Source organism: Pholcus phalangioides, unplaced genomic scaffold (genome assembly GCF_987345545.1).
Source record: "Pholcus phalangioides strain wild (caught in Gottingen) unplaced genomic scaffold, Ppha-v1.0 ptg000010l_1, whole genome shotgun sequence".
Classification (NCBI taxonomy): Eukaryota; Metazoa; Arthropoda; class Arachnida; order Araneae; family Pholcidae; genus Pholcus; species Pholcus phalangioides.
The window spans coordinates 10,267,831-10,339,505 of record NW_028301603.1 but is presented as its reverse complement, the minus strand read 5'-3'; the positions used below and the strand labels follow the sequence as shown (position 1 = coordinate 10,339,505).

Below are 71,675 nucleotides of genomic sequence, written 5' to 3'. Positions count from 1 at the left end.
CTGTCACGACGCCACTCCGGGGGCGCCCCCGACAAAGATTGACTACTCACCAGGGTGCCGCGGTGCACAGTTGGATGACCTCTAGGGTGACCATGCGTCCCGTATTTCTCGGGACAATCGCGGTATTTTTTTGTTTTTCTGGCCGTCCCGACTTTTTGGCAAAAGTGTCCCGGTTTTTCCCGTTTTTTACAAGAAGCCTACAAGAATTTTTATTCTATATTGCAGTCAAATAATGGAAATTATTTTTCAACTCATAAATTACGGTTTCGTGCCCTGTGCGACCAGGATGGATATCGTCGTGCCCTGAGCGACCAAATCCTTCTCCATTCTGTACTTGGACAAATCCTTTCTTTCGTGATATCTGGGTGAATAGAGTAATCTTTCGATTAGATTTCCTTTCTTCCTTTGTCTGAAACTTCCCTCATATCACCAATATAGGTGGAACTATAGGAATATACAGTTCATTTATACGACCTTCTTGAATATCTCCTTTATGAGATTTTCCCATTCGCGGCTAAAAAAAGATGCCTTCCTTCTACACAAGTGGTTTTAAAACTTTTTTGTCACGCGTGGCTCCCTTACCCTAGTCATCGTGTATTTGGTCATAGTGACGGACTCGCATCGCGAGGACCCGAAACCGACCATGGCCCCCGCTCTGCCGTCATAGGGGATATAATCTAGTCACCCAAAGGGTTTGGTGGCCATGGTGGAAGAGCGATGCAATATCCGGAGCACTAAGCACCAAAAGACCACCAGCGGGTAAGAAGACAAAAAGTTAGGCTTACATGGGCAGTTGCATACGCCAGCAGGCTACGAAGGGAGCCCACAAACAGCTATAGACACACATATACAAGATATATAAACATATATATACAAACATATCAATACTCATATATATAATATATACAAGACAGGCGACATTGTCCATTGATAGCAACGGGAACTTCATTGTCTATCAGAAGTCGCGCACAAAGACACCGTGAGACAATCCCAAAATATCTCATCTCATGCCAGAGGATCATAGTCTGAGTCTGATGAAGGGCTGTTATCAGCTTGTGAGGGAGCTGAAACATTCGTACTTTGGCACTGTTTCGTGACTGTGATTTTGTCTTCGTTTGAAATGACGTATCTAATAAGGCGCTTAGTTCTTTCGATTCTGGAGTGTTTTCTCAGTAACTGTTGCTTCCAAGTGGTGTAATTCTGTGGCGTAGTAGAGCCAAAATGAAAGTCATTGGTATACTAGCATGCCGTAGCATAGTGAAAGACGGTTCCCTCCCCTCCACATTTACACATGCTAGGAAACCTGCTCTTATGAAAACGATGAAGATAGGAGAGGAAGGGGCCATACTCTGAAAAACATGAACAGGCAAATTCTTTGCTATACGTTATACACACAAGTGCCTCCATCTCGTCGCGACGCCCCTGAAGTATATTGGTGACGTCCCTAGAAGCCGCGATGCACACTTTGAGAAACAATGATTGCACCATTCGCAGCAGAAAATGCTCCCGCTTTTCCGCTTCATTCGAAAGTGAAGATTTCTGCTGGGGGAAGCTCGAACTTAGCCATGGCATCGTGGAGCAGGGTTGCCTAGGCTGGGATCTTTGGCGAGCTCCCCAAGCCAGACTTTTCACTATCCCTTCTATAGTGAATATGTAGCGTGAAAAATCAAAAAATTATGACAATTGTCCCGAGCCCTGTCAGCCCCACCCTTGGGAAGGGAGCATGAGCTTAGATTGAACTTGAAATACCACACATACCCACGTTGATATTCCTTACGGTACCTCTAACGTAAAGGGTATCTGTTGGAAAAGTAGCAACACCCGTCCCATAGCCCCACCAATGTATCCACCCCACCTAACCGAACATGAGAACATTTTTTTCAAAGTGTATGAAAAATTACGTGAGCAGCTGCCGCGCGGGAGCGCACCATGTGACCCTGACTCTGAAATTACTTCTTTCATTATGTATACTGAAAAACACACTACAAAAATCAGAGGGCAGCAAATTTTGAGTAATGATATCATTAATGTTTCTTGAGAGCCAAGCAAATTAGGGGGAAAAAACCATAAAACTGCCTCGGTAGAGACCGAGAGATTGTACGTCAGTGAAGAGTGCGAAGCCAACGGCCATACCATGCTGAAAACACCGGTTCTCGTCCGATCAACGAAGTTAAGCAGCATCGGGCGCGGTTAGTACTTGGGAGGGTGACCACCTGGGAACACCGCGTGCTGTTGGCATCACTTTTCGCGGGCCGGAGGGCTTGGATTCCAGGCCCTCTCCAGCGTGGTCCAACCCTTCCGTGTAAATGGCTTACATCCCACCAGGGACAGAGCCTGGACTACGACTGGCCTTTAAGTGAAGAGTGCGAGTGAGTAACCTACAGAGTTTGCAAGCATGTAAGTGACCGAGAGAGCAAAGGACCTGGTCAATAAGCAGCCAAAAGATTAACCTAGATAGTCTGTGACCAAAAATAATGTGTATACATGTGAGTGACCATAAAAGAGTGTAAGCATGTGAGAGTAACCAAGACAACAAAAGGTCAGGTCAGCGAGTGATCAATGTAGAAGAGAGTTATTAGAAAGATAGAAAAGAAACACACACACAAAGTTATTAGACGCAATGGGAGGGAGGGCTGAAAATATTTGGGGGAGAAGGGATTGAACCCAATATTATTGGTTTGGGATCTTATGGAGATGGTGGCAAATGCAATGAACCCTGTACGAAACGAAACGTCAACAGACTGAAATAATATTCCGTTTTAGACAGATTTCCGTTTTATAAAGGTGCAAATAAAAACACTAATCGTTGAACAGACTATATTTTGATTCCGTTTAAGACAGGTTTCCGTATCATACAGTGTCCACCTTAGACAGGTTTCACTGTAATATGGGGGGGGGGGTGCCTCGACCTATGGGTGGATACAAGTTTTTTCCTGTAGCGATCAACAGAGTGATCCAAAGAGTTTGAAAGCATGTGAGTGACGTTAGAGAGCGTGGGACCAGGTCGATAAACGACCGTAAGAGTGACCTAGACCTAGAGCATATGAAGTCATGTGAGTGAACAAAACAGTGAGCAAGCATATGATCGACCAAAAGAATGACTTAGAGAGCAATGAACCACGTCAGGGAATGACCAAGATAGCGACCTAGAGAGTGCACGAGAATGGGAGAGACCTAGAGAGAGTACGGGAGAGAGCATACAAAAAGTGATCTAGAGAGCGAGGAACCCGGTCAGTGACCGACCAAGAAAGGGTGCAAGCATTGTAAATGATGGAAAAAAGAGTGACTAAATAATCCGAGGCGTATTTTCGGTGGGAAGGGGGCGGTTAATATGAGGAATGAATGGTCGAGAAAATTAGACTACACAAATAATAATTAGACAAATAACATATTTTCACTGACTAACCAACAAACACCTTTGACGTCATTCGCGGGTTCCCTAATTTCCGCTTTGCTCAGAGTCCCCTTTCAAGTCAGTGCTCTGCTAGTGCTACTTCAACTGATACTTGCAGGGGACCCAGAAGCAGCTCCCTTAAACAAATTATCGTAGACATAAAATATGTGAATAAAAGATATTTAATGCATTGGTCCCGGGAAGGGGGGGGGGGGCAAGCGTTCCTGAACTAAACGACCCTGCACAGGGACGAGATATGAATTGAAAAAAGTACTTTGAACACAGATGAATCGGAGCAGGGGCCCCAAAACATTTCTTGAGGGTCCTCTAAAATAAATTGCAAAATATATATATATATCTTGTGTAATTCAATAATTATGGGCCCCATTTGTTTTGTACAGGACCCCATTACTGGGCACCTTGCTATAATGTTACTGATTCGGAGCTAGGGCCCCCTAGATTATAAAAATAGTATATAAAAAAGCGATCCCCCCCCCACCCCCACACATGATTTTTTTTTTGTTTCGACAATTATACGAGATTAATTTATACATGCGTAATTTTCAATTCAAATAAAATCGAAATGCCGCTGCTGCTATCTGTTGATGAAAATTTAAACTCAGGTTCAATGGCTGCGAATAAGTCGATTTAATACCGGATATATGTAGGCTGACCATATTTCCTCAAAAGAAATACGGGAAAATCGGGATTCCAAATACGGGACATTGCCAATTATTGCCAAAAAAGACACCAAAAGTAAACAAAGTTGCCAAATATTGGAGAAATTAAGTAAAAATCAAAATGGCGGGAAATAAAGCATTACAGTGAATTGCAGTGGATTAAAATGAATTCCACGAAAAAAAACGTTCACCAAGACAAATGTGAGAGATTAAATATTCTTATTTACAATTGTAATTATCATAATCTAATTTATGAGCGGGAAAATAATTTCATTCTTTGACTTTAATAATGATTAAAAATTCAGGTAAGCTTCGTGTACAAAAACGGGAAAAACCGGGACACTTTGCTAAAAAGTCGGGACGGCCAAAAAAAATAGAAAAACCAATACTGTCCCGGGAAATACAGGACGTATGGTCACCTTAAATATATGAGACCTGCTGATGTGTGTGTACAGCCATCTAACGATGAGTTGACGAACTTGCAGACGAGTCTCTAGATCAGCGGTTCTCAACCGGTGCTCCGCGGAGCCCTTGGGACTCCGTGTGTACTTCCCAGGGGCTCCGCGGCGACCCAAGGAAAATAAATATGTAAATTTGACAGATAAATAAAAAAAGAGGCCTACGGAGTTCTGCCATAAAAATTATATACAGAAAAGGCTCCTCGAGTCAAATAGAGCTCCGATGTAGAAATTATGTACCGAAAAGGGCTCCGCGAGTCAAAAAAGGTTGAGAACCGCTGGTCTCTAGATCGTAATCGAACACGATCCATTGAGAGTGAATGGCATTTAAATTAATTTTAAAAAATTCATAAATTATTAATAATAATTAGCACGTGGGTCCACCTGCCGTCGAACCGTATTGAACAGGCATAAATTTTGTCATGCTTTTAAAGCGCTTCATCATCTCTTTATCAAATATACGTTGCAATTCGATAACTTTGATCATTTTTCGAATTTTTTATTGCTATTTTTGTTTAATTAATGTAAATTAATAGAAGTAAAGGAATCAAGCACTGGGATTCCATGACCCCACAAGGGTGTGGCTGACAGGCAGGATCGCCTTATGAGCATCATGGGGCCCCCCGAGCCAACGGATTTTTTGGATACCCTACCTGAAAAATTCAACTACGTATGGTTTTCCTGAGGCACCTCTTCTCTTGAGGCTCTTCGGGCACGGCCCGGGGTCGGGGAAGCATGCGTTAAGACGGCACTGCCTAAGGTTCACACCAGGCGTCCTCCTTTTTCAGTTTTAAATCTGGTAACCCTATCTGAAGGCCACATAATCCGTGTTTTCACTTATTTGTTCGATCATACATATTGTCCGAATATTTTTGTGGAAAGAAATAATAATTTTTTTCTACATAAAATCGATTGTTGCAAATGTACTAATTTTATTGCCGAAATTTTCATCTCATAAAAAATTTTATGCCAAAAAATGACGAACAACTCTCTCTCTCTCTTTCTTTTCATCACCGCACGAGTTGCCTGAAATTTCGTGATTAGATGGCAGCACCAACAGTATATAAATCAAGCCTCCATCGAACTTATATTACTGGAGAGAGTATGACATCAGCGGTCTCCGCCTTGGCAGTACTGAGAACATGAACAAATAATTTCAGCATCGATGAGATAATTCCAAACTTAATGAAAGAGATAATTTCAGCATTAATGGAAGAAAATATTCCAGAGTTAATGTAAGAGATAATTTCAGCATTGATAGAAGTGATAATTCCAAAATTGATGAAAGAATTAATGAATAATAAAATTTATGAAAGATAACTCCAGGATGAAGGAAAGAGATAATTTCAAAATTAATCAAAAAGAGATAATTCGAAATTTAATGAAAGAGGAAATTCGAAATTTAATGAAAGAGACAATTCCAGAACTAATGAGATATAATTTTCAGAATTAATGAGATATAATTTCAGAATCAATGAAAGAAATAATTCCCGCATTAATAAAAAATAATTTCAGCATTAATGAAAGAAATAATTTCAGCATTAATAAAAAATAATTTCAGCATTAATGAAAGAAATAATTTCAGCATTAATTAAAGAAACAAATCCAGAATTGAAAAGCAATTATTTAATTAATGAATGAAATTATTTAAGTAATGAAAGAAATAATAATTAATGAAGTAAACAATTCAAGAAATAATGAATGAAAATTCAAGAAGGAATGATTCCAGTATTAATGAAATAAATAACTTAATCTTTTTTCACCTTTAGATGAGTTCTCTATCCCTTTTTTTAATCTTCAAAACCTAATATTTAGAGACCGAACTGTACAATTCTATGGGCAAATTGCCAGGCGGGAACTTTGTTTTCTCCGAGTCACGCCTCGCATTTGATGTCGCTGCAGTCGCGGCGGCTGGATGCTCCCTCAATTAATATAAGCTCGATGCAAGCCTCGGGATCTCTGTCGTCTGCTTCTCTCCAGGTTACTTGTTTTGGACGTCTCCTTGTGTCCTGAGAAAATTACTGAGCTGAAAGTTCGAACTGCCAGTTCTGTTTGTGAGCTTAGCTTGTAGGGAACCGAACAAACCGTCTGTCGTCTGTTCATTAAGAGGTTCTTCGTTTTTGACATCTCCTTATGCTCAAATAAAATAACCGAACTTTCAGTTTGAATTTCCAGTTCAGTTTATGACTTTGTTTATAAGGAACTGAGCGGAATAAAGAAAGTGGTTTTTTTAATTTAAACTTCATTATCACCACATAAGTCACTTTTAAATTTGACATTAGATGGCAGCACATTAATGCTGGAATTATTTCTTTTATTAATGCTGGAATTATTTCTTTCATTGATTCTGGAACAATGGCCCCCGCGTGGGTGGGGCTGACAGGGGTCAACGGGACGATTCCCGTTATTTTTTGCTTTTTAACGCTATAAATTAAATACGTAGGAGGATCGTGAAAAGTTTGGTCTAAGGGCCTGGCAAAGCTCCCAGCCCAGGGGGCCATGTCTGGAATCATATCTCATTCATTCTGGAATTATTTCTTTCATTAATTTTGGAATTATCTCTTTCATTAATTCTGGAATTACTTTACGTTTTTCTTAATTCTGGAATTATCTTTCATTAATTCTGGAATTATCTTTCATTAATTCTGGAGTTACCTCTTTTATTAATTCTGGAATTACCTCTTTCATTGATTTTTGAATTATCTCATCGATGCTGAAATTATTTCTTTCGTTTATTGTTTTAAACTCTTATTTATGCCATTACAAAATAACAGAGATTGCGTCGATATTCAACGAGTCACGTGATATCCCGACGAATGATGTTAGCAACACCGTTCTCAGCACTGCCAAGGTGGAGACCGCTGCAGGTCTACAAACAGTACAAATAGTCAGTCATTACTTCTGAAATATAGATGGCAGCACTGAAAAATCAAACACAACACAGATACGCACTCAGACTGTTAGGTACACACACTTACACTTCAGGCACAACTCACTAGGGAGTAAATTGCCCATGGCGATAGACCGTATGCATCATCAGCAACGTTTCCCACCAAAATCTTTAAAGACGAGAGCTGGTCACTCATTAAAGGAAAGTCTTTCCACAGAGAGCAAGCAGACTTTCAACGCGACACGAAAATTCATTTATCTTCCACTTTCATTTCTAATATAGAAGCCAAATGGCAACACTTCCGAACACATATAATTCAAACGTTATACATAGGGTTACCAACCGTCCTCCTTCAGGAGGACACGACCTTCTTTTTGATTTCATTCGGAGCGTCCTCCTACGTTTCGGAAAATTGTCATTTTGTCCTCCTTTTCAGGTTCTCAGGATCATTTTCTTTTTTATTCAGGGGAATTACTTTTTCTTCAATCTGAAACATATATCTCTTCATTGGTAAGAGTGTTTGCGTTGTGTCGTTTTTCCCATACATTTTTACACGCTTTGACCTACGCCCTCGAAATTCCCAGACGAATCCAAGCTGCCCCGAGCAGGGCAGATGCTATTCTAACCATGGCCCAGATTGCCTCAGGATAACATGAAAAAGACAGAAGGAGAAACAGCTGTGAAAGAAGAAAACCGCAACATCCATTTTGAGAATACCATTGTCTGCTCACACCCACAGCAGATGCCGTGTATGGCGGGGTACTTATTTCATTCAGAAATAAAGAAAATAGGATGAAAACAACACTCAGTGCTGATTCTTAAGGCAAAAAGAAACTTTGGGGGTATAGAAAGAAAGCCACCCTCCTCTTAGGCTAACTAGCCTACTCAAGAAACTCTAGCTAGGCCTAGTAACTTAATGGCGAATTAGGGGTCATTCAAGTATTACGTCAGCATCGATGGGGGAGGGGGGTTTCCGATTCGCTGACTTTTGATGACAAGGGGGGAGGGAGGGAGGGAGGGGGGTTTGGATGATGCTTACGTCATCAACCACCCTTTACATGAAATATTCTTAATGGCATATTATTCGGTGCACCAAAAACGAAAAAAAAAAACCTTTTGATAGTTAATGGGTACCTGAACTAATATTCTCCCTATTGATAAGTCCCCTACAGAGCCACTTCAGTTATCTCTAAATGTTTCACGGATTCTTTCAAGTGGTCTGGAAATGTGTCCGGGAACTGTGCCACATATCACTCAAGTAATCCGTAATTATGCCACGGATCACTTAAATAATCTGGGAATGTTCCGCGGGTAACTTGAGTGATGTAGAACCGCACTGGGGGCCGCTTAAGTGCTCTAAAACTGTGCCACGTGTCACTCAAGGGATCTCTAAATGCGCCACGGATCGTTTAAGTGTTCTGGAACTGTGTCGCGGGTTACTTAAGTGATCTTTGAATGTGCTACGGGCCACTTAAATGCTCTAGAATTGTGCCACGAGTCATTTAAGCGATTTTTAAATGTGCCGCTTGGTTAATTTTTACGAAATTAGGTTTGAGGGGTCAAGCCATCAGATAACCTTCAGGGCCACATTGCCACATTTGGTCTACGGATCGAGGGTTTACCATGTATTGCTTAAAGGGTGGGTCGCAATGAATTTCTAAAAAGAAATTGCGAGTTCTTGAAATAGCATTGAAATTAATAGAAATCGATTATAATAAGATATACATAAAGGTATTTTCTTTCGAAATTTTAATTATTTTTTAAATTTTTGCATTGAAAAAATACTTTCTTTTCGTCTGGGGGAGAGGCGCACGAACCCCCTATGAACCCCCCCCCCCTCCCTCGTACGTTTCTGATCCATAACATTAGCAACTGTAAGAGCGACATATTACTTTTTTTTTTTACCGATTGTGACAGTTCCACTTCACATGCAATGTACATGTTTCTGAAATCTCTGATAAATCAATAATTATGCATATTAACCGGCAGTTATGCATAACCACCAATCGTTTCGGTTTGGTATATTCTTCGACATTTGCCACTTTTACTGGTAACTATGCATAATTCCCGATTGAATTTGGTAAGTTTGAAGTATTATAAGTATATGAGAAATCATGCGGAAATACCACGTATCAGCTTCTCCAGCAAGTGATGGGTGCACTACGCATATTTTGTCAAAAAAACGAAAATAAAGTGTTGAGAATTAAAAAAAGTACAAAAAAAAACTATTATCAGCATTGTAAAATGTTAGCTTTCTTCACATTTATCAGCATTTTTGAACATTAGCTACAACACTGATCGAATCCATCATCCTAGACTGAAATTTGAGCAAATTTTCCGGTAAATTTAAATAATTTATTGACAATTTTTCATATTTACCAATACGAGCTGCGGATTACACAGAATTACTGATAAATCTGAAAGTAAAATTTATCAAACTCATAAAAATGGTTGGTAAAGTTGGTTTCCGGAACATATACAGCAATACTGTTTTAGTTGAGAAAAATTATTGCAGTGGTGCGGTTTTTTTTTTTTTTTCGCAGAAAAAAGTGGCGGCATCTGTTTTGCAAATTGGGGGAAATGACGTCATCGACGATGCGGACGCAGGCTAGAACCCCTATATACAGGGTGTTTCACGAAGGACCCCTAACTCTGAAAATAAATAATTCGGAAACGTAATAGATAAAAGCTTGAAACCACTAGTATGTTTATTAAAAAACCGTAAGAATCTGATACAGCAACTTCAACATTTCGGTTTACAAATTGCGCCGATACATGGCGCCATTACAGATTCCTATAAATAGAGCTCAGACGCCGAGAGCGATCAGTCCAAAGCCGCTTGAAAGATAGTCTTAATGCAGCTTTGGATCAGTCGTCGAAGATTTCGCCGTTGAAACGCGACCGTTATAAGCGTATAGTGAAAGAAATTTCGGAAGTGATGTATTCCATGTAGGAACATGTGTTTATTGTGTTGGAGTACCACCGAGATTAAATCACAGCCCTATTGCCACAAGGAGAAGTTTTCAAACGCGATTTCAATTCGCAAAAGGCCCAGATGGGAAAACAATTCGTGAGCTATTCAAAGAATTTCAACAGACAGGCAACGTGGCAGATGCGTTAGTCGGAAATGTGAGTCCCCACCCACTGCGTCGTTACATCTGAAAATGCAACGGTACTTGCTGCAGTTATTGAGCGTCATCCGAATAAATCTGTCCGCAGACTTGCAGCTAAATCCGGAATCACGCCATCCAGCACGTACAGAATCGTGCAGAAAACATTACACATGTTTCCGTACAAGATTCAATGACGGCATGCCATACCAGTTCGAACTGAACGACAACGAGAGGATTTTGCTAACGAGATGCTCAACATGATTGATGGTTCTGGTTTCGATGTCGCCCGAATATGGTTTACAGACGAGGCGCATTTTCATCTGGATGGTGTTGTTAACAGACACAAATATCGATTTTGGGGTACCGAGAATCCACATTTGTCTCACGTACGACCACTCCATTGCCCAAAACTTACTGTTTGGGCTGCAATCTCCCGCAAAGGCATCAAAGGCCCTTTTTCTTGCGAGAAAACGGTGACGACTGACCGGTATATTGCGCTTTTGAAACAATTTGTCGCCACTCAACAAGCGTTGGACGATCGACCGTGCAGGGCGTGGTTCATGCAAGGTGGACTACTTTCTGTGGGGGCACACTGAAGGACATTGTTTACCGCAACAATCCTTTAACACTCGACGAGCTGGAGGAGGCTATTTGTCAATCTTGTGTGTCGATTTCCGGTGACACACTACAGAGAGTCACTGACAATTTCATTCTTCGTTTGCGACATGTGTGTTGCGTGAAAGGTGCACATTTTGAATCGCTTTTGATGTGAATGCAACGAGATCTGCTTGCATTACCCACTATGTACAGCCTACTTATGGTAATGCCGACTGCGGCGTCATCTATCAGCGCAATTTATAACTGAAGTTTTGAGGTTTTAGTATCAGATTCTTACAGTTTTTTTAATAAACATACCACTGGTTCCATGCTTCTATCTATCACGTTTCCGAGTTATTTATTTTCAAAGTTAGGGGTCCTTCGTGAAACACCCTGTATGAAGGCGTCTTAACGCAGGCGTCCTCCTTTCTCAGTTTACAAAAATTGTAACCCTAGTTATACAAAACAAGGGTATAGGTTCGCAAACTGAGAAAGGACTGCCTGCGCACGTACTCTTAGTGACGTCATTTATCTCAATTTTTCCCAGAGATGGCGCCACTATTTTCGATCAATAAAATCGTTAACAACAATAAAAATAGAACCGCTAAAAAAAGTAGAAACAGAAAAAATTCTAGGAATTTGAAACTCTTTTAGTTTACTGAAGCGTGTGGGGGGGGGGGGGGGCAACACAAAAACACTCATATCAATGAACATATGTTACAAAGTGGAGAAAAGAAATTTCCAAAAAAAAGAAAAATAATTCCGGAAACCTGAAAAGGGGGACAGAAGGGTGAATAATTTTTCGAAACGTAGGAGGGCGATTGAAATGACATCAAAAGAAGGACGGTTGGTAACGCTATATATAAATGCACCAGGACTACGGCACCCCCAGTTAAGAAGCACTGTCCGAGGATGATGTCACTCTCTGCTACCTATACAAAGACTTTTAACAGCTGGCTGATGCGAAGATATATTTTGGAAAGTGAGAAAATTCAACTGTCCCTTGCGGGGAATCCCCTGTAGTCTAGTGGTCTAGGGCGTTCACCCGGAATGTGAAAGGAAGGGGGTTCGATTTCTCGTACGGACAGTTGAATTTTCTCTTTTTCCAAAATATATCTTCGCATCAGCCAGCTGCTGAAAACCTTTGTAAGGTGCACTGTTCTAGAAACTCAGGATAATAAGCAGAGAACAGGCTTTTCGAACTGAAGGAGGGGGGGGGGGAGCAAATCACCAATGTGGTGTGCATAATGAATGTTGGGAAAGGAAAAATAGTCCAACTCCCCACCTATTCCACTTCAATTCACTTTTTTTTAGTCGAAGAAGATGTGGAAGCTTAAACAGGGGGGCGTAAAGAGCAAGGAAAAATTCGTGAAAAAAGCGTAAAGTTGAATAAAAGATAGAGGGAGGAAAGTGGAACATTTTAGACAATATTATGGTCTGTATTTCCTGAGACATTCCTGTATTTTCACGTAATTTTGACCATCCACACAAAAAATTCCCGTTTTTTGCCTTATTTTTAACGAAGTCTACTTGAATTTTTATTGTTCACTGAAAAAAATATATATATTTTCGCAACATGATAATAATTATGAATATAAATAAAGTAGGACCTTTACACTTCCCGTTAGCGGACACATTCGGTTAATCGACACTTTTTTGAAAAACGTCAAAGGGCTCCAACAGAGGTGAATTTATAAGATGATGTGGGATCATGATTTATTAGGAGCTTCAACAGAAGCGCGTATTGCCGATTGTGAGCTGCACAAATTTTGTCGACCTTATTTCATTTCGGTCTAATTTTCTTGACCACAAAATTTGCTTTGCAAACTCTTTAGGTTACTCTTTTGGTCGCTGCCTGACCTGCTCCCTCACTTTCTAGGTCACTCTTTTGGTTATTCACATGCTTGCACACTGTTTCAGTCACTCACATGCTTACACACTGTTTCAGTCACTCACATGCTTGAACACTGTTTCAGTCACTCACATGCTTGCACACTGTTCTAGTCACTCACATGCTTGAAAACTCTTTAGGTCACTCTTTTGGTAGCTCACTGATCTGCTACCTTGCTCTCTAGGTCACTCTTTTGGTAGCTCACTGATCTGCTACCTTGCTCTCTAGGTCACTCGTTTTATCAGATTCATTATTGACCTCATTGACCTACTCTCTTACTTTATTTAAAGACATATTTATTGTTTTACGACCGTTGGCTGTTAAAATTTTGCCACCATCCTAATTTTCTTAACCATTCATTCCTCAAATTCCCTTCCCGCTCTATGCTCGATAAGCCCCCCCCCCCACACGCAAATACTTATCTGGTCAGTGCCGTACCTTTGTCACACGTCACAAGCCTGAAATTTGGCGCCCCTTGCATGTAGAAGATGCAGTTAAAGGTGCTCATTCTGGTACAGCGACCCGTGCACCAGACACGCCTCCCCCCCCCAGTTGCGGCCCTGTGTGCGTCTGGTCTTCAGTGTATTTTACGCCGCTGCGGTGGTTGAGTGGTCATAATGAACGACTCGCGTCACGAGGATCCGGGTTCGAACCCCACCGTCACCACAGTGGTGGTCGGCTGAAGTTGGTTTCCTGTGTTCCCAACTTCGAGTCGCAAATGCGAGCCGATCTCCCCATTAAAAAGTCTCGCCACAGAGAGCAACAGGCCTACAACGACTAATTATTCAATCATTACACTTCACTCATAGTTAGAAAAAACTTGTGGAAGATGGCAGCACTACACATAACAAGCATTACACAGAAACAAACTTCACATCAGGTTTCACTACACGTACACGCACATTCCCGCATGTACCAATTCGTTAGAGGTTCCGCAAAGGAATATGGACGAGGTGCATGTCTGGGTTTAGTAGTAGTAGTAGTGTATTTTACTACTTATCAACGAACATTCCCCATCACTGGAAAACATTTTCTGTCAGGAAAATGTCCGTTATCGAGAGGTTTCACTGCATTCATTTCACATATTTTTTCATATTAAACGTTTGCCCCCATTCTCTATAATTCATTAATATTCACTGCTTGGGTTTGCAGTTGTCCCTCATTTCTCGCGATAGGTGATTTGGGGCCGTTCAAGTATTACGTAAGCAAATTACTAGCCATTTTTGACCCCCCCCCTTGTCAGCAAAACGCTGACTCCCTTCCACCCTCCCTTGTCAGCAAAATTTCGTCATCAGCTCTGCCCCTGCTAATCCTAACTCATATTTTCATAAAGGGTGGTTGATGACGTAAGCATTATCCAAACCACACCCCCCCCCCCTCCATCGATGACGACGTAATCTTGAACGGCCCCGTTAAGTAAAAATTTACATATTTTTGCTCATTTTTGGCAGACTTTTTTTTTTTTTGGGGGGGGGGACCTTAAAAGGGAAAAAAATTATGCAAAATAAATACACATTATTTGTGAGGCCCCCATTTAGCCTCACAAATAATTAGGTTGGACCCCGGGGAAGTGTCCTGTTGGCCCTACCTTTGACATCATTTATAGTGATAATTGTCAATTTCCCGAGGAAATATGGTCAGTCTATTCGAGACCATAACACAAATCTTGGTAGTCTTTTATGACTTGATTGAAATAGTTAACGCTTTCACTATCAGATGACAGCTTGTACATAATACGGGGGGGGGGGATCAAAACAAAATATTACCAACAAACATCAGTTATTATTAAGTTCTAGAATCAAAGAATAAAAGTTTGACAGAAATTGATAATTAATTAATAATTTTTTATTTTTGTAAGTATAAAAAGAAACAAAAAATATTAGAATTATTCAAAACTGAAAGATCAGAAGTGAAGTTGAAAAAAACTTGCTTATCCTTTATTATTAATTTTTGGCGGGAAAATCTAGTGTCGTCTGCTCTTTTGTAAAAATGTATAGTTTTAAAACAGGAAGATATCCATTAATCATTCAGTTCAACGTTCGCTCGTGTCGTGTGCGATTTGTTTATTTGTCTCCTAATTTTTCGCAGATAACTGGAAGGTTAAGGGATAATAATTATATAATTATCATTAATTATCAAGTGGAGATGGATCAAAACAGATCTCGAAAGAAGACCGCCCCTCCGAGGGACATCAACTGCTACAAGAAGATCTCGAAAATCGGCGAAGGGACTTACGGAGTAGTCTACAAGGCCCTGGAGAAAAGCAGCGGCGAGACCGTCGCCCTCAAGAGCATCAAGTTCGATTCGCCGAACGAGGGCTTGCCGAGCACCACCATCCGCGAGATATCTCTCCTCCGGGAGCTCGACCACCCGAACATCGTCCGGCTGAACGACGTCATCTTCGGCAACCACAAGCTCTACCTTGTCTTCGAATACATGGACAAGGACCTGAAGAACCTGCTGGAGAACCGGCCCAAGGGCCTGCCGGTGCCGATCGTCAAGCACTACCTGAGGCAGATCCTCAACGGGTTGGCTTACTGCCACAGCCACATGATCGTGCACAGGGACCTGAAGCCGCAGAACCTGCTCATCGACGACCGGGACAACTTGAAGTTGGCCGACTTCGGACTGGCCCGTAAGTACATGGTGCCCCTGAAATCTTACTCTCCGGAAGTGATCACTCTCTGGTACAGGGCTCCGGAGATAATGCTCGGTACGCCAGTGTACGGCACGGCCGTCGATGTGTGGAGCGTTGGGTGCATCTTCGCCGAAATGTTGACCAAGGCGCCTCTGTTCGCCGGGGACTCCGATATCGCTCAGTTGTACGCGATCTTTTGCGTGTTGGGCACTCCGAACGATGAAGCGTGGCCCGGTGTCTCTAAGTTGAAGTATTACAACAAAAACTTCCCGAAGTGGAGACCCCGAGATATGCACGAGAAGCTGCCGATGCTCGACTCCCACGGCATCGAGCTGTTGATGGGTTTGTTCGCGTACAATCCCAGCTGGCGCGTGCCAGCTTGCCGAGCTATCGGCCATACATTTTTAACTGAAGATATTTGACTGTGTGATCATGATTTGCCGCAAGAGCCCCAGCCCGGGGACCTGCGACGATTCTTATTTTCTTCATTGTTTTTCGCGCTACAAATTTACTTATAGGAAGGCCCGTGAAAGGCTGGTCTGGGGGGGGAACTCACCAAATACCCAGCCAAGGGGCCTTGCTGCAGGATGAAGAGCCATAAGTAGCCAGCCCTAGGCTGCGATATTTGGCGTGCCCCTGGAAAGATTTTTTGAAGGTCCTTACCTTTTGTATAGTGAATTTTTAACATGAAAAAACAAAAAAAAAAGATGAGAATCGCACCAGAGCCCTGTCACCCGCACCCTTGTAGAGGCCGTGTGTGTGACATTCTCATTCCTTGACATTAGAAGATATCTTATTCTGTATGAACTTTACCGGACTGACTCGCTTCGCACAAGCGATTATTTTTATGCGCATTAATGTATTATGTCACTGTCATGAAATTTTTTTAAATGCACTTATACATGATTTTGATATTTATCTATTAAACGTAGAAGTATTTTAACATTATTACTAAATTCTCATTCTTATAAAGACAATCTTCAGTTCTGTATTACTGTCTTATAGAAGATAGATAAGCTAGAATGTTAATAAAATACTTAATTTCTCTCATCATAGTCAGAAGCGGATTTATGAATTTTACCGTCTGTGGGCTGCACAAATTTTGCCGCCCTTCTCCCATTCAACTCTAATTTTCTTTACCAGTCCTTCCACAAATTTACAGTCCTAGGATATTACCCCCGCCCCCGTAGTACAACTCTGTCACTCCAATCTTTTGGTCATTTTCATGTTTACACACTGTATAGGTCACTCTTTTAGTCGCTCACTAGCCTGGTACCTCGCTCTCTAGGTCACTCTTTTCAGTCAGTCCGATGCTTACTCAAAGTCACTCTTTTGGTCATTAACATGCTTTCACACTATTTTGGTTAATTCACATATTTGCACACTAACTCACTCTTTTGGTCACTCACCAACCAATCCCTAGTTCTCTAGGTTATTCCTTTTGGTCGCCTATGCTTACACATTATCTAGGTAACTCTTTTTTTTTCATTCACATTATTGCACACACTTTAGGCTACTCTTTTGGTCAGTCACTGTCCTGGTTCCCCAATCTGTAGATCATTCACATGCTTGCAAAGATCACTTGTTTGGTAACTCACTAACCTTGTCCCCCACTCTCTAGGCAAAGGCGTATATATATGGTTTTGCTGCCTATGGGCAAAACAAACTTTGTCGTCCTTCTCACATTCTAATAATTTTCTTAACCCACTCATTCCTCAAATTTGCTGCATTTGGGTTATAGCCCACCATTTACCCCTTAAATACTCTGCTGATCATAGTATTTTTTGAAACAATGACTGTACCGGAGTAGAAAACACCTAGAACCAATAGTAGCCGTTCATAATACAAAATGTAGCCTCTCATTAACTGACACTTCTTTTTAATTCATGGAAAAATAGCTTCAATGCAGGGCTGTCTTAAGGGCATCCCTCGGGCAAAGTGATTCTTCTGAGGCCTCCTACCTGTTGAGACATGCTCAAATTCAAACATTTTAACCAGATTTAGTTTTAATGGGGTGGCCGCATAAGCCTATGCGTTAAGATGGCACTGCTTCAATATATTTCACTACTTATTAATAGACCCTCCCTGCTAACATGGAAAGACCCCCCCCCCCCAAGTCCTGATTGTGCTCCTTTTAACAACACTGCGAAATTGTCGTCAGTCAAGTGTACTTCAGTCATAATAATGTCTTTATCATGCCATAAAATTGAATGTTTTGAGCAGGTGCCATGCTTTTATCAGATAATGGTAAAAATCCAAAATACTTGCAAAAATAAAATACAATTTCGGTGAAAAATTATTAAACACATAGGCCTAACCTACTCCAAACCTTTGACTCTCGCCATTATTTTGCCCCCTCTCTTCTTAAAAAAAACTATTTAAAAAAAAGAGGTTGGTTAGTCTTGGGCACTAAGGTGAAGGCTTGATCACTATCACTGCCCAAAGCTTTTTTCTAGAAAGACCTGCACCAATTGGGTTCTTATCTCCACAACCCAAGCCAGAACCAACTGGTATTCAAATTCAATCGTCAAAGACTCTTGTCACCTCTTCACATGAACAACCCTAGTAAACAGATGTCCCAGACAATTATCAGTATAATAAATGTAGTGTAATTTCCAAAAAAAAAAAAAAAAAACGCCAACATGTCACTGAAACTGAAATTTTTCATGCTAAAAACAGACACAATGAAGTACATTAAAAAAGAAATATCGGAGAGAACAAAAAAATTCTTGAATTTTTATTGGTGTTCGAACAGATTTGAGTGCTCATATGTACATCACACAAGGAATGTTTTTAAATTAAGCGAGTGATAAATTTTTGTTTCTGCGCTGCCATTGATCTGTGCTCAATACAATTTCTTTTTCGTTGCTGTAAATCGTTCCATATACTGGATGAGGAGAAAAGGAAAAGGATATAAAAGGGTTAAAATAAAATTCCAGAACTAGCAAAGGGCATCATAAAGATATCACAAGAAAGCAATTTCAGATTTACATTGAAAATGCCAAGAAATACTTATGGACGATCCCATACAAATTTTATCATTACTAGGGCAGCGGTTCTCAACCTTTTTAGATGCGCACAGCGCTTTTTGGTACATAATTTCTATGGCAGAGCCCAGTGGGCTTTTATTTATAGTTTATTTATCAAATTTACTCATTCAATTTTTCTCGAATGGTTGTGGAGCCCCAAGGGATCTGCAGAGCACCATTTGAGAACTGCTGTACTAGAGGGATGTATTGCTCAACTAGGGTTTCTCAACCTGAAGCCATATGGCTCCTCTGAGATATTGCAGGAGGGGGGCACAGGTGAAAATCAAGTTGAAGAGGAGCCATAACAGGCTGCGAAGGGGGGGGCACAAAGAGCTGTGGGGGGAAAATCCAGATCCAAAGAAATGAAGCATTTAAGTGAAATATGGTGGGGGTGGGGTATGACTATTTTCAGAAGGAAGCAGAGCAGCCCATAGAACGAGGGCTGTCTTAACACATGGGCCCACAGCCTGGGGGACTTTGAGTGTGTAGAAGGACCCCACGATATGAGATTTCATACTATTTTTACCAAGAATACAAAAATTAATGCACAGGTACTCCCAGCCAGGTAGGAGCACCCAGATGCTAAAATGGTCCCTCCATAGAACCAGGGCCATCTTACTTCATGGACCCATCTAGGCATGATATCAAGTGGGGAGTCCTACACTATGAGATCTGGTACCGTGATTTGAGGGAGTGAATAAATACATACCCTGTAACATCCAGTTAAGTATGGGCACCAGAACATCATGCTGCCCATGATTTTGAGACAGCATAGGAACCCCCTACAAATGCTCTTACAGTATCAAGAGTCTGCCTTACACATGGAACCTCAAACTTTGTTCACCATCAATTTTCTTAAAAAATCAGCCCAGTAAGAAGGAAAGATCTCGCTCCTTGATCTGGGGGGCAGATAATACAAGGGGCCCCAAGAGGAAAAAATATGGTTCAAAAAAGGAGCCAAAGGCAAAAAAAAGTTAAGAAACACTAGCCTTACACACTATTCTTTTGCAAGGTAGTTGAGTCTATGCCCTTCTGTATTTTTGCAGTTCTTCAAACCCACTACCCCAAGCTACCGAATTGGTATGATAGCTTTTAGACTGGAGCACATTTTCCCAGGCACCCCCCCCCCCCTAAAAAATGTAAACAATATATATCCATTCACTAACAAAAGATCTGTTTCCCAAGTCTTAGGAGTCCTAAATGTGCTGCTTGGAATGGGGCCCTATTACACGTCATCGGTTCGGCACTGCCAGTAACAATCAGTGTGGTGTTTGTTACCAGTTGCTGCATAGCATTTGCTTACCAGTGCTGCAAAGTAGAAGTTACACGTTGTTGTTTTTTTTAAAAATAATAACGTGATCCTCACGTATTCCCAAGGGATCAGCATGATCCGTCCAGGGAATTTGTTAGTGTTAGTAAGCATCCATGCCCGAACCGGGATTCGAACCCAGACCTGCACAGTGAGAAGCTAGTTCCCTAACCACTCGACTGCCAGGCGGCAAAAAAAAAAAAAAGGCTCAAGGTGGTATGCCTAACAATGTGTTGACAGGTTTGTGGTTCTGCGCACCAGTTGAAAAGCTACCGAATATTGATAGCGGCCCACCTGTTTTTTTTCCTGGCATTCCCCCTGTCCTGTGCTTTAGTTATTTGAAAGAATAATGTAAATTATTTGATTATGCTACCACAATCAAAAAGTTCTGTACCTTATTTTGTTACAGAACAAGAAGTGCAGATAGAATCTGTTTGTTTGATGTTTTCTTTCTTTATAAGTAACTACCCTTTGCAATTATGAATTTTATAAAATTTCCATACAAAGTTGTAAATGCAGATTGCGAGCCTTTCCCCCCCCCCCCCCCCACATCTTCCAGTGCCATAGGAGTTACCTCACTTTAGAACCTGAAAATCATTGCCCCTTTCGAAAATTCTTTATCTGAGAAAAAAGCCACATGGGACGAGATCATCTGGTTGTGGAAGTATTGGGGAAATCAGGGTTGTTGGGATTTAAATCAATTTATTTTTGATATGGAAAATTATCTGTTTTAACTGAATAAAATAATTTATGCATCTTTAAAAAATTATTAAATTTTGTATTAAATTATTTTAAACAATTATTTATAATATTGTGATGAAAATTAATATATGCCAGCGTTTGAAATCATTGGTGGTCCGTTGGTTCGAGACCAGTGATTACACATTATTTTCTCAGACCACCGAGAAAAAAAAAGTGGTAGTCCGTGGGACCAGTAGTGGAATGCATCGGCAGTCAGTCTGGCACATGAAAATGTCTTATTTTTGGTGGTATATCATTCTTCTAAATGACAATATATTTAGAAAAATACATTATTATTATTATTATTATTATTATTATTCAGAAGAGATTTTTCGTGTAGTTGACCACTCATGATGTTTTCAGACCAGTAAGTTCTCGTATTCACTGCTCCATAGTACAAGTGACTTTTATGTGTCAATTATAACACTGTATGTATCTTGAATCTTATGTTTAAAATTGGCCAATTCTTACCAAAGTTTGTAAAAACCACATATCTTAGATAGACAGTGACATCTCTAGTAAAATCTTTAAAAATATTGGTTTAAAAAGAAATGTTGAGGACAAGATTGTGATTCTGAAGTCAATCGCAGAAACTATTGATTTTGTACAAAGGAGCAACTGCTCACTCGCTGACTGTGTATTAACATGGAAAAAAGCTGGAACTGAAGATTAAACAAGCATCCTCATTGAACAATAAAAAAGTCAACTTGTCATCATCATATAAAAATAGATACGAATAATCATTAACAGATGCATACTTTGCTGCATTTATTCTAAGCTCTTATCAGTCTAATTTATAAAATTGATATTGATGTCACTAAATAAGGGTCTTGAATTATCAGACAAAAATGTGGCTCTGGTTTCCTAGCAATGACATTAACATTTTTGGGGAAGTTGGAACCATTTCCTGCCAAAAATGGGGGTTTTTTTTCACCCTAAGGTTGTTGATACAATGTCAGATTTTGAGTGGTGGAATAATTTTTATAACGTTTCAGGTAAAGATACAATTACTGAGAGTTATATGCAATATGTGAACATGCTAACTACAGCCAAAGCTTCAACTGCCTGTTTTGAAAGGATTTCTTCAACATTTAGTGCAGTTTATTCCATATTATGAAACAGATTAAGAGCACATAAAGCATCGAAACTAGTGTTTCTAATGAAGCAAATGAACAGTTATTGAGGGTAAAACTATTCAATACTGCCGTAAGATAATTCAAGGTTGTTTTTTTTCTCCTTTTTCTTGATAAAATGTCCCGATATATTTCGCAAGTATATGATTCTTTATCTTTAGTTTGCAAATATTTTTAAAATTGCCATTATTTTTATAAATTAAAATTTCTTTAATTGCATATTCTTTAATGAAAATATAGGTTAATGACTAGAGTGTTAGTAAAATATATTTAAATATATATTTTGTTAAGAAAATCTGATTTAAATAAATAAATAAATAAACAACCCTGATTGGAATGTAATGTTTTGACAGATAGTTAAACTGACACAAGAAGGGGACCCGTTTTGAGTCCTTAAATGATTAGGTGAAATGCGAGCAACCAGATCTTTGGAAGGCAAACATGCCAACATTGGCTTAAAGCTCATCAGTAGTGATGAATGTTCAGCTTTGCGATGGGGATAGCACAACAATCATAGTAAAATAAAAAAAATCACTGAAAAATTTAATTTTTTTAGTTTTAATTCAAAGTTTATTAAATACAGCACCTCAGTGGCACTGGAACCTAGAGGGCTTGGCCTGCACATGAGCCCCACCTCCTGAAACAACATTCTGAGGTCACAGAGTCCCTTAATAATTCATGAATATTCAATGCAATCCCAACCTGAATACGCCCTTGTGCGTCATATATATGGACGTCTAGCAACCCTAGACCTCCCATCCACATTTTCTTCATATCAGAACCTCTATGGCACCTACAATGAAACATTCTTTTGACACAAGTTCAACGAGCTCTACCATGCACCATGCAAATGAAGCAGGGCCGGATTTGCCTGCAAAACCATTCAAAAGCCTGTTTTTAGACCACAGCTTGGGTGGTTCCAACAGAAAACGAGTTTTTTCATGTTTGGACATTGAGTAGAGTGGCAGGTTTAGACGTGGCTTTACAGGGTCCCAGTAAAATCAGCTTGATCATTTCCCTGACTCTCCCTGACCAAATGCATGTACACTGTCACACGCATATATAATTCTAAACCATCTAATATCACTAAATCAGTGATTCCCAACGTGGACGTTAACGCCCCCTTGGGGGCGATGGAATGTTCCAGGGGGCAGTAGAAGCTACAGGTATAACATAGGATCCTATGGGTTAATTGCATTGGGGGCGATGGGTGAAAAAAAATTCTGAAGGGTGGTGATGGGCCAAAAAAGATTAGGAAACTATGCTCTAAATTATAGTCGACCCCCTCCCCGTATTTGTGGGGGTTACATTCTGGGGGTGGGGAAAATATGGAAAATTGCAAATAACTGAAACCATAGATTTTTTGTTTATCTTGTTTATTGAACATCATGAGAAGAGCAGGGTAACGCAAAATTATAAGGAAATGTAAACGAGGGTGCAGCGATTGATTGTTGGTGATGTTTCCTGAAAGAACATTGTAATTTCTGTTTGCAGTTTCTTCTTCATATCATCATGTTGGAGTATGTTGACAAGACTTCCTCTACCAATTTTTCTACATGTGAAGAACGTAATATAGAGGGATCTATATCATGAAAATCATCTGGTGGTGAGCCACAGCAGCAACTGACTTACTTTCACCAAGCACAGTCAATATATATAATTTTTTTTTTTTTTTTTTTTGTATTTTCGGAGCATTATCAGTAGCACTAGACAAATGAGCCATCCTAAACAGGCACAACTCAAATTTTGTAAACAAAACATGTAAATGACGATTGCTGAGGAAAAAATCCAATGAAGGGAAAAAAACCACAAATACGGGAAGGTGCGACTGTATATCATTTCACGTTAATACACCATTGAAAAGCACATTACAGACAGATGCTAATATTTTGCCGCCACCACCACTCCTTACAAAATCAAACAGTGTATATGATCTTGTACACAACACTAGTTTCCTTGGAAATTTCACAGAGATAACTGAATTCAAATCATTCTTCAACATATAAAGGTTAAGGGCCCTTTCACATGGAGTGGATGTGGAAGCAGGTCCGGAAGAAGTTTCAACAATTGGTATATACAGAGCATTTCAGACGATGTGGAATGCGCCCGCACCTTTGAAGTGTTCATGTGGGTCCGGATGGCATCCGCATGTGTCAAAACCTACGTGCGGGCTCCACATCCGCACATACAAGTATCGTACATTAGGTTATTTGGAGCTATTCACACAACGTGGATGCAGGTCGAATTAGTCCACATCTTTGGCTACTTTTTCAAGATGATTTCCCATGGAATTTTTTAATTATTTGACATAAATATAAAAACACCATATGAAGGTCCCTGTGCATCAATAGGATGTACTTGTCTATGTCTATCCCTCCATTTCCTTCTGAGATAAAGGAGATATAGCAACTTTAACTGCCTTTTGTCCATACTTTACAATTTTATATAATAAAACCTGCCAACAACAAACACTGACGGGACCAAAATTATAAGCCGTTCTGTAATTCATTACAAATATAATTAACTGAATACTTTAATAACTTTTAAATTTAATTACAAATTTTTTATATTTTTAAATTTTTAAAATATAAATATTTAAAATTGTTTTAAATATTTTTTTTATTTTTAAAACTAAATACTTTTATTAAACAACGTTATCCATGGACGGCATTCACTCAGGGCTGGATTAACACGTTTGAAAGCCCTAAGCACTTGAATAGTTTTGGTGTGTGTCTCCCACCCCCAATACCTACATATATACGTTACATGATATTGAGTCTATAAACTTAAAAAAAAATGTGACTAATCTAAGGATGGGATTTCACTCTAAAAGGTTTATGAAAGTTATTTTATAAAACTTGAAACAAAGCAACCAATAAATTTATCGGTTACATTCGAGAAAATGCAACCGATCAGTTTATTGGTAGCATTTGTAAAAGAATTATAAAATTTTTATAGTGTAATCCAGGCTTAACACAGAATTGTGATGTGAATATTTCTAAGCACAGACATTTTGAAAGTCTCCACCCCTCCCCCTTTTTCTACTTGCAAAGTCTTTGATATCTGATTTTTTTTTTTTTTTTTGGAACATCATTGGATGTGTTTTTGGAATTTGTTTTTCATATTTTCTAAAAAAACAGATCTTCGATTTTTTTTCACAACCTTTTGAAAATATTTTGAGATATATTCTCCCTTTGACTAATTGTGACGATCAAACTGAAAAGGCATCTTTATGTTAAGATTAAACTATTAAGATTATTCTATGGGGCTCTAGATTAAACCACCAAAGAATAACTCTAGGCTGCCTATGAGCACTGAATCAGGGGTGAAGGAGAAAAACAATTACAAAAATTGGGGGAAAAAAAGTTTTTATGCAAAAATTTCAAACTAAAGATTTTTTAGAACTTTAGTGCTCGTGTAAAAGGGCATGCGGATCTGGGATCTGGACCCAGGTCCGCTCAGTGTGAAATGGGCCTAAAGGTTCTCTACCCACAGGCAGGAAAAAAAAACAAGAAAATAAAATGTTTTTTCAGAAGAAATAGAAAAGAAGTTAAGAGCTGGTATATTGGCTTTGCTTTCAACAATGGAAAGGAGGGTCTCTCCACTTTAGATCCCTTCATCTATTTACTCAGAGGGCAGATTCTTTCTTGGCCAACATTGTAAAATCCCACCCTTCAACTGATAAGACATTTCTCTCAGTAGGGATCTGGAGGAAAATGCTGATAAGGATTTTTTTTTCCTCTCCCTGGGGATCCGAAAAATAATCTTCCATGGAAAAAAGTGAAGGTAAATCATTTGAATTATTTATCCTCTGATTTTTTCCCCTTCAAATTTTCCCTGACTTTTCCCAAGTATTTAGAATTTTCCCTGACTTTTGACAAATATTTCATATTTTCCCTGACTTTCCCTGACCGTTTTCCGATTCCCTGACTTTCCAGGTTGCAGGGAACCCTGCTTTACAAAGTGCATTTCACACACAGACAAAGCAGATCGGCTCTGAGTTTGTCTTCTCTCAAACTCCCTTACATGCGCATACAAATTCATTGTAATAATAAAGATCTATGCAATTTTTTAAAAATAAGTAAAACACCACAAGAAACTCAAAGACCCGATTTTTAACCGAGTGTCTCCTGTAGCCTTGTAGTTCATTGTGGATATCTGTAGAAACTACAGACAATCCGTAGCAGTTGGCAACTCTGAGAAGGCCAAGTCGTGGGTGCTCCATCACAATAATGTGTCGGTTCACAAGTCCCCTCCTGGTGTTAGATTTGGTGTTGGTGTCCTATGTCAAAACATAGCATTCTATACTTCCACAACCAGTTTATCTCTCCTGATCTTACCCCCATGTGGCTTTTTCCCTCCAGATAAAGAATTTGCATGAGGGGGAATGACTATCAGGTTCCGAAGAAGTGCAACGATGAAAGTACTAGAAAATGTGGCAAAAACGGCTTGCAATATGTATTTTTATCTTTGTACGAACAATGGCAAAAAGTGTATAATTGCACAGGGTAGTTGCTTCGAAGGAAACAACAAACAAACAGGGTCTATCTGTACTCATTCATCCATAATAAGTTCCAGAACTTTTTGAACATAGTAATGCAGTCGAATCCTGTTTTAACAAACCCCGCGAGACCGGAGAAATCACTTTGTTATAACAAAATACAAAATTTCATTATAAAGAAATTCCAGGTTTTAGCACTGTTTCTATGTACACTTATTCGGGGTATTAGAAAAGTTTTCGTTAAAATGAGATTTTTGCTATAACAGTATTCATTAAGATGGGATTTGACTGTACTAACAATGGCGTGTTTCTGTTTATCAAAATTTGTTTCAAGCGAGAAGACAAAAAAAACGTGAATTGGTAAATACCAAAAAAAAAAAAAAAAACATTTTTAATATATTGTATCGAACCTTTTCGTAACCTTCTCTCTCATGAAATTGCTTGTCTTCAAAAAGATTGCCAGACAGCGCGAGTAAAGACACTTGGGATTCTGCGAGGAGACGTTCCGGAACGGCGTCCAAGCGAAGGCAGTTCTCCTCAAGGCGCAGGACTTTCAGCCTCGGACAATCGGCTACCTCTTCTGATATCCTCTCAATCTGGCAAAAGGAAATGTTGAAAGGAGGCACAAATCATTAAATAGCTATGCATTTACTAAGTATAGCAATACACATATATGCAAAAATAACTGATTGAACGTTTTTCTCAACGACTAAACAAAAAAATACCCATTGATCTTCATGAAGCCAATTTGGAAAACTACAGATAAAATTTTGAACTTCAACGTTGATCATTACTTTTTTACTCTTGCCATCAAAATTTCACAAGAAACATATTTTGTCTGATAACGTCTAAAATAACACGGATGTGTGAGTGTATTTCCACCAACCTGGTTTTGATTGAGATTTATTTCGATAGCGAAAATGGTGCTGACGAAATCAGGTATCTCAGTCATTTCATTATGAGACATGTCCAACAACTCCAGCCGCTTCATGGTGGAGAACACAGGAGGGAACTGCTTGATGCGGTTATTGCTCAAATTGATAGTCCTCAGGTTAACGAGCTCGGCAAAAGAACTTGGTAAACTAGACAGGGAATTTTCGCTGAAGTTGACTGCCTCCAGCTTCGTCAGTGCACCGATCGAATCCGGCAGAGAAGCTGTAATTAAAAAAAAAGCCACATTAATTTTATAATGATTAACTTCAATGGTCACCACATTTGAAGAACAAAGTAAAACAGAGAGTTCTGTACCATTTTTTAATCACGACCCAAAATCAGAAATACGATAAACTTCCTGACCAACGAATCTTTTTTTTAAATTAGTGAAACCAGGAGTGCAAAAATACATTCACAACAGGACTAAGTGGATTTGTACAAACTCTCCGACCCCAAGCTTGGGTTACATTCCATAGATCAGAACCAATGTCTGTGTGTGCGCAAGTCTTAGTTCCACCCATCCCAGCAAACCAAGTTTGGGTCATGACTTGTAGGTTTAAGAACACCCTGGCTGTAAAGGGGATTAGTACGATTAATCTCGAAGGCCACAGTGAGCAAGTGTGGCTCACTATTCATAGGTTCTAAGAACCCTCCTAACTATAAATAAATTTATACGACCCATCTCTACAAAGTTTGGGTCGAAACCCATAACTTAAGAGCCCTTACGAATCAAGTATTGGTTTTGACCCATAGGTTATGGTCAAGCCCTTGAATATCAAGCATGGATTGTGACCATAACAGGTTCTATCTGAAATCTGTAGCGGCTGCCTCCGAAACCAACCTTTTCAGGGCCCTTCTATAAGTATAGTGAATTTATAGCATGAAAAAACAAAAAATTATAGTAAATGTCCCGGGCCCTGTCAGCCCCCCACTCTCCCCCCCCCATTGGGGTCATTGGTTTAGAACACCAACCTTTCCCCCCCCCCTCCCCCCGAGGTAAAAAATTTGCGATTTGATTCCCGCAAACAAGGAAATATGGTGAAGTATAAATCAAAACACGATTGTACTCACTTAGCCTCGTTTGTATAAGCGACAAGTTTTTCAGGTTGAGGAAACCACTTATCGACTCGGGCACCGATCCCAACTTGTTCTGCGATAAGTCCAAGGTCCTGATACCTTTAGCGATTTGCAAAACTTCCTTCGGAATCTGGCAAAGAAAGGAAACTGTGAAGTAAAAGAAAAGAATTTCAAGAAGGTTTAATTTTGCAGATTACTTTGTTCCAGAACAGAAATGGGAGAGATCACATATTATATCAATAAAGTTCCGCAATGAGAGATCTGCGATGCGGTGGACGACTCAACCAAAAAATATTCACTACTACTTTAGAGCGTGCGAAAAATGTATGGTCCCCCCCACAAGGGAAGAGGTTGACCGGGCTCCAACCCAGGACAATTATTACCATTTTTTGTTTTTCCCCATTCCAAATTTACTACACAGGGACACGTAAAAATTATGACCTAGGAGACCCGCCAAAGCTCTCAACCTAGAGGGCCTCCTGTTAAAGGACTGGGAGGGGGGGGGGGACATGTAAAGGTGTTTTGCATTTTACATGTTCATCTTAATCCTCAATACATATTCTTGATACGCTCATCTTAATGCTTAGATTACCTTTATAATAATTTTGTAAGATTGCCAACAAAAGATCAATATTTAGTTACCAAGAGAATGTGACCAAGTAAAATTGGGGCTTTATTGTCCATTTTCTCGTGGCGAGAGAATATGACTAGCATGTTTTCTGACAAGGGTCAGTCTGACAGGGCTCTAGCTTGGGGATAATTTAGGGTAGGCAATTGCCCCTCCCCCCCCCCTTGGCAAAAAATGCAATAGAAATGGTATGGACAGAGTTTCCAACTGCTACAGATTGTCCGTAGTTTCTACGTACGGCAAGAAATATACATTGTATTGATATTCATTTTTTTTAAATTAATATTCGGAGGTGAGCCGTCAGAACAAAAGCAAAATCACATCTATGGTTATAGCTGTAGCAATTTTACTACGTTCCCTCTTACGTCTTATTTGCATATTCACATGCACCTATGTTAGCAATCGGACGAAACTTTTTCTGCGCTAATGCATTGTTGGTGTCATTTCACTTCCATCACACGTTTTTGCAGGACATTCTGCTAACAGCCATGTTTCAGCACCAATTTTTTTAAATTCTTGACGGTGTGTTAAATAGCTTCTGTTGGACTGAGACCTAGTAACTTGTTTCTAACTTCAAACCCTGCAGAATTTATTTTTCTGGTGATTTTAATTCCGCATTTTCGTGATTTTTTTTTAAATTTGGTAGTATGAGTTTACCGCCCATTCAAAAATTCCATGTAGATTATTTTGATTTATAACGAGCATTTTGGATTATTTCGATTTATAATGTGCATTTTGGATTATTTCACGTGTATGTGTCCTAAGGATTATTCCTATTTCTAATGTAATTATTGCTGCGCGGTGGAGGATGGGGGTAGGGGGGGGGGGAGCGGTGAAAAGAACCTTTTTTTATTTCCCTTTCTCCTCCTTCGCGGGGGTTACAGTAGAATCAGCACTTCTGGGCACCAAGAAGGGTGCTCAAGTCGGGTTTTCCTAGGAGCGGGTTTCCTGTGCCGCGCACAACGTGATTCGCCCAGCACAACACGCCGTCCTCTCACCAATAACAAAAGCAGCATGCCTGTTTTCCTACAGAGCGCAAAACGCCTCACGACAGCTGCTTTACATTGGGAGTGATTGGCCGACTGCTTCTGGAGGAGTCAAATGCGTCGTGCGCCACGCGTTTCACTGATCTTCTCTTCATTTTTGTGTGTTTTCTTTCCCTTCAAACCAGAGCATGCAGATGGCAGAGTAGCTGATACCAATGCCATATACTATAATATGTCGGTCCTGATCTGATGTGCCACGCTAGGAAAACACAAATGCGTAGCGTGATTATGTAACACGTTGCTGCCAACGCGAAATCATTCACGTGGCGCAAAACACCTATTCCTAGGAAAACTCGGCTTAATACTGCTTTTTCACCCACTATAGCTTTCCTTAAAGCTTAATTATTTCACGATTATTTGGCAAAAAACCTCAATGGTAAGCCAAGCGTATCTATGAGAACTTACAGCGTCAGTGACGTGTTACATAATTTGCATAATTAGATATATATCATGATACTAATTAGACAATTATTACTTAAATAAAGGGGGAAATTAAACAATTCGAAGAGAAAAAACGCACATATTTTCATTAAACTGGACATTATGAAAAGAAAAATCAGTTTCAAAGTGATATTGGGTGTGGATGTGGGACCTCATATCCTGTAGATGGATTAATTAATAAATACAATAGCAAATTGAGAAGCTTTAAGAATATAATCATAATACTTCGGAGAGGCCGGTGCTTCGAAGCTGAAGGACACCAGTCTTCTCGGCGTTTTTCAGGTGCTGTTTCAAAGAATTTCCCATTTCGATACCCTAATTCTTCCAAAAGTTATTAGTAAACAATCTATTTCCTCTATTTCGTTTAAATATAATTCTGGTAAGAGCTTCCTTGGCGTACTGATGTTACTTCATTCCACGAGCATTTCTCCAGATACTTTTTTTTTTTTTTGCTGTTACCTAGTGAGCAGTAAATAAACTAGTACAAGTATGATGAAATTCATCTAAGGTGGGGGGGGGGGGGACACGGCGCACGGTGGAGTATTTGTCGGATGTAGCTGGCTAAAAATACTTTTTATCGGAAAAGTAGTGTAAGGTCGGCATTGCACTATAAAAGTTTGATCAAAGTTCGTTTATGAAACTTTAAAAATGCAACCAATAGGCGGATGAGTTAAGTTCGCTCGAATGTAACAGCTGTGCTTATTGGTTGCATGGGCAGAGATACGGAGGGGGGGAGCATTGCCCCCCCCCCGGCTTCGAAGTGGAGTGGGCAGATCTAATGTATATGTGTGTATATGAATTAACATCATCATCGTGCCACACCCCCCCCCTCCCCATTCAAAAGCCTGTTTTTAGACCACAGCTTGGGTGGTTTCGACAGAAAACGAGTTTTTTCATGTTTGGACATTGAGTAGAGCTGCGGGTTTACACGTGGCTTTACAAAGTGCATTTCACACACAGACAAAGCAGATCGGCTCTGAGTTTGTCTTCTCTCAAACTCCCTTACATGCGCATACGAACTCATTGTAACGATAAAGATCTATGCAATTTTTTAAAAATAAGTAAAACACCACAAGAAACTCAAAAACCCGATTTTTAACCGAGTGTCTCCTGTAGCCTTGTAGTTCATTGTGGATATCTGTAGAAACTACAGACAATCCGTAGCAGTTGGCAACTCTGAGAAGGCCAAGTAATGACCTTACCCCCGCAGACTTCCAAGTCTATCTTCGCCTATCATTGGTTGAATTTTTCAAGTTTTATAAAATAATTTTTATCAACCGGGATTAGACTATAAAAGTTTTGTAAAAGTTCACTTATGAAATTTGAAAAATGCAACCAATAAGGTCATCGGTTGTATTCTAACAAATGCAACCCATGACCTTATTGGTTGTATTTTTCTAGTTTTGTAAAATATATTTTATCAAATTTTTATAGTGTAATCCCAGCCTAAAGATTATATTACATTAGTTTATCACATTATTATGCTTTTAAAGTGTCTTTCTCTTTTTCCGAAAATATGTGTTTGGTACATATACATATTTAATAAAATTCCGGATGCACCCATCTTTAGGGAACGCTTCGACATCTCCTTGAGATGGGAAGCGGGGTGTGTCCGGTTCTTCAATGTTCAATGTACATACAGGGTGCATAAAAAGCATTTTAGCACGTATGGTTTGATCATAATAAAACGCTTGTGATTAATTGTCTGTTTGCAATAGTATTTTATTTATCAATGAAATTGTTTCTTATCGTATTAATTTACTCAAAAACTAAAATTTGGATGTAATATAGTGTAGTTTTTCTCAATAATTGGAGATTTAGGGTGGATTCACATCTACAAACGCACACTTCGTGTCATGTCAAACACGCAGTAGCGGTCTTAGGAGGGTGTAACTTGTGCAATTGCACAGGGCGCCAAATTATAGGTAGCACCGAAACAAGTTAGAAAAGTTAGATACATATTAATAGAAAAGAATCTTTAATGTACTTTTAAAAAATTACCGTGCAAAATAAACATAGTAAACAACAGTGGTGAGAAAAAAAAATTCAAGGTTTGAGTTGATGAGCAGTGCGCATACAGCGCATACTGTAAACCGATTTCCATGAAGATAAAAATACGCACACACTAGCTTCTTTTTCTTCTTTTAACCCTCCGGCAGTTTGCTTTCTCTTTTGTTGTCTATATAGTAGTGATGGAAAAAAATGAAGAGCATTGTTAGGAAGTCATCTCTTCTCTCCATCCATCACCCCATTTTTCTACAGATAAGAACATCAGTGTTTCCCTGAGTTGCGGGGAATAAAAATGAGGAGGTTAACGAAGGATACGTCTGCGAGTTTCCAATCCCCCCCCCCCCACCCATCCAGAACATGGAAAAAATTGAATCCCCCCCAACATTCTACATAATTTTTTTTAATTATTGACGTTTTTTTTATGATTTATAGGCCCCTCTTTGAACAGGGAACCTGCGCTCTCGGGCACCGGTTTTCTACCCATCTCACTATGATCAATTAAAAACAAAGTACAGTACTCTCTCAGACTGAGAAACCATGCATTTCAGCGCCCCAAATCCCTGGTCCGTCTCTGCCCTCACTCGACTTTCCTAATGGTTCAACGCATGTACGTAGACCGAAAAAACCACACATTCACACACAATTAAGTCCCAGATACCCAGGCCCAGAATTAAGTAGGTGCGTAAGCAGGGCCGCAACTAAGAACAACAATATACTTTGCCGACTAGGGCCAGGATCTATTTTGGCGCCCCACTCCCAGTAATTTGTAACGGAGAAAAAGTATATACTCAGAGCCCTTCGTAGTCAAGCGCCCGTGACTCCCCCTGCTCTCTCTTAGTTGTGGCTCTGTGTGTAAGGTGCGGCCACACCGGACGGCCCAAAAAGTAATTCTATTTTTTACCTTATCAAACTTTAAATTCCTTATCAAAAAACTGATAAGGACTTTCTGTTGAAAATCCCCTCCCTCAAATGTCTACTATTTCTACTATTTCTTTCATTGATTTATAAGTTTTTTTTCACTAATTCTGAGGTATTATTTGTTTCAAAAATTTAAAAATTATTTGTTTCAAAAATTTAAAAATTATTTGTTTCAAAAATTTAAAAATTATTTCTTTCATTAATTTTGAGTTTTCGTCCGAAATTATTTCTCTCATCAACCGTTTTCGAATGTTTTCAATCATTTTTTGAAAATTATCGTGCCATGACAAGAAATTCCGAAAGCCAAATGTGGCCCGTAGACCATGTGTTGACAGCCTCTGCACTAGCTCATAGTTTCACAAATTTTTTGTTCTATCGCTCCTTCTTCAGAATTATTTTTTTCTCTCATCGTTCTCCAGCTCCAGCGGACCCGTACGATCTTATGTTTAACCCGTAGCAGGGGCGGCTCGAGCCACTACCTATATACATATATAGGAGGTAGTGCTCGAGCTCACCTGCCGCCCGGGTGGAAAGCCTAATATGCCGCCCCTAAATACGACCCTAGTGGAAAGCTGGCAGGGCTTCAGCCTGGGAACTTTGAGATAAACCTGATTTTTTTTTTATCCGTCTATAGCCGCCCAACACTGTTATCCAAAATACCGCTTTGAAAGTAGCTGGCCCGTTTTTTTGGTCCACGGTTGTTTCACTGTTCTTAATTATGCCAAATAACTTTTTCCACATAACCGTTCGTATTGATGATCCATTTGTTTTCCTTGATTTTGGGTTGATGTTTTTAATTAATCTCAAATCTCCAACATACAGGTGAACCTTGCTCACTCCAAAATACCTACTCCAAGATTTTCAGGGCAGAAACCAAGGGTGCTACTACTACTATAAAACTAAACTACTGGTGCTACAGGCCCTGGACAACTGAGAACCCAAATTCTTCCCTTGTCTTCATTTGACCGCTCCTGAAAAATCACCGGGTCGGGGCACCAAAATGCACACTTGCCCCGCGTGAGTCTATTCTTGTTTCTATCATGGCCCGTGCCTTGTCTGTTCCCCTCATGTTTTTTCATCTTAGGTATGGGCGGGAGTGGCTGAAAATAGTGACAGCGTCTGGTGTCTCGTTAATTTTTATTATTTTAAAATTTAAAAAATTTACCGATGAAAGAAGTCCAACAAAAGCCTAGAATACCGCCTCTTAAAACTGCCGCCCGGGTGCGCCGCACCCCTTGCACTTTCACTTAAGCCGTCCCTGACCTGTAGCTTCCATCGCCCCCCCCCCCTCCCCAGGAGTCGATATTGCCCATTTTGGGAAACACTGCGCTAGCTTAACGTACACTACGTAATCAAAAGTTAGCGGACACTTTGGATTTTGGATATTTTTTTTTCTAATTTCTAACGAAGTATTTGACGAATTGTTTTGTAAGTATGTGAGTATATTGTTTTTCAGTATAGGAACAAAATATTAAAACTTACATTTCACAGTGAACTTTAATCATAAGTGGATACAGCGGCATCACAGCCGGGGATGCTGTAGGTGCTGGAGCACCCACAAAATTTTCTATCACGCAACAGAGCACCCTCAGAATGTAATTTAAAAAATGAAAATATCGTTCGTAAAACTCAAGTCGAGCACTCACTGGTATAAAGCATTTCCGACGCCCCTGAGTAGATATACAGAATTTTCGGGGGTCCTCTTACCATGATTCATTCCAGAGTATGGTCAATAGACCACAGATGCATAAAACCCTGAATGATAAAAATAAAGTTCAAATCAAGTGAACCGGGGGGGGGGGTGATAGTCAAGTCAAACTCCACCTTCTCACTCATGCCACGGAATATGTTTTTTGGTGTTACAATAATGGGGTTAAGGAATCCTCATATCTCCTCCTCCTAATCACACCAGGGCCCACCGCTCTGTCTCAATGAAGAGATTTTAGCGGGTGGTCAAAGAAGACCTGGCCATATTGGAAAATGTGTATGTGTTGTGAAGCTAACGTTAAGTTTGTTGAAAGTTCTCCAGAATTTTGTAAAGGGTCCGCGTTTTTTAGATCCGGAATTTTGTGAAGGGTCCGAAAAACGGGTCCAAATTTTTGTTGGGCGCTGACCCATGATATTTGAAGAAGAGTGTGAATTTTCACAATTTGCAAAAACCATTGCCGATGGCAACTGCTAAACTTAAATGATGATATTCAACGTTGTCAAAACGTCGCTCAAGCTCACTGCGCAAACTACTTACGTAAATGTTGCGTCGATAGAGCATTATTATTTTTGTATTGCATAAGTATACAGATAATGTGAAAAATAATTTGATAAACAAATTATCCAATTCCTATCAGTCATCTGATTGGAAAAAACGTGTAATTCACCAGCCCACGGCTCCCACATCCAGTAGCAGCAGGGCGGCCTTTGGCGGTCCCCCCACCCCCACCCTTACCTCGCCAGAATTTTCACGGGTCTTGCCATGGTGACTTTTATAGTGTGAAAATGAAACAAAAAAATTATAAAAAAATCGGGCCCCCCCCCCCTGGCCTTGAGACCCGTCAGCCTCACCACCCTTATGTGTAGAGGAACCATGCGCCACCCTTATCACCCCCTTTCCCCAAACCAGTAGCGAATATCCGTGTTATCCCGATAATTATCGAAGGGTAAACATTCGAACTAAATAAAGAGCTGAAAGCATGTCCCGACCGAATCAATCATGAATCAACAAACTTTGACCTACGGCGCCATTTCGACAACACAAAACAAATAATTTGGGTAATGGCGCCTGTTTCGTGTGTGTTTGTGTTGGACAAAAACAAAACAACAACAAAAAAATATGAAAGCCTTCCCTCTTCCCACTTTTGGATATTGTCAGATAACACGATATACAAGAATGATAATAAAAAAAAAAGCAGTGTGAAAGAGAGAGAAAAACAAAGAGAGGCTTTTCACGTACAATTCCCCTATTTATCAGGTTTTTATTCAGATATGCGCAATTATCGCTATACGTCACCGGCCTAGCCGTTAGTTTTTTGTACTGTATATACACATGCAATTTCTTTTCACCTCCTCATTTCATTTACGAGCTCGTCATCCTTTAGGACAAATAAAAAATATGTGAGGGAGAGAAATTTAGTTATAAAAATCCCTTAGGAAGGATTAATCTACGGAAAAATATAACTGAGACAGGACTTTTGTTAATTTGACAAAATGAAGCATCTAGGTATGTGCAAAATTATTATTATTATCGTCATTATTATTATTATTATATTATGTGGTGGGTATAAGAGAGAGGGTCGTGGGCCTCGTGATTATAAAATCTCTGGTACGTACAAAGGCGCAAGCACATAAAAAAATTTCCGATGGAGTTCTGTCGTCAGCAGCAGCAGCACCTGCTTTCAATATAATTGTATTCCCTCCAAAAAAAATTATATTGTAGCACCCTCGATGTGGTCCTCACCATGGGCGGAGATACCAGCGTCAACGGACTATGGTCCTCACGCAAAGGCATGTTCATTCATTTACAGCGGGTGGGGGGGGGGGGTTAAGCGGGCTATAGCCTAGGGCGGTGAATTCGGGGCGTGAGTGGGGAATAAAAAATTGTATTAGAATGAGAGAGGAAAGGCAGCAAAATCGTGCATCTGCCTGGCAGGGGCGGCTTAAAGCGAGGGTGCAAGGGGGATGCGGTGCGCCCGGACGACAGGTTGTAAGGAGGAGGCGGTGGCAGCTTAGGCTTTAGTTAGCGACTGAAATTTTTTTTGAAAATTTCTATACCAGGAACAAGAATGTACTCTGGAACGTGAGAAACGAATTTCGAATGAATTTCTTAATGAAAAGTTGCCTCGTGTGTTATGCGTCTTCTTCTTTACAGTATAAGTAATTATCAGGACCGCAACTAGGGCAGAAGGACCTGGAGCCCCGGATGCTGAACCACGAAAGGTGCAGAATTTACTCTTTCCCCCGTTACAAAATTACGGGGAGAAGCGATTAAAATTGATACTGGCAATGAATGACAGAGTAAATTTTTCTTGCTGGTTGTGGCCCTGGTAATGATCATGATCATGATTCCCCCCCCCCCCCCGTCACAAAGGTAGGGCTGACAGTGCTCCGGGGACGATTCTTGTCATTTTTTGTTGTTTCGCACTAGAAATTCACCATCGAGGGCCCTCCCGAGGTTCCAGCCTAGGGTCCTCTCATGGGTGGAGATACGGGGGGGGGGCATTGCCCCCCAGCGTCAAAGGTGGAGTCGACTGATCTAATGTATATATGCATATATGAATTGACATCATCACCATCGTGCCCTCCCAGACTTCCAAGTCTATATCCGACAATGGGTCCTCTGCTGCAGGTTATGAGAGCCATGGCATAATGATGGCTTACCAATAAGAGCTGTATGTATATTGAGTTATCTGGCGTAATTAAGAATGGCGAAATAATCCTGGATCAAAATGCGGAGACAGTTTCTTTAAAGGCGAGACGTATGGTCACGTAAATTTTGTTCGGTAAACAATAATGCCCGGCGTTCTATTAAACGAAAATCAGGTTTATCCCAGGGTCACCTACGCTAATGCTCTGTCAGCCACCCGCCAGGGTCATCTTGAGGAGCAGCACATGAGACTTTGCACCAGGGTGGCAGGTAAGCTTGAACCATCCCTACTGCCTAGGGACGATCAGAATAGTGACATGTAGAATTTGGAAGCATGTGAGCAACCAAAAGAATGGCCTTTTGCCCAAGTACGTGGGTGACCAAAATAGTGGCCTAGGGAGTGCGCAAGCATGTGAGCAACGACATCGAGAGTCCCACGTCAGCGTGCGACCAAAAGAGCAGGGCCGTAGCGTATATTCTAGGGGCCCGGGGGCAGATATATTCTTGAGGGCCCCCTTAAAAAAGAAAAAATTACGCAAAATAAATGTAAATTTTTTGTGATACTCCCCCCCCCCCTCCCGGGACAGTGCCCTGGTTTCCCCAGCCTAGTTACAGCCCTGGGACTCATATATTTATATCCGATAACTTCTTCACAGCCATTGAACCTGAGTTTGAATTTTCGCCAACATGTGGCAGCAGCGGCGGAATTTTGATTTTATTTTAATTAAAAAAATCACGTACGTGTAAATTCATCTCGAAACATTACCGAAAAAAAAACATCTGTGGGGAATGTGTCAATCTATATACATGTATATAAAATTAATTTTTGGTCTGTCTGTGTGTGTGTGTGTGTGTGTGTGTGTGTGTGTGTGCGTGTGTGTTTTCTATACAAATCTACAATTTTAGACCGATCGTCGCCAAATTTTGCATATACAGTCTCAAACCTCGTTAATGAGTCACTCTTGGGAGAGCAAAAATAGGACTTAGTAAGCGGTGCGACTCGTTAAGCGGAGTAAGCCATAGCTGTGCCAATTACAATTGGGAGTTCCAAAAAGCGGAGTGACGTGTTGACAGGGTGACCCACTAACGAGGTTTGACTGTATACCAAATGGGACCCGACTTGAACGATAGGCTACTTTAGAATTTCGTAAGAGCAGGGCAAATGCTCCAAACGGGCAAAAAACTGTCGGGCAACAATGGTTTTTGGGCCTCAACAATCACTTTCCGAAGGTTTACTTTGGTTACCGTGGTTCCCTAGCAATGCGTTTCAGACGTGTATATGCCTTTACATCGGTTTGTCACTTCTTTAACGCTGCCAGTGTGTGTGTGTATGTATAATAGTTTATGCCTTTATAATGGTTTGCCACTGTTTTCAATAGTCGTCAGAATCATCATCAGCATCACTTTGAAGGTCAGGCAAAGGATGATCCCCCATAGAAATCAGTGTTAAAATTGCCGATTTTACTGTATAAATGCGTAAATTTAGTGAAGGTTTAAATAATTTTAAAAATTTTATAGAATTCTCGATTTTTGAAATATTGAGTTTGCTTAGAGATATACAAAGCCCAGGAGATATTAAATATGAAGTAATTATGAAATTAGCCGGACCCCCCCCCCCCGTACTTTTGAGTTGGATATCCAGGCAATATAACATTGATTTCAGTTTTTTATTTATATCTTCTCAAGCATGAAAATGAATGTCTCCGTATTGTCTTTTAATATTCAACTGCATAAAATTCACGCATATACTTTAGGATGTACTTTTTAAGATTAATTGTGGGCCCGTAAAAAGTACATCGAAGAAATTCCACAGCTTTAATTAAGCATTTTTTGAAGCAGAAACATGCAGACATGGATAACTTGAAGTTCAAAGGGGGAAATCGAAATACCTAGCACCCTTTTGAAAAAGAAAAAATATATATTTATTTTTTTACGTTTCTTTCAAGTCTAGATTTGTTTCTTTCATGAGTCGCACCGGAAGTCGCCATAATTGTTAACTTAGATACGGTTTACATGTCCCTCAAAGAAAGAGGGAGATATCACGTGATCCAAAAAAGCCTCAATGAAGAAAACCCGGGCAACGCCGGGTATTATAGCTAGTCTATATATATAAAATTGATTTTCTGTGTGTGTGTGTTCTTTATACAAATCTACAATTTTAGATCGATCGCCGTCAAATTTTGCATATAGACCAAATGGGACCCGACTTGAACGATAGGCTACTTTAAAAGTTCGTCAGAGCGGGGCAAATGCCCCAAATGGACGAAAAGCTGTCGGGCAACAATGGTTTTTCGGCCTCAACAATCACTTTCCGAACGTTTACTTTGGTTACCTAGCAATGCGTTCCAGACCTGTTTTATGCCTTTACAACGGTTTGTCACTTCTTTAACGCTGCCGGTATATGTATAATAGTTTATGCCTTTATAATGGTTTGCCACTTTTTCAATCCTCCCAGTGATGAGACTTTTTGAATAGATGCCATAATCATCATCAGCATCAGTTTAAGGGTCAGGCAAAGGATGATTCCCATAGAAATCAGTGTTAAAATTGCCGATTTTTACTGTAGAGATGTGGAAATTTAGTGGGGGGGGGGTGTTTCCTGCCACATCAATAATTTAAAAAATTGTATTGAAATCTCGATTTTTGAAATATTGAGTTCGCTTAGAGATACACGAAGCCCAGGAGATTAAATATTAAGTAATTAGCTGGACCTACTTTCGAGTTGGATATCCAGGCATTATAACATTGATTTCAACTTTTCATTTATATCTTCTCAAACATGAAAATTAATGTCTCCGTATTGTCTTTTAATATTCAACTGCATAAATTCATATAGTTCAGGTTGCTTTAAAATTAATTATGGGCCCGTAAAGTACATCGAAGAAATTCCACAAGTTCGAGGGGGTGGGGGGGGGGGGAATCGAAGTATCTAGCATCCCTTAAAATATGAAAAAAAATCGTTTCTTTAAATCTAGATTTGTTTCTTTCATGAGTCGCGCAGGAAGTCGCCATATTAGTTAACTTAGACACGGTTTGCATGTCCCTCAAAGAAAGAGGGAGATATCACTTGATGCAAAAATCCTCATAGAAGAAAACCCGGACGGCGCCGGGTATTATAGCTAGTTTTTAAATAAAAATGAACTTCTTATTTGGAAATTTTTATTTTGGAGAATCTGTCGTGCCCCCCCCCCCCCAGGCGGGATCACGACCCACAGTTTGCGCACCACTGATCTAGGGCACTCTCATGCTCAGAAACGTTTATGGTCACTCACATGCTTGCACATTATGTTTTGTCACAAACTATCAAGGTCACTCTTTTGGTTGCTCATTCAAAATTAATGAAAGTAATGATTTCAGAGTAAATGAAAGTAATAATTACAGAATTAATCGAAAGAATAATTTCAGACTAAATAAAAATTCAGGACTAATGAAAAAAATAGTTTTGTATTTAATGAAAGAATTGATTTGAAATTTAATGAAAGTTCAGGATTACTGAAAGAAACAACTACAGAGTTAATGAAAATTCAGGATTTTCCAAAATTAATGAAAGAAATAATTTCAGCGTTAATGAAAATTCAGGATTAACGAAAAAAATAATTCCAGAGTTAATGAAAACCAATCAAACAAGTAATTTAAGAATTGATGAAAACAATCGAAATGTGTCTGTCTGTCTGTCTGTGTATGTTCTCTATACAAATCTACAATTTTAGACCGATCGTCGCCGAATTTTGCATATACAGTCAAACCTCGTTAATGAGTCACTCTTGGGAGAGCAAAAATAGGACTTAGTAAGCGGTGTGCCTCGTTAAGCGGAGTAAGCTATAGCTGTGCCAATTACAATTGGGAGTTCCAAAAAGTGGAGTGACGTGTTGACCGGGTGACGCACTAACGAGGTTTGACTGTATACCAAATGGGACCCGACTTGAACGATAGGCTACTTTAGAATTTCGTCAGAGCAGGGCAAATGCCCCAAATGGGCAAAAAACTGTCGGGCAACAGTGGTTTTTGGGCCTCAACAATCACTTTCCGAACGTTTACTTTGGTTACCGTGGTTCCCTAGCAATGCGTTTAAGACGTGTATATGCCTTTACAATGGTTTGTCATTTCTTCAAGGCTGTCAGTATATGTATAACATTTATGCCTTTTTATAATGGTTTGCCACATTTTCAATACTCCCAGTAATGAGGTTTTTTGAATGACGTCGTAATCATCATCAGCATCGCTTTGAGGATCAGGAAAAGGGTGATCCTCATAGAAATCACTGTTAAAATTGCCGATTTTAATGTAGAAATGCTGAAATTTGGTGGTGTTTTATGCAAGGGTGAGAGTAATAATTCATGATCCCTCTATATTTTTTTGCTTCCGCAGAAAGGCGCCGGCTAATGGCTGTGCCGAAGAGCGAGGTGTGTTTCCTGGGCTCGGACTTCGTGGACTACACGGAGGGCGAACTGGACAAGATAACGCCTTCTACCGAGAAGGAGAACGTCTTCTCGGTGCTGTCCGGTCTGTGCGTCATGTTCTCGACCGTCATGTACGTCGTCGACATCTTCAGCTCGGCCAGCGTCTGCTACTTCCAGTACAGGGAGGGCGAGTTCTGGTGGTTCGTGATGCTCGTGGTGCCGCTCGCCGCGTCGCTGCTGATCGTGAACGCCTTCTCCATTAGGTGGTACCTGCACGACAAGGAGGAAGAGAAAACCCTCATCGGGGAGGTGTCCGCCGTCCACTGGGTGCTCAGGGCGGTTTTCCACGTCTTCCTGATGGGGCCCGTGATCAGGTATAGCATCTTTATGTTACCGAACCTGCAATTGGTGGAAAATTAATTATATGCTCGGTCAGCATAGTCGAAAATGAATTTTTTGACGCCCCCTCTCCTGTCTTGCAAAAGGGTGAATTCGATGTCTTCCTCTCCACCCTCCAGGCGCGAATCAAGGGCGATGAAATGGGACGGGGGGGGGGCTGTTTAATTTCGTTTAATCCTCCCATATTTTAAGGGACAAACAAATTTTCCCATATTATTTGGCTCTCAGAAGGGGCGGTCGTTTCTATCGGCTCCGCCCCGGATACGCACCTGAGCAAAAGCAGACATCAACTATTATTTTCGAGATTAAATCGATAGGCAGGTACCTACAGCTAGGTAGAGGCCCCCAGAAAATCACTTTGCAAACTTCTGATCAAATACATGACACATAAAAATGGGGGGGGGGATTTTTCTTTCTCAAGCTCAATTCGGGAATATAAGAAACGGCTTTAACAAGTTTGAGATGGTTCTAAGTACGGTCCGGGGCTGAGACATTTTACGGATCTCTACGTTATCCGTGGCTCATACGGGACGTGCGTATTTCTTGAAATGCGTTTAGTCTGTACCCATCAATTTTTTGGACGCTTGCGTATTCCAAGAAATACTCAGGAGGATTAACTAACTAACCGTGCATACGGGGAATGCGTAGGTCTTTCAAAGCATCACAATTTATTAAAGGCTTGCATATTTCTAGAAATGAGTATGAGGATTACTTACCCCTCCCCTCCCCCTCAAACATGCATAATGGGCGTGCAAATCCCTTGAAATGAGTAGGTATGTACAAATCAATTCTTTGGAGACTAGCGCTTTTCTAGAAATGCGTAGGTGGGTAACTTACCCAGTAACCATGCATACGGGTAATGAATACCTCCCTGAAATGCGTAGGTTTTTCAAAACATCGCAATGTGTTGGAGGAGTGTTTCTAGACAGAAATGCGTAAGACAATTATACTCCCTAAACATACACACGGAGCGTGCGTACTCCTCGAGATGAGTAGGCCTGAACCCGTAGAAATGAGTTAGAGGCTTGCGTATTCGCAGAAATGCGTAGGAAGCTTGGGTATTTTTAGAAATGAAAGTAGGAGGATTATTTACTTCCAAACAGGCACAGTGAGTGTGTGGACTCCTTGAAATGCTTAGGAAACGGGCGTGACCCCGTACCAAAATCATATGATATTTTTTATCACTTCACTCGTCCCTCCCCTGCCACTGATGATTATTTTTCTCGTACCCCTCAATGGCCCATCATGTAGGGGTACGTACAGGGGTACGCGTTAGGGGGGATCCTCTGCTTTAAGTCAACGAAATGAAATGGGAATCGATGGGATGGATTTGAATACACTATTATGTACGATTCATTATCATTGTTCCAGGTGCCTGGAGCTTTTCGTCTATGGACTCGACAGCCTGGAGTTCGGCAACACGAAACGAGACGCCTACAAGGTGATGGTTCTGCAAGAAGAGAGGGACACCTCCCTCTTGTCGCTCGTGGGGAGCTTCACCAAGTCTGCGCCCCAACTCGTGCTCGAAATTTACATACTCGTGCAGAGGAACTCGACCCTGAGCAGGAGCGCCAGTAAGTGGATAATCATATCATATAACTGTGATCATGCCCATGCTGAGTGGGGGAGGGGTCCCTAGCAGAGTTATCACGGATCCTTCCTTGCACCCCCCCCCCCACATCCTGGGCAGGAGGCCCCTAGACTCTAAACGTAAAAAGTGCTCAGGAAATGTGTCCGGGCTGCTTAAGTGCTCTGGAGCTGTGCAACGCATCACTCAATTGATCCATAATTATGCAACGGATCACTTAAGTAACCTGGGAATGTTCCGCGGGTAACTTGAGTGATGTAGAACTACACTGTGGAGGGGGGGGGCACTTAAGTGCTCTAAAATTCTGCCATGTAGCTCAAGGGCTCTCTAGACGTGCCACGGATCGTTCAAGTGTTCTGGAACTGTGTCGCGGATTACTTAAGTGATCTTTGAATGTGCCACGGGCCTACTTAAGTGATCTTTGAATGTGCCACGGGCCTACTTAAGTGATCTTTGAATGTGCCACGGGCCTACTTAAGTGATCTGAAAATGTGCCACGGGCCTACTTAAGTGATCTGAAAATGTGCCACGGGCCACTTAAATGCTCTGGAATTGTGCCACGGGTCATTTAAGCCGTGCTTAGTTCCGTTCCACTTAGTTCATGTGCCGCTTAGTTCATTTTTACAAAATTGGGTTTGGGGGTGGGGGGCAAGCCACATCAGATAACCTTCAGGGCCACATTTGGTCCGCCGGTCCAGGGTTTACCATACATGGCTTAAAGGGTGGGTCGCAATGAATTTCTTAAAGAGGAATTTTGAGTTCTTACCCTTCAAATAGCATTGGAATTAACAGAAATCTATTTTAATTACACATAAAGGTATTTTCTTTCGAAATATTTTTTTTAAATGCTTTTGACATTAAAAAATAATAATTTTCGTCTGAGGGGAGGCGCATGAGCCCTTTAGGCCCCCCTCCCTCTCGCGTACGTTTCTGATCTTACCAATAGGAGGTATGGTGGCAGTGCTGACGAAATTTTGCTGACAATGGGGGAGGAGATAAAAATTTGCTGACGTAATACTTGAACGGCCCCTAATATACAAGCGAGATATGCGTTAGCGTCGAACGCAATGATGGTAACCTTGTCGAGCAAAATTTCCCTTGAAAAAATGTCCCTTTTGACTAAATTTTTCCCATACATTCCGGAAATTGTCCTGCCATCAATCAGGGGAAATATGCGGTGAAGTATTTTACACTGTATAGAAAAGCATTTGTTTTGCATTTATTTATATCTTTCAATAAAAATTCTTCAGTTTGATGAACTCAAAATTTCCCACAAACGCCAAGAAATTTCCCATGTGGAGCAATTTTTTCCACGGATATGGGAAATTTTCCACGAGTTACCATCACTCTTCGAACGAACAGAACGCACTGATACAAAAGGGGAAAACAAAACAAGCGAAAAGAGCGGACAAGTGGAGGTAACCAGAGGGCTTACATACGTAAAGGGGTCATTCAAGTATTACGTCAGCATCGGGGAGGGTGTTTCGGATTTGCTGACTTTTGATGACAGGGAGGGGGGGTTGAAGGTTGCTTACGTCATCAACCACCCTTTTTAAAGATATGAAATATTCTAAGCTGCTCACGAAATTTTGCTGACTGGGAGAGGGGGGGGGGTCAAAAATGCCTAAAAATCTGCTTACGTAATACTTGAATGGCCTCAAACTCGCACTATTCCCAACATTACTCTTTAACATTTTCCCCGTTGACTTCCCTTTCTTTAGTCGAATCCATAGCATAAGTTGATTGTGTTTCTCGTTCATCTTCCGAAAAATGCCTCTTTCAGCCAACACCATACTAAAAGTCTCTCCAGTGTGGTGCTGTTTCGACTCCGGAATGTTCTGATTGCCCATTTCTGTATACCCTAAATTTGTTCCTTGTATCAGGATTTTCCAACTTTTTTCCAACAGTTTTTCGTGAAACCCTTGATAATAATGAGCCTGTTCAACACAGTACGTACTCAAACAAATGTTTTAATCCCAAATAAAAAGTGTGTCCCTATACTGCCGTCCCAACAATCAACATCATGGAAACATTTTATTTTCTGGATATTATGCTGAGGTGAACTCGGAAAGAAAAGTCATCCTGTCTCCTCCGGGACTCGAACCCAGGCCCTCTTGCATACCGGGCACAAGCATGCTACCATCTACACCACTGGAGACACGACCCCGCCTTCCTTATTTCACGCACTGTGGCGGGAGACACTGAAGTAGAGTGGAGGCACTGTCATTTGCAGATTTCTCATATGTTGGACTGCTATATCCAATGGCTACAGGTGAAATGGATGACTTCAGTGACGTCAAAACTTCACGCGGAGGCGTTCTGCTATACAAATACAAATACAACGCCACAACAGGCAAAATGTCCAACGAGGTGGCTGAGAAAAAGATGCCCATAAAAATATGGATGTCATGTATTTCAAAAATACAGCAACCCAATTAAAAATCCAATTAACACAAATTATAAACAACATTATACACGTGATAAAATATTATACAACGCCCATAAAGAATACTTATGGTTGTCTTAATCTAAGTATGGATAGAGCTTCTCGATTTACCCCAACATGTTTATCGTATTTCTTTTTAAACGTGTCAATTGTGTTACAATCTACTACTTCCGGGGGTAAGCTATTCCATTTATTAACAACCCTATTAGAGAAAAATTCCCTGCGACACCATATCCTCTATATATATCCCTATACACCATATCCATAACCTCTCATTGTCCCTCACCAATCGATACTAGTGTCCCCTTGTAAAAGCAGTCGATTGGCGGTGTACTAATAACTCATGGTCCATCCTATCCATCTCCTTGAAAATTTTGAACACTTCGTTCATTCATTCGAACTATTCATTTAATGAAAGAAATAATTTCAGAATCAATGAAAGAGATAGTTCCAAAATTAATGAAAGAGATAATTCTAGAATTAATGAAGATATAATTTTTCAGAATCAATGAAAAAAATAATTTCAGCATTAATGAAATAAATGATTCCAGCATTAATGAAAAAAATAATAAGATCAAACTTCCAGTTCAGTAATTTTTTCAAGATCCAAGAAGACATCCAAAACAAAGGACCTCCACACAAACAGGCGACAGGTAAGATCGTAAAAAGTGAATTTTTCCACACTCCACTTTATAGTAATGTGCTGCCATCTAGTCTCAAATTTAAAAGTGACTCATGTGGTGATAATGAAGTTTAAATTAAAAAAAACATATTCTTTATTCGGCTCAGTTCCTTATAAACAAAGCTCATAAACTGAACTGAAAATTCAAACTGAAAGTTCAATTATTTTATTTGAGCATAAGGAGACGTCCAAAACAAAGAACCCCTTAATGAGCAGACGACAGAAGATTTGTTCGGTTCCCTACCAGGTAAGCTCAGAAACAGAACTGGAAGTTCAAACTGCCAGTTCAGTCATTTTTTCAGGACACAAGGAAACGTCCAAAACAAGTAACCTGGAGAGAAGCAGACGACAGAGATTCCGAGGCTTGATTCATATATTGTTGGTGCTGCCACCTAATCTCGAAATTTCAAGCAACTCATGAGGTGATGAAAAAAGAAAGAGGGAGTGTAGTATTTTTTAGCATAAATTAGTTTTTTTATGAGACGAAAATTTCGGTAACAAAATTCGTACGTTTGCAACAATCGATTTTATGTAGAAAAAAATTATTATTTCTTTCCACAAAAACATTCGGACAATATGGATGATCGAACAAATAGTGAAAATACGGGTTACGTGGTCTACCAGATGTAAAACTGAAAAAGTAGAACGCCTGGTGCAAACCTTTAGGCAGTGCCGTCTTAACGCATGCCCCCCTCCCGGGCCGTGCCCGTATGGCCTCAAGAGAAGAAGTGCCTCAAAAAAGGAGACGTTGTTGAATTTTTCCAGAATTTTTCAAGCAGAGCCTCTAAAAAATCCCTTGACTCTGGGACCCATGATGGTATTACGACGATCCTGCCTGTCAGCCCCACCCTTGTGGGGGGTCATGCAATTCCAGTAGGCCTACTTGATTACTTCTATTAATTTACATTAATTGAACAAAAACAGCAATAAAAAATTCGAAAAATGGTCGAAGTTATCGAATTGCAACGCGTATAATCTACTCTATAATATAAAATCACAAACTCGAAAAGGGCCTGGTACAACAGAAATTAGTGACGATTTTATGTAACGGAAGTCGGTGACGTTTTTTGAGTGACTGAAATCTGTTACGTTTTTTGAGTGACTGAAATCTGTTACGTTTTTTGAGTGACTGAAATCTGTTACGTTTTTTGAGTGACTGAAATCTGTTACGTTTTTTGAGTGACTGAAATCTGTTACGTTTTTTGAGTGACTGAAATCTGTTACGTTTTTGTGTTACGGAAGTCGTTTACGATTTTGGTTCAAGTTTTCATTTATCTCTTGCAAATATACATCGGGACCCATTTGACCCATCGGGACCAAGTTATGTGTATGTACTGAGAGGCTCCCACATCCTACAGCAAGGCCCCTAGGCTGGAATACATAGCGAGCCCATAATCCAGATTTTCAGGGAGGTTAACCCCTCTGTGGTTAACTTATAGTGTGAAAAATCAAAGTGATAAGAATCGTTTCGACCTCTGTCAGCCATGCCCTTGTGGGGTCATGCCGAGAAGTATGTATATGTTACGGTAAAAGCCCGAAGAGTGGTAAAACCTAGGTTTTACCAAGTCGAGTTGGTAAAAGCCCGAAATACTCTTGAAAACGTATTCATTTCGGGCTTTTACCAAACATATACATGCACAAAAAGTTGTAAACGTAGAGCACGTAAAATTCCAAAATCGCCAAATGGGGGATCGTGGCAGCTAATGGGTTAAGGGCAGCAAAATAGTATTCGCCTCAGGCTACAGAATTCCTAGGACCGGCCTATAACTGTGACGTAACAGACTTTAGCAATAATATACGCCTAACTATGTGTGTGTTTTTTTTTATTTTATTTGTAGTGCAATCTCAACTGGTGGCCATAATCACATCCGTGATCACTCTCTCGCTGGCCCTATCGTCCTACCACAGGGCCTTGCGCCGCTCGACGCCTTCTAAACTGAACATGACTGCGACGGGCACGGCGATGCTCTTCTCGAGCTATTTCTGCATAATCGGGTGCAGGGTCTGCGCCCTGGCCCTGTTCGCCCATGCCTACCGCCACTGGTTCTTCGTGGTCGTGGCAGCCCACTGGTGCGTGATGACGCTGTGGCTTGTGAGGATGAAGACCACGTTCTGTTCCACGGACGACGGCAGGGCCCGGGCCTGCGATGAGGTCGTGTTCAACGGCGTCATGGGCGTCGTCTACGTCTTCTGCTTCATGAACGTCAAGGACGAGCCCACGAGGTGGAAGTACGCTTTCTACTACGCCGTCGTGTGGTCGGAGAACGTCGCGCTGTTCGTCATGTGGTTCCTGTGGGCCGCCAGGGAATCGTTCTGGTTCCGGGTGCCGCTCATCGCGGGGCCGGCGACGAGCTTCGTTCTGGGACTCTTCATCCTGGTTGTGTACTACCAGTACTTCCATCCGAACAAAATCAGCAAAGTCACCACATTCGTCAAGTTTCCAACGTAGCCAATCAAATGCGAACTGAACGATTGTTTTTTTTTTTTTTTTGGGTTTTTTTTCAGTGCATCACATAAGGAAATAAGTACAGACTTCCTAGATGGACTGCCGGTACATGTATTATGGGATATATGTAGTACTAACCATCCAACTATCCCTGTGGGAGGTGACCAGATCTCAATGGGACAAAATCGGGACATCTCGCCAAATATCGCCTATTTGCGACCAGAGGCGAATTTATGGTTTTCCCGCCATCCTTCCGTTCTAATTTTCATGACCTACCCATTTTCCAATTATGCCCCTCCCCTCCCCTCCACTTCCAACAGGGCTGTGACTTTCGACGGCCCCCCCCCCCCATAGTGAATTACGTTAAATATACCTTGGTTCGCAACCATCACTATGACAAGTTTTTATGGGGTGAGCCAAAAGAAAAAAAAAGTCAATCAATTCCATATGAGGATGCGGTTAGCATTACAAATACTTATAATTATCTAAACTCTATTTTAAAAACTTGACAAAAAAAAATATGAAAATTTCACATGTAGGTGGCACTGTGCCATGAGAACAGGAGCAAAACTTTTAACACAAAAAGTAACAAATGCCAAATTATATACTCAATGCCAGACCACACATTAACTGATATGAAAATTACTTATATAATTTGTGCCTTTAAGTGTTCGAAGTCGCCAAATACAAACAATAGGTACAGTCAGTGCCGCCTTAATGCATGGGCCCACCCAGAGGCCTCAAGAGAAGAGGGCCTCACAAAAATGAGATTTGGTTGAAATTTTCTAGAATTTACTTGGTAGGGCCTAAAAAACGCTCGGCCTGGGGCCCCCACTGACGCTCTTAAGATGGCCCTCAGTACAGCACCACATGCTCATCACATTTTGAACCATTTCACAATTATTTATTTTTAAATAAAACTCATAATCGTGAAAAACATTTTACCGTAGATGATAATCTCACCACCGATTGGTTGATTTTGTACCAATTTTGAAATGTTTCATAACTGGCCCGCTTTATATTATATTCAAATTATGTTCTCTGGGTAATACTAAAATTTGCCAGGACAGGTTCCTGAAACGGAAAAGTCTTCATGCATATTTCACTTAAAAGCTTTATTTCTTCACTTCTGAATTTTTTTTTTTCACACCCCTCTGAGTGACCCTCCATTAACAGCCTGTGTTCATGGCTTCCCTTCACAACCTGATTTTCACCCATAGCCCCCTTGGAACATCTCAAGACCGCAGTGAGTGCCAAATGGCCCCAGGTTAAGAAACACTGCTATAGAGTAACTAAGTAACATCTCATCAAGATTGACTGAAGCTAAAGACCTCTAATATACTGAAAAAGCATAACATATAATGAAGAACTTTACAGTATCCTCCAATGAAAGCATAGCATATCTAAAAGTTTTTTGTGATCATTGCATCCGTTAACATTATCATTTCATGTTTCAACATGTATATGTATTTCATCTGATCTGATTACATTCGATTTAGATATTTATATTTAAGTGGCAGAGATGAGTTTTTTCCTTCCTTAAAAAATTAACATCTCAAATAATAAATATCTTCACAACATCCAGTCTTCTGTATATCTTGTATTTATATTTAAGATTGTATAACCCATGACTGTGATTCAATAAAATGAAAACCAATCAAATTCATGCATCAGTTCTCAATCTTTGCAACCAAATTCCTGTGAGTACACAACTAATTTTGAGTAAACAAAAGAAACACTCGCTAAAAAATACCTTGATTTACATATTTTAATTTTTGATCAACAGCGAGAACAAATAGATACATACAGAGTTAGTTACACATTGTAGACACGGATAAGAGTTTCATCATAGAAGCATCAAACTACATACCTCGAAGATCAATGTGCTGCGAGATAGCAAGCTTCCGAGCAACAATAAGAATGTCCAGAGATGAAGTTTAGCTATTTGCGAGAAGTCTGGAATATTTTGGATTTTTGATTAACATATAATGATACGTTCATATATTTGGATTACATCTTATCATTTGCCATTAATAGCATTTCGAAAACGAATGGAGAGATGCAGAATATAAATCCCATTGGGCAAAATGCTGTGTCAGGTTAATTTTGGTTGCAATATCTTTTTGTGCCGACTCCAAACGAGCTATCGCAATGCATGCAAATATTACACTCATTAAATGCATTAAATGTGTGCTAGACAATAGTAACTTTAGACAGAATGTAAACATCTCGAAATATTATCACAAAAACAACTGAAATAAGTAACAAATTTTCCGATTTATCAAAGTGGACTGGTCACTGCATCTTGACCTGATCATCACTAGTAAATGTGAACACCCATTGCATACAGTAAAAGTATGACATAACGTGGGTACGACTTGTACTGAGAATCTTGCTACAGTCCACGCTCATTATAACAATCCTCATCATCCCATTGTAAACTGATGTTATATCCAAGTGCCAGTTAAATCGAAAGGAAAACATCATCGCCCTCATGCTGGAAGCACGAATGTGCAAATTGTCACTTTTTTTTCTCTGTATACGTTATTTGGATATCTAACTTTTGCCTGAAACATGAATGTGTATCCCTATTGAAAAAGAATGTTACAAAACATTTCAGGAAAATAATTTCTGTAGAGTAACATGGGTAGAGTGAACATTCCAACGTCCTTTTTTTCTCAAGGACATTACACATTCATACTTGAGGAGGTGGGGTGACGATATATGATAGTTGTTGTCTGAAACCATTCAGAACTTATCCAGCCAGTTATTATAACAGAATGCTCACTGTAATGCTGGATCATTATAATGAGCACCAACTATATTAAAATTAATTTGTGATTCGCCGCCAACAAGCTGAAGACGTAAATTGCTTAGGTACAGAAATGGATTCCCAATATAATATTTTTGTCATCAAGTTTTCTATTAGGCCAAAATGATGATAAATTGCCAACATCGCCTTTCAAATTGACATAATTTAGAGCAATTTTAGTACATCAATAGTAGCCTGCATTCCTTTTCATGTGCATGATTTAAGTGACGAATTTATTAATATTTTAACGACAATATTTTTTAGCTTGTTTTCTTTAGTTAGTAGGGTTTTTTAATTACCAATCTGCAACCATCCTGACCCACGCTTGTAATGAAAAGTCTGTTACAACAACAAATTTTCTCCATTATTGTAAGCTCTCACTATAACAGACTTTTACTGTAGATGCTTCACTAATATTCCATGATCACCTATTTGAATTTTAGCGATAATTACACAGTCATTGGCATCAATTTCAATTTGTACTCGAACAGAAACAACAAAACTATAATAAACATTTCGGAAAAAGAGACACTAAACACACGAAACAAATATATATGCTCAGACTCTAACAGGTAAGTAACCAACGTTGAAAGATGGTGTCATGTCTTCACATGCTGGTATTCCAGCCGAGCTTTTGGATAATATCTTCAATATCTCTTGCATCATCGTGTCGCTGATGGCATAGTAGTCCACGGCGAACTGATGCATCCACGAACGAATGGCTTCTGAGTTTGGCCTCGCTTCGTGGTATAGGACCTTCATGACTGGTTCCAGGGTTAGCTTCTCTTCCACCTGGAGACTCGGCTCGTTCTGCTGTGTTCTGTAGAGCTTCATGTTGAGAGACATCACCCACAGAAGCAAGCATTTTGCCGATGAGGGTGATACCTAATATATACAAATTCAAAAAACCATAATTAATATTTATCAACAGAATGGAATCGTTATTGCTTCATCCAAATATTTCAGTTGTCACTAACACTACTAATTGACCAACTGTATAGAATTAAATTTTAGGTATAGATGTTTAGAAGTATGTGCTCCTAGCTCTCGCGGCCACAGTCACAGCAACAAAATTTTAAAACATTCAAATGCTAATACTCATTGCCATGCATTGCTAAGTGATCGACGCAGTGAAAACCCTGAATGGCATTGAAAGGTACCCATAGCACCATAAACGCTGGTGTAAGATGCAGACGAAGATCTCATGGTTAATTCCCAATATACTGTATACTTTTGTGTCTCCGAATTCTTGGATGAACCAAAACAGCTATATGTCGCCAACATAATACTTTCGGGTCCTGAAACATGGATGGCATTACTGCACCCCCTTTTTTATGCCAACTTATTGTTAGGATTTTGTTTTGTTTATTTTGTGCTGTTTTTCTGCACTCCAGTGCTTACACAGCTTATTGCATGTTGTTTCTTTAATGCTCTAGTGCCGCTTGTAGTGATCGGGAGGTCATAGTGACAGAATCACTAGGTCCCAGGTTCAAACCCCCATCGTCGCCATAGTGGTGGCTGGCTGAAGTTGGTTTTCTGTGGTTTTCAATTTTTAGGCACAAATACGAGCTGATCTCCATGTTGAAAAGTCTCGCCACAGGGATCAACCGGCCTACAATGGTAAAATCTTCAATTATCACACTTCATTCATAGATCAAAAAATAGATGGCAGCACTATAACAAGCATTGCACAGTAACAAACTTCACGTTAGGTTCACAACATGTACCAATTCATTAGAAATCCTGCAGTGGATGCAGGCGAGGTGCATGTGTGGTTCAGCAATATACCACACATGCTATGGTGGTGAGAGTAAACATCGATTAACTCCTAATACATTATGAATTAACCAATCTCAGCAAGAGGTTGGTGCACTAACCTCTTTGGTCAGTGATTTCCTGCAACAGTGATGTGATCTGCATTAGTCGTTTTCGCGTTTCTTTGTCTGTGCCTAGCACCAGAGCTTGCAGTGTTATGGGCAGGGCGTCTAAATATCATTATGGGGGCCCTGGAACAAGTGATTTTTCTGAGGCCCAACCCGGCAAATTCTCAAAAAACCCAACTTTTCATTTTTTTGAGGCCCTCTTCACTTGAGGCCCAGGTGGACACATACATTAAGACGGCAATGGCTATTGGTGGTACTCCAATGCCATTTAATGTTTTTTTATACTGCGCCGATCATTTTGCGATTCTTAAAAATGAGTGCTACAATCTTAAATTTTTAAAATTTCATTGCTTCATTTCCACGTGAGCTAGGTTTTTGTTTTTCTTTTAATTCTTGAGTGCATACTCTAAAACACCTATAGCTAGAAATAAAGTTTGCATTTGTGGATTTTTAGGACCGCCAGGGACTTGTATATCTGCAAAGTTATTTTTGTGAACATCCTGTACTTCATTATTATTCACTATACAAAATACACCATACCTTAACCTCTAAGACCAGCTTGCATGTCATAGAGTTCATTTGAGTTTTTTCTATGATATCTAACAGCAAAGAAAGGCTCGTATCTGTCACGCTCGGCAACACCAACGGTACCTCATCCGCAGTGCTGAACAAAACTTTATCCTTGAAGCACAGCAACACGTTATCGTCGCAATTAATCTTCCTGCTCTGTTTCGTGCCAAGGAAAGAACGGCATCCGGCGCAGTACACGTTCCTACTCCCAGTCCCACAGCTTAGACAGTCATTGTGAAAACAGCTCATGCGATAGTAATTGTAAGTGAATAGCAAGTCATCCTCTTGCTGGGATGGCACCGGGTGCTTCCCGTTGTCGTGCGCGTGGCAAAAGAACGATTCCGTGATCACCTCCATGGGATCACCGAGCACCGGCACCACTTTCTTGAATGATATGGGTCCATCACGGAGACTGGCCCCACACTGCCTACAGCACACCTTATAGGAGACATCCGATTCCGGCTCCTTGAAAGCATTCGTCCCACACGTGGTGCCTTGCGGGTCATTCGGAGGGCTGTTGATCTGGACCCGGAACGAAATGGACATGTTACTCGATTGCGGTTCGTTCAAATTACCGTTCACGTATTCGGCCACGAGCAAACCGGACTCGATCTCGTCGAACAAAGACATATTCGAATGGACACTGTAGAAAGAGAGTGGGATGAAATAATTTCCGGGGGCCGTTATTTTCAATTGATGTACCACATTGTCCGTCTCACTGACCGATATTATCAAGAAATCTTTGTGGAGCTTGACTTTCACGGAGCTCACAACGGCTCCCTCTTTCCCATTATCATAAGAGATAAATACATTAGCTGCGGATATATTCGTATAGACTTCCGCAGCGAAACTAAATTTCATATCCGCGGCTTTTCTTGTTTCCACCGCCATTATTTTCCCGGCTATATTATCAAACCGATTACAGAAAAAAAAACTTCCAGGCACAGGGTAAACAAATGGATGTAAATAAAAGCGTAGTTTTTATTACTTTCACTTCTTTAAGAAAAATAAATGAGACAATTTGTCAGGAGAACAACCATAAACACAGAAAGTACTGTATAATTTAATCGAGTGAGAACGGAAAGTACTACTTCATAGTTCACGCAACTCTTTCATCTTTGCTATTATCACGAGAGATAAATACATTTGCAGTGGATATATTCGTATCGACTTCCGCAGCACAACTAAATTTCATATCAATGGCTGTTTTTTTGTTTTCACAGTTATTATTTCTCGGCTGTATTGTCAAACCAATTTGAAAAACTCCCAGTACGTAAGCTGTAAAAATCCGAATGAGATGAACATCGTGTTGGTCAAAGCCGTCCGAATTAGGAATAAAATTGTAGAGGTCAAGATCTTGGTTTGTATGTTATTTTTCTTTGTAATAATAATTGTTATTATTCCTTTTTGTTAAGCCATTGATATGTTATTATTATTATTATTATATGCATATTAACTTTATATTGTAGCTGCGATTGTTCGCGATGCCATTCACCGAAGATTTCTATTTACCTTCGGAAGAAGAGCTGAAAGTTCAAGAGCTTACTCTATCCACACCGATATTGCGAGCTGGAGGTGTCCATTTCGGAAAATACTGTGATGAGCAGTGTAAAGTACGTTATAAAAGTGGTTGTTTTTTTCCTTTTAAAAAAAGTAAATTTCACTGATTTGGTTTAAGTTTATATATCAATAGGGATGACCAGGTATTAGGTATTTCAATATGAGATTATTTAATATTTTATAGGCTAAGTATGCTGAGATATCCTATTTTGTTGGACCCTGACGGTACGAAACTTTTTGGTGAAAAAGCAGTATAAGCCAAACAGTGCTGAGTCTAACGTAACCCTGCGAAAGGGAAATAGAAAAGCTTTTTTTTCACCACTCACCTGCTGTTTTTCCCCCATCCTGAACGGCACAGCAATAATCCATTAGAAATAATCCTTGGGGCACATAATAATCCTTGAGGCACAAATAATCCAAAATGGTCGTAATAAATTGAAATAATCCAACGGAATTGAACGGGTGGTAAACTCAAACTACCGAATTTTTAAAATAAGTCACGACAATATGAAATTAAAATCAGAAAAAATAAATTCTGAAGTGTTTGAAGTTACTAGGCCTCGGCCCAACAGAAGCTATTTAACACTGTCAAGAATGAAAAAAAATGTGTGCTGAAATGCGACTGTTAGCAAAATATCCTGCAACAATTGGCGATGGAAGTGAAATGACACATAGTTCAACAATGCATTAGGAGTCATTCAAGTATTACGTCAGCATCGAGGGGTGGGAGAGGGGGTTTCAGATTTGCTGACTTTTGATGACAAGGAAGGGAGGGGGGGGGGGGTTTGAAGGTTGCTTATGTCATCAACTACCTTTTTTGAAGATATGAAATATTATAAGCTGCTGACAGGGGGGGGGGGGTGTCAGTGTTTTGCTGACGGGGGGGAGTCAAAAAGAAATTCCAGGAAAATTCTTAATAAGGAATTTACAATCTCACATTTGATTAAAAAACGCACGTGTTCGGAGCACGTAATGAAGGGGTGGGTAAAATTACAACCAGTAGAGATAAAAGATGCAGAGTGATATCAAAAATTGGTACAGCGGTTTATTTACATCAGGACCCAAGTTAGAGCGAACAGAGTATAGTGCCTTCATCATTGCTCACTGCACTTCTTCAGAATCCGAGAATCGTTTCCCATTAAACAAACTCTTCATCTGAGGAAAAAAGTCACATAGGGGAGATCATGGAAATACGCTGGTTGTGGAAGCATTAGAATGTGATGGAGCATTATCATGACAGAGCACCTGTAATTTGACCTTTCAAAGATCTAGTTGCTTACGTCTCATCAAATCATGCACATGTTTAAGAAGTCATGGGTGCCCCCGGTGTCAGATTACCTGTCAAAACTTCCACAACCAACCTATTCCCCTGATCTCGCTGCATGTGACTGTTCCCTCAGATGAAGACTTTGCTTAAGGGGGCAATGATTGTCAGGTTCCAAAGACATGCAGCACCAAAGGCACTGGAGAATGTTGCAGAAGGAGATTATATCATAGTCAGAATTTCAGACGTGAAAGTTCTTTTTCTGTTCTCATTGAAATTTTCCATCTTGCAGGAGTTCATGCTGTGTCGCAGGGAAGAAAATGATGCTCGAAAGTGTCTTGATGAAGGTAAAGCTGTGACTGCCTGTGGTGTTGAATTTTTCCGTAGCGTTAAGAAGCACTGCCGTCAAGAGCTGGAAGACTATGCGGCTTGCCTTGAATGGAACAGTGAGCAGATGAAAGCCCATTAGTATGTCCACATCCAATTATGTGCGATAAATATTATACATGTGTATCATGTTATCAGCGCAAATCTTAATTATCAATTCCATAAGTGCCACAACCTTTAAGTTAACCAGTTAAAATATCAGCGATTTCCAAGGAAACAAGTGTTCATGAACCTTAAATGAGGGAAAAAAGTAGTTTTTCATTTCTGAATTCTGATGACATGTTAATCTCTTACAATACAATTATTCAATAACACACTTCACTCATAGTTAGACAGTTGGATGGAAGATGGCAGCACCAGAAATAACACACGTGACACAGAAACAAACTTTGTGTTATATTCATTACACATACGCACACATTCCAACATGTACCAATTCGTTAGAGGTTCTGCAGAGGAATATGGACGAGGTGCATGTGTAGTTTAGTAGTAATAGTAGTAATTGTCACAAATCTGTTGTGTGTACTTTTATATATGTATCGTTTTGTGATAGCGTATTGGCAACAAAGGACAAGTGCAAGCTCAGTAATTTGTGGCAAAATGCTGGAACAGCCTTTCGACATACCCCGAAAAGAGCCCTTTTATGGAAACGCTCCGATATCTTGCAAAAGATGTGCAGCAGGAGGAATCTGATCATGTCATGTCAATGTTAGTTGCAGCAGCATTGATTCAGCTCCAAAATCTTCTGGAAGTCGAGAAGTAGAGAGCAACATACACCTGCATTTGAAGAAGTCATCTGGTGTATTGGTCTATACTTTCTGGTTCCAGTAGCTGAAGACTTTGTTTCAAAATGTAAAATGGCACAAATTGCATCAAATATGCCCATGCCCATCAAACTTAAAAAAAACAATGTGTCCAAATGTTTGCTTTACAGTAGCGACAATGTGAGCCATGGTTGAGGTTCAGTCCAGATCCATGCCAGAGACTAATCAATTCAATGCCTAGTGGCCCTCTTTGGCATTACAATCCATGATTATAAAGCCAAAGATGACGTAAAATGTATTTTTCATGATATCAGCACATATTTGCAAGAGCAAATGCTCATGTAATTTTTTGTTTGCAGAAATTTCATCTTTTTTATTTTATTTTCCTTCCCAGTGATTCTCAAACTTTTATCGCTCACGGGTTAACTTGCAACTCCCCTGACTATATTGTACATTCATAAAAGAACCTTAAGATGTAACTATTTGGGTTTGCATACGAAACCTGGTACATGGATCTAGAGGTGGGGGATGATTGCCCTTTCCGAGAGCCAGATAAAAAACTGTCTGTTTCATAAAATAAGAGACGATCCTACGAACCCCCGAAGCAGAATATTATGGGCATCTTTTTCTCAGCCCACCTTGTTGGGCATTTTGCCTGTTCTGGCCTTGTATTTTTATTTTTTACATTGTTCTGCAATGAGCCCTCAGCTGACTGGGAACATTCCGTGGTGAAAATTCCTATAATAATGTTTTCTTTACTTTTCCTTAAAGTTCTTCCAGGTTGTTCTGCGGCTTACATCACAGATTTTGGCACATTCTGCTTTGAGGCTACAAACCTAAACAATCAGTCCTCCTTCCCAACATATCACCCTAGGTTACCATCGAGGTCCACGGGTTCGAATCCGAGCAAAGAACATCCGAAACAAGTTTTTTACCTACCAAACCTGGGGCGACCACAGATAGATGGAACCTTTATTTCCCATCCAACTCTTTTGTTGGAAATTGCCATACGGCGATATATGACCTGAGTTAGTGTGCAGTAAAGTAACATATCATCCTGGATCCACACATGCCTGTAGGGAAAGTGTACGACAATTTTTAAAATTTGATTGTTGGCTGAAGTAGGCCTCTGAACTCATTAAGATGCCCTAACTATTGGGAGATGCTATAATTACATTGGAAATTATATTTTCTCTCAACCCTTTATAAGGGCGTTCATATTTGAATTGGAAGAAATCTCTAGCATTACCATTATACTTCACTGATATTTATTGAAATTATTTAGACATATATAATTTAATTCAAGTTGGACTCATTAGCCATTGGTATTTTCTTTTTCCAGTTGCCGGAACGTGAGAACGCACCTCGAAAGTTGCTTGAAGGATAAAATGAATTTGGATACACCACCCGTTGGCTACTTCACAGAGATCAGAGTGCACAAAACAAACCGACCTTACCCGGAGGCGATTTTCCCCACAAAAGAATACAAGGACGACAGGCCATCATTTCCCGAAGACTATCCCAAAGAGAAAACAAAATATGGACATTACTATTTCTTTTAAGATTATAGGGATTCTAAGTATTGAAACAAAATAATAAGGGAATTGATGGTGATGTGTTGCCGATAATAATTGCATTAGGTTCATGTGAAATGTTTACATTCACTATTGATAGTGTATTTACATGTAATTAAATGCTGGCTGAATATCTGACGAGCATATATGATTTTTTGTGTTTGGTGCAACTACCGAAAAATTTTGTAGAGGTTTTATTAGAGTTTAGTGGTGAATTGGTCATGGCGGGTCTACAGTATACGTGGCCCACAGATCAAATGTAGCACTCTGAGTCATCTGATGTGGGATCATCAACCTCAAACATAATTTCGTAAATATGAACTTCGTTTCCAGATCACTTAAGTGAACCAGGGATGCAGTTCTACATCATTTGAGTGGTCTGTGATGTATTCCCAGATCACTTAAATGATCTGCAATGGACCCCCTATAAACACGCCTGTGTCTCTAAATCACTCACATGCTTGCGTATCCTTTTGGTCACCCAGCCATGTTCACACACTCAGGGCTCCCACACGTCCTACTTTTCCTACTTTTTGGTAAAATGTCCTACTTTCTCGGTTTTGTCCTACTTTCTAGTTTCTGTCCTACTTTTTTACCAAATTCTATCGACAAAATTTGTGTAATTGATTTTAATTGAGCAGGAAACTATTTATATATTGCCAAATATTACAAATGTTGGAGAATGCAATTAATGATTCTGCCAAAGCAGAAATTGTATCATTTTTAAGGTAATTTGGAGGAGGGGGGGGTGTATGTGGACCATTTGATTGATTAATTTTTCATTTGCTTAATTTGAGGGTTCAACAAGTATAGTAGTCATTAAAAACTTGTCTGGATGGAAAATTGATTTTATATTTATTACTTCATGGTCTTGGACAGTAACTTTCATCATTCAAAATTATGGTGCAAATAGGTGAAACAACAGTTTGCATTTCAAAGCAGTTGGATACATAGGCATATTCTAGGTTTGGTGATTCTGATGCTACCCAATAGCATTCAGTTGTCTTCTGTATTTTTAAGGCATGAAGAGGCATAGACAATATTTGCAATGCTCAGCAAAGAGCTAGAAATAGAAGTGCTTCATTTGTCAAAAATGATTACACTGGCATTGAACAGTAAAATGTGAACAAAACCGTAAAATTTAAAAATGATGAACAACTCAGTAAAACTATCTGGTTCACCTTGCCTTATTTACATTGGATCTTGTAATTTCCACATTTTGCATTGTGCTTTCGAAAGTGGTCTCGAAGGTGCCTCATTCTTAAAAAACTTACGTCTTCGAAATTTGCGGTGCCTTGTCGAAGAGAGTTGACAAGCTCTTCACTTTGGAAGACTCCAAAAAAGAATGTAATATACAGGGTGATTATAAAAAAAACTATCCCGACATATGGGCCCCTAACTATCATACCATTCACAGAAACTGAATGAAATTTTGTCATAAGGTATTTTGAGGTATGCGCTCAAGAATGATATGGAAAACAACATTGAACATTGAAGGACCGGACGCACCCCGCTTCCCATCTCAAGGAGATATCAAAGCGTTCCCGAAAGATGGGTGCATCCGGAATTTTATTATATATGTATATATATATATATAAATTTGTATAACAGAATAACAAGTCCAATTACAGAAGTATAAATCAACGGAATAATTATGATAAATCGTGATCTAAGAATCGAAATCTAAATTGATATTATAACGTCCTTGGCACGTCCGGACTCGATAATCAAATTCCGTTGGTGGCGGTCCGTCCGCGTTCGTTGGATGTCACTAGCCGTGTAGGCCGTACAACGACGAATCGATGTCATGTTTGCGTCACGTCATGGTCCAAGTCAGCCAATGTTCGGACACCCAGATGTTTTAGCTCATTCTAAGCACACATTCCTGTTCCATAAGCATCCTACGTCTTAATTCTCCAGGGCAATTAGGAGATTTTCATCATTCCCGAAGCTACATCGGCTGGCTAGCTGGATTATGGGTGGCATTGATTCACCTCATTAGCATGTTAAGTGTTTATAGTTTCTCCAATAAAGTTCGCCGTTCAACGACGTATCAGTTTCGTGAATTTCCAGTACCCCTACGTGGCCGCTAGTTGTAGACTCTCCCTAGTATCAGCTTTACTGGTTTGGAAGGCTGAAATTCATCCTGCTTCTTCCGTAGTCCACCCTTCTTCTCATGCAGCAAATATAGGTTACGGTCTAAAAATTGAATCAAATTTTGAATGTGCGAGAAGTTCATCGGACTTTTTAGTATTCTTCTTTAAATGCCGTCATCTGACCAAAATGAAACGCTGATGTGTGTGGACATTGGCAGACGTAATGTCATAGCGAGCCCGTAGCACCACACTTACAAGCATTGTGAGATGATCGCCCAAAGCGCTGCAAGTATGTCGGAAATGGACCATGCTCAGTTAAAAGGATTGTTTTTGTTAGCGGCCATACACACTTGCGCAAAGCCACTCGACGTTTTATCTTGTAGGCGTCTTTCGTTGAGTTCTTGTTCCATTCAACTTGCCAAAGATGAAGAATTCTGTCTTTCAAGATATTGCGGGCATGACTCCTCGGCCAAGGTAGAACAACCAAGTCTTTCAATGTTGTCGCTTCGTTGGCAAGTTGATCCGCTTTTTCATTTCCAGCAATACCTACGTGCGCTTTGACCCAGACTAGCCTTACGTTGTCGTGAGCGCGTAGGATAAGACGAATACTTCGTATGTCAGGGTTAGGTGAACGAGGATCTTGTATGGCTAGGAGGCCAGATGCGCTATCTGTCAAGATTGTTACTGGACAAAGCATCTCTTCCGCACGTTTAACAGCATTGAGTATCGCAAAAATCTCGGCTTGGAATACGCTATTCTCTTTAGCTAACCTTCGACTCCATTGCTCCTCTATTGAACCATCTTCCGCTAGTACCACATACGCGCAGCCGTTTCTGTTTTAGAGCCATCAGTGAATATTTTCTTAGAGCCCAAGGAATCTATATTATCAATACCAAATGGCATTATTTGAGACTTGGTGAGATCTGTGCTTGGGTGAAACAGCCATTGCTTATGTCGCTGCTCGTCCAATATTATGTCCTTTTCAAGATGTAGCAGTCTGGTCTTAAGAGCCTCGTACTCCATGTAAATACTCAAAGCTGGGTTGCCTGTGGCCACATACAGAACTTCGTTCGCGGTTGTAACGTATGCTCCTGTAACATATAGAAGAAAGGGACGCTGTGCGATATCCAGAGCTCTCTTTTGTTTTTGAGTTGGGTACTGATACCAAGTGGCGCATCCGTATGAAAGTTGCCTTTGTACAATAGTCTTATACAAGATGTTGCGAAAGGCTCGCTGCATTCCCCATTTCGATCCGGCCGATCTGCGCAGTAATTGCAGTGTGCCATTTACTTTGTCGACCTATTTTTGGATGTGCGCCATAAAGTTCAATTTACTATCAAAGTACACACCAAGGTATCGTATTATCTGAGACGGTCGAATTCGTATACCTTCAATGTAGATCTTAGGTTTCATCTTTTTCTTTGGGTGCGGCCACAAGAAGCGGGTTTTTTCTACTTCCATTTGTAGTTTATTATTAGCCAGCCAATTGCTCAATTTTCCGAACACTGTCTGTGCTTCATCCGTTATTGCCATATGGTTTTCGCCGGATATAACATATACCAGATCGTCGGCAAATGCCTGTAGATATACCCGCGGGCCCCAGTTAATCTGTAAAAGCGTGTTGAGGACGAGTGACCACATCAAGGGGCCGCTGCATGAGCCCTGTGGACACCCTTTCATCTGCTTTTTCATGGCTATTCCTCCGTCTGTGGACATCATTATATATCTGTCTGAAAGCATATTCTCAATAACTCGCGTCAGGTTTCCAGGAAGTGGCAGTTGGCGAAGTTGATTGATAATTATTTCATGGCGCAGCGAATCGAAGGCTCCACGAATATCTATCGTGACTATCGCCGTCTGATAGCCTTGTTGATGCATACCGACAATTACTTGCAACAGTGAATCTATAGCTTTCTCAGCTAACCCTCCAGCACGAAATCCAAATTGTAGAGGACTTAGCCAGTTCATGCACTCCAATTGATACATAAGTCTTTGTACTATAACTTTCTCGTAGACCTTACCTAGAGTGGGTAGTAGGCAAATTGGACGATATGAGCGTAGCAATTGTGGGTCTTTATCTTTCTTAAGGAATAGCAGGAGCTTCCCCTTTTTAAAATGTTTAGGAAAGAGAGATAATTCCAGGAACCTGTTGAGAACTTCAGTAACTTCAGTTATGGAAAACAACAGTGTCACTCAAACGGTTACGGTTACAGTGAGAAAATTTCGAAAATATCAAATTGCAACACCAAGTTTTTTGTATTGGAATGCGATCTCCATACTGAAAAACACTAAATAGCGTTGGAATGGCACCTGTAGCCCGAAAATCCCCGGAGCTAGGCAAGGAAAAAGTAAAAAGGACTTTGCCGTGCACCAGACCATTAATGTTTGTTTCATTCGTCACACCGTTTCTTCGGCTGAGATCCCAGCCTGATTAGTCCTCCATAAAACGAGAAGAAGAAACCAAGAAATGCAAATTTCGGGTTCTACGTAAGACACAGTCATGACTGACGTCGTCACGCTAGGTGAAAGAAAAGGCACTGCGAAATGCGAGCCACGTATGTTGCTTTCTGCCATTCCGAACATGATGCCGCTTTCAGGGAAAGAACGTGGGGAAATCGTAAAGATTTATTACCTGAATGGACAAAATGCCGCAGAGACATTGCGTGTATACCGCAGAAACCATGGATTACGGCGAGGCCCGTGCACTGTCAAAGCTGTACGGGACTTGATTCATAAATTTGAAGAAACTGGTTGCACATGCGATCGACCTCGGTCTGGACGACCTTCCGTTCCCGTGGAAGCTGTTGCAGAAGTTCATCAGACGATAAGCACAGTTCGTCCCGCAAGTGCACGCGGTGTTTCACGTGTTCTGAATCTGCCGAATTCAACTGTCCGCAAGATTCTGCCTTCTGTTCTAAACATGTTTCCGTATCGATTCCAGCGTGTCCAGATGTTGGAAGCGGGTGACTATCAATTACGGCTGGATTTTGCGAATCAATTCCTTATCCGGTACGATGAAGATAGCAGCTGGCCTTTACGCATTCTGTGGACAGATGAGGCGCATTTCTCGTTAACTGGTAACGTGAATTCGAAAAATTGTGTGCACTGGACAGACAATAATCCACATGATGTGCTTGCACGTCCATTACACGAGGAAAAAGTGACTGTGTGGTGTGGTATAACGAGTACGTTCATCCTCAACCCTTGCTTTTTTGAAGAGGTTACTGCCGGTGATCTGCAAACATGTACAGTAACGAGTGCTCGCTATCTGGACATGTTAACTCGAAACACGATTCCCGCATTGCAACGGCAAAATGCTCTATCTGAAGTTGTGTGGATGCAAGATGGCGCTCCTCCACATGTAGGGTCTTCAGTCAAACGTGTCTTAAGTCAACAGTTTGGTGACAGAGTTATCTCCCGTCATTTCCCGTTTCCGTGGCCACCAAGGTCTCCTGATCTCACACCAATGGATTTCTGGCTGTGGGGATACCTGAAATCCAAAGTGTATCAGTTTCGTCCGCAAACTGCATCTGATTTGAAAGATGCCATCAGAACTGCGATTCAAGAGATTCCTATTGCCATGGTACGTGCTGCAGTGCTATCCACCATCTGCCGCATGCAAAGTGTCATCGTGTGTGAAGGAGGTCATGCGGAAAATTTGTGAAACACAATAAAATGCTTTATTTTATGCTGCTTCTCTGTCCTTATTGGTTGTCCTCACTTTTAGCCTATCTACCGTCGGTGATTTTCATGTTACAGTTGCCGTTCGGACGCTATTTAGGGTTTTTCACAATGGAGATCACATTCCAATACAAAAAATTTGGTGTTGCCATTTGATATTTTCGGAATTTTCTCACTGTAACCGTAACTGTTAGAGTGACACTGTTGTTTTCCATATCATTCTTGAGCACATACCTCAAAATACCTTATGCCATAATTTCATTCAGTTTCTGTGAATGGTATGATAGTTAGGGGGCCCATATGTCGGGATAGTTTTTTTTATAATCACCCTGTATATAAGGAGAGACAGCAAAGAATTATCTGTGGTTGCTAGTGCACTGTTTTGGCCAAAAATTGGTTTTGTAACCAAGTCATTTGTCATTTTGTTTTGGCTTGACTGAAATAGTGCTAGGGAAAAAAAAGTTAATTCAAAATTAATTTTTTTTTTTTAATTATTAAAATTTTTTTTTTTTAGGAATTTTTTCCCATTATGCTATGATTATGTTGTCTAAGGGGGTTACCCTCCCCCATCCTACTTTTTAGTCCTGCGTTTTCCTACTTTTTCTCATTTTTTGAGTGGGAGCCCTGCACACTATTTTGGTCGCTCACACACATACTCTGTCACTCTTTTGGTTGCTCCCATTCTCATGCACTTTTTTGTTCACTCACATGCTTGCAATCTCTCTAAGCCACTTGTTTGGTCATTCATTGACCTGGTCCCTTGCTCTCCATAAATCCAGAAATGGATTTATGATTTTACTACTTGTGGGCTATGCAAATTTTACGGCCACTCATTTCTCAAATTTACCTCCCCCCCCCCCCCTAAACTTATTTCTCTAGCAGAGCCACTGTTAGTGATGTACGACAGTTGCGGTCGTACTGATGGTAATAATACAGTGGATCCCGCTCATAACGTTTTTCGAAAAAATGTTACGAGAGGGAAAACGCTTTAAACGGGAAATTTCTCAATGAATGTTAGTGAAAGTTGGGACCATGAAAATATTCAAAGTAGAAATGTTATAAGCGGGATCCATTGTAATTTCTTTCATAAATTCTAGAATTATGTCTAATAAATTCTGAATTTACACCCATTCTGGAATTCTCAAGTTTCATCCATTCTGGAATTCTGAATTTTCACCCATTCTGGAATTTTGTATGTTCACCCATTCAGGAATTTTGTATGTTCACCCATTCAGGAATTCTGAATTTTCACCTATTCTAGAGGTCTGCATTATCCCATGTAACAAAAAAAATTCTGGAATTCTGCATTTATTTTGAAACTTCATGGATGCAGGAACGATCTCAGTCAATTATTTTTCTTATTTTCGATTCATCGATTCTGAATTTCCATTTGTTCTCAGATAGTTTCTTTCATTGGATCCTAATTTTAATCAGTTTTGGAATTATTTAAACTTCGTCAAAATGTTCTCCAGTTTGAAATTTTCATTATTTTATTTTTTGTTAATTTGCATTTAATTGTGTCTATTTTTTTTTCAGCATTCCTGTATATTCTGTGATAATGCATCAATTTTTGGATGCCCCGATTCCCCTCTCTCACAGAATACATAGCGTCGGGGCTAAGGGTACCCGAAATTATTAAAACGACTCTGACCCAGCTAGTATTTTTGCACTGGGTCCCGCGTCTCTCGTAAGGATGGCCCTTCTCCCCGGGCTAGAGCCCGCAAAGCCCCCTTGTGTATAAAAAGCCAAATTTACAAACCCCCTTGTAAATACGCCACTCACTGTTAGTACTGAAACTAATAGCCTTATCATTGTGAGGTGAACTCAAACAAATGATTCTTAATCTGGTTATTGAGTCTCTCTCATTGTTATTAAAATATCCAACATCGTCCGGATCACAACACTGTAGAGGTGTCGGATATTGTTGAAATTCCAACGCTACATCTACCGGCCAGGAGGACGATTGTCGTTAGTTTCTAGACTTCCGAGTAGAGAGGGACTAAAGTAATCTCCCAAAGATTATCTCTTGTGCTAGCTTTTCTCGGCAGTTTTGCGAGTGTCCGAATTCATTATGCCCGAAGGAGTAGCAGCTGAAGCCGTGGTACAGCCGCCGCCGCCAGCAGCAGCAGCAATCGTGCCCGAAGAAGAAGCAGCTGAAGCTGTGGTACAGCCGCCGCCAGCAACAGCAATCGTGCCCGAAGAAGGAGCAGCTGAAGCCGTGGTACAGCCGCCGCCTCCAGCAGCAGCAGCAATCGTGCCCGAAGAAGAAGCAGCTGAAGCTGTGGTACAGCCGCCGCCAGCAGCAGCAATCGTGCCCGAAGAAGGAGCAGCTGAAGCCGTGGTACAGCCGCCACCAGCAGCAGCAATCGTGCCCGAAGAAGGAGCTGCAGCAGCCGTGGTACAGCCGCCGCCACCAGCAGCAATCGTGCCCGAAGAAGGAGCTGCAGCAGCCGTGGTACAGCCGCCGCCACCAGCAGCAATCGTACCCGAAGAAGGAACAGCTGAGGCCGTGGTACAGCCAGCAGCAGAAAACAATGCTGCAGTCTGCAGGATCTGCAAGAGGCAAGGCGAACTGAAGAAGTTGAGGCAGCCCTGCGCCTGCAAGGGCGACATGCAGTACACCCACAGGGCCTGCATCGTGAAGTGGCAGCTGACTTTCAGGAAGCGGAGGTGCGAAAAATGCGAGAAAAAGTTCAAGTTCCGCCACAGGGCCGGCACACCGCAACCAGGGGCCGGAGACGGACCTGGCGGGGACGACGGCAGTCCGCCGCAAAATCATGGTGATGAATTCTTACCTGAAGCTTGAAGAAACATTGGACCAAAAAAAATTTTCGGACCGTTTTCTCGAGACTCGCTCGAATAGCAATTGCGATTTTTCTAGTCCATCTTTGCGATTACATGGACTACTTTGTGGGCTTCGAATTCTTGGAATTTCACAAATAAAAAAAATGGATTCAATTCTTTGTATTCATCAAATTACTCCTCTAATTTAATCATTATGGCAGGTAAATCTTTCAATCAGTCTGATGGATGCCTATAGTACAGACATGAGACCGCTGACCGCCCAGAGAGACCTTCTTGGGATGGTTTGCGCTCTTTTCCAAAAGGATGGACGGTCTCGGAGTGCCTATAGTACAGTTGAACTCGGTTATAACGTCACGAATTGGCTGTTCTTACTAATTGCATGGAACAGTGCTTCTAAACTTTTTTCAACCTATGGGCAGGACTTCTTTCATGGCCCCCACAAGGGTGGGGCTGATAGGGCTCTATCCCTGGGGCCCGGGACGATTCTCACCATTTTTTTGTTTTTTCACGATACAAATCAGCTATAGAAGGGGGTCCGTGAAAAGCCTGCTCCAGGAGGGGGGGGGCATGCCCTCTTTAGACCATATTTTCTTCCGTGCCAACCCCCACTCTCATCTGAGAATTAGATCCTTTCTACTAATCAAATCGAATCGAATATAATCAAAAATAAATTTATAATAAACAAAAATTTCATAAAATAAGATCGATCTCTGGAACCCTGGACCGGGCACCGATCGAGAAGTTGGGTGGCCATCTCCCCTTCCCCCCCCCCCCCCCCAAGAGACATTACGTGGGAGAAATAGATCTGTAAAATAAGGGACGATCGCACAACGAATCTACCCGGAACTAGAGTTCTGAACTTCTTTCTTAGGAAAGGGGGATATTTTTATAAATGGCCGTCTCGACATCATGGGTCCCCGGGCAAAGTGGTGTTCGGGGGGGGGGCATACTTAAATGGAAGTACAGTAAGAAAAACCTTTCTTTTGTGCGGACGGCGGTGAGACAAAAGAAATTCGTCCATAAAAGAGGGGGGGGGGTGATTGTTAATCAGGAGTTTGAAAAGCATGTCTTTTATTATACACGGGGATATTTGTCTGCAAAAGAAAGGTGACATCATCTAGGGGGTGTCCGTTAAGAGGGACTTTACTGTAACAGCTTACACGTTTACATACATTTGAGAATCATAGTGTCCCAGATCTCACACTGCGTAAGTCCCCACACATCTGGATATGAGGATCCCGAACGGATCACATACCGACATGGGGCGCATGAGTTAAGATGGCCCTAGCTCTCTGTGGACAGCACTGCTGGATTCTGAAAGAAGTCACAATTTTTATCGCCATATTTCACTTGAAAAGGCTGTATTTCTCTCTGCTCCCATCTGATTTTCATCCTCGGCCCCTCTTAGAATATCCCAGGACCGCAAGGGAACCATATGGCCCCAGGTTAAGAACCACTGTCATGAAAGACGATGTTAACGTCTTTAAAAAAAAAAATTAAATCCGTCTGTCTTTTTGGAAAATATGAAAGAAAAATTCCAAAAACTTCCAAAGATATTTAAAAAAAACCCTCAGAGATATTATCAAAGATATTATCAAAGACTACAAGGTTTCGACACCTGGCGGATGCGAAGATAAATTCATGACGGAAAATTCAACTGTCCTTGCGGGGAATCGAAACCACGTCCTCTCATTCGCCGGGTGACTGCCCTAGACTACAAAGCCAACGAATCCTTTTTCCTTACAACTCGTGTGCGCTGAACGAGGGTCAAAACCTTCGTAGTAATAGCAGAGAGTGGCATCATCTTCGGATAAGTTGCCATCTGATGGCAGTGTCAGCAATTGTGAGCTTTGCCCTGATTGCGTGAGCTTTTGTCTGGCTGTCCGTGCACGGCTCCATTCAGCACACGATCTCTAAGGAAAGAGAGGCTTTGTGATCTAGGACGCTCACCCAGCAAATGAGAAGACGTGGGTTCGATTCCTCACAAGGGCAGTTGAATTTCTTTTCCTGGATTTATCTTCGCATCAGCAAGCTGTCGAAACTTTTGTAGTATTAGCGGAGAAAGACATCATCTTTGGATATTATCAAAGACTTTGCAAGTAAGAAAAGAAAAGCATTGTCGGGGGGCAGGTGGGTGACCTTCAATGTCCGTGCTTAGAAATACTCCATAATTCTGCCTTGAGCCGGGTTTTCCTAGGAGCAGAACTTTTGCGCCGTGTGTAGCGTGAAAACGCTGATTGGTTAAAAACCTGCAATTCAGGTTTTTTTTAACCAATCGGCGTTTTTACGCTGCGTGCTGTCGAAACCTGCTCCTAGGAAAACCCGGCTTTAGTTTAGAGCCATTAGATTAGTTACTTCTGAAGTATAAAATTTCATTTGCTTTTTTTTTTTCATTTATAAATTCAATATCGAGTAAAATAAACTTATAGGGACCGGGAAAGTAAGATACCAAAATCATTCAAGTGTTTAGGGCCTCCAAACGTCTTAATCCGGCCCTGCTGGCATGAGGCGTGTTGCGTTGTGTAGGAAAACAA

At 40.6% G+C, this 71,675-nt stretch overlaps 5 protein-coding genes, 1 non-coding gene and 1 pseudogene across 7 annotated transcripts; 4 read left to right on the top strand and 3 right to left on the bottom strand.

The window, feature by feature from the left end:
- Positions 1-2,119: 2,119 nt before the first annotated feature.
- Positions 2,120-2,238, top strand: LOC149080899 (5S ribosomal RNA). Its single transcript, XR_016193485.1, has one exon. It is a non-coding gene; the product is annotated as a 5S ribosomal RNA (ribosomal RNA).
- A 12,930-nt stretch (positions 2,239-15,168) lies between these two features.
- LOC149080898 (uncharacterized) lies at positions 15,169-16,083 on the top strand (annotated as a pseudogene).
- Positions 16,084-18,369: 2,286 nt separating this feature from the next.
- On the bottom strand, positions 18,370-30,880 carry LOC149080897 (leucine-rich repeat-containing protein 57). The gene is made up of 5 exons (XM_089237570.1): positions 30,725-30,880; positions 28,379-28,514; positions 27,261-27,529; positions 26,785-26,970; positions 18,370-18,548 (listed from the first exon to the last, which is right to left on the bottom strand). The coding sequence occupies exons 1-5, from the start codon at positions 30,803-30,805 to the stop codon at positions 18,507-18,509; spliced, it is 714 nt and encodes a 237-aa protein (XP_089093696.1). The 5' UTR covers positions 30,806-30,880; the 3' UTR covers positions 18,370-18,506.
- A 5,481-nt stretch (positions 30,881-36,361) lies between these two features.
- On the top strand, positions 36,362-51,404 carry LOC149080896 (XK-related protein 4-like). Its single transcript, XM_089237569.1, has 4 exons — positions 36,362-36,641; positions 42,153-42,558; positions 43,955-44,157; positions 49,138-51,404. The coding sequence occupies exons 1-4, from the start codon at positions 36,629-36,631 to the stop codon at positions 49,746-49,748; spliced, it is 1,233 nt and encodes a 410-aa protein (XP_089093695.1). The 5' UTR covers positions 36,362-36,628; the 3' UTR covers positions 49,749-51,404.
- Positions 51,405-51,495: 91 nt separating this feature from the next.
- LOC149080895 (uncharacterized) lies at positions 51,496-55,978 on the bottom strand. Its single transcript, XM_089237566.1, has 2 exons — positions 54,981-55,978; positions 51,496-53,442 (listed from the first exon to the last, which is right to left on the bottom strand). The coding sequence occupies exons 1-2, from the start codon at positions 55,899-55,901 to the stop codon at positions 53,116-53,118; spliced, it is 1,248 nt and encodes a 415-aa protein (XP_089093692.1). The 5' UTR covers positions 55,902-55,978; the 3' UTR covers positions 51,496-53,115.
- A 101-nt stretch (positions 55,979-56,079) lies between these two features.
- ND-19 (NADH dehydrogenase [ubiquinone] 1 alpha subcomplex subunit 8) lies at positions 56,080-60,697 on the top strand. 2 transcript variants are annotated; one of them, XM_089237568.1, is made up of 4 exons: positions 56,080-56,374; positions 56,480-56,623; positions 58,127-58,302; positions 60,328-60,697. In XM_089237568.1, the coding sequence occupies exons 2-4, from the start codon at positions 56,495-56,497 to the stop codon at positions 60,545-60,547; spliced, it is 525 nt and encodes a 174-aa protein (XP_089093694.1). In that variant the 5' UTR covers positions 56,080-56,374; positions 56,480-56,494; the 3' UTR covers positions 60,548-60,697. The 2 variants fall into 2 exon arrangements, with proteins under 2 accessions (XP_089093694.1, XP_089093693.1); XM_089237567.1 differs by having other exon boundaries at positions 56,256-56,370.
- A 2,184-nt stretch (positions 60,698-62,881) lies between these two features.
- Positions 62,882-63,352, bottom strand: LOC149080893 (uncharacterized). Its single transcript, XM_089237397.1, has one exon. It carries the CDS (start codon positions 63,350-63,352, stop codon positions 62,882-62,884), a length of 471 nt encoding a protein of 156 aa, XP_089093523.1.
- Between the last annotated feature and the right edge of the window lie 8,323 nt (positions 63,353-71,675).

Bases quoted from the DNA above. Each gene is read 5' to 3' on its own strand.
- LOC149080897 (XM_089237570.1), bottom strand. From the start codon at position 30,805: ATGGGAAATTCTTTGAAACAGCACCTGAAAAACGCCGAGAAGACTGGT. The intron at 27,530-28,378 runs GTGAGTACAATC...TTTTAATTACAG, and splicing joins GCTTATACAAACGAGGCTAA to CTTCTCTGCCGGATTCGATC. The intron at 18,549-26,784 runs GTTCGATACAAT...CTCCTCATCCAG, and splicing joins AGAGAGAAGGTTACGAAAAG to TATATGGAACGATTTACAGC.
- LOC149080896 (XM_089237569.1), top strand. The intron at 42,559-43,954 runs GTATAGCATCTT...TCATTGTTCCAG, and splicing joins CTGATGGGGCCCGTGATCAG to GTGCCTGGAGCTTTTCGTCT. The intron at 44,158-49,137 runs GTAAGTGGATAA...TTTTATTTGTAG, and splicing joins GACCCTGAGCAGGAGCGCCA to TGCAATCTCAACTGGTGGCC.
- LOC149080895 (XM_089237566.1), bottom strand. From the start codon at position 55,901: ATGGCGGTGGAAACAAGAAAAGCCGCGGATATGAAATTTAGTTTCGCT. The intron at 53,443-54,980 runs GTATGGTGTATT...TGTATATATTAG, and splicing joins AGCTGGTCTTAGAGGTTAAG to GTATCACCCTCATCGGCAAA.
- ND-19 (XM_089237567.1), top strand. From the start codon at position 56,308: ATGAACATCGTGTTGGTCAAAGCCGTCCGAATTAGGAATAAAATTGTA. The intron at 56,624-58,126 runs GTACGTTATAAA...TCCATCTTGCAG, and splicing joins ACTGTGATGAGCAGTGTAAA to GAGTTCATGCTGTGTCGCAG. The intron at 58,303-60,327 runs GTATGTCCACAT...TTCTTTTTCCAG, and splicing joins GAGCAGATGAAAGCCCATTA to TTGCCGGAACGTGAGAACGC.
- LOC149080893 (XM_089237397.1), bottom strand. From the start codon at position 63,352: ATGCTTTGTCCAGTAACAATCTTGACAGATAGCGCATCTGGCCTCCTA.